General features: G+C 38.3%; 2 protein-coding genes across 8 annotated transcripts; one reads left to right on the forward strand and one right to left on the reverse strand.

Annotated features, from left to right (window-relative positions):
* Positions 1 to 977: 977 nt before the first annotated feature.
* Positions 978 to 12295, reverse strand: chmp2ba (charged multivesicular body protein 2Ba). The gene is made up of 6 exons (XM_004081694.5): positions 12042 to 12295; positions 9657 to 9748; positions 6023 to 6217; positions 4593 to 4695; positions 4307 to 4413; positions 978 to 2614 (listed from the first exon to the last, which is right to left on the reverse strand). The coding sequence occupies exons 1-6, from the start codon at positions 12073 to 12075 to the stop codon at positions 2498 to 2500; spliced, it is 648 nt and encodes a 215-aa protein (XP_004081742.1). The 5' UTR covers positions 12076 to 12295; the 3' UTR covers positions 978 to 2497.
* Positions 10827 to 25619, forward strand: vgll3 (vestigial-like family member 3). 7 transcript variants are annotated; one of them, XM_011489649.4, is made up of 7 exons: positions 10827 to 10984; positions 12963 to 13910; positions 14002 to 16974; positions 19503 to 23287; positions 23941 to 24283; positions 24359 to 24898; positions 25005 to 25619. In XM_011489649.4, the coding sequence occupies exons 4-7, from the start codon at positions 23183 to 23185 to the stop codon at positions 25043 to 25045; spliced, it is 1029 nt and encodes a 342-aa protein (XP_011487951.1). In that variant the 5' UTR covers positions 10827 to 10984; positions 12963 to 13910; positions 14002 to 16974; positions 19503 to 23182; the 3' UTR covers positions 25046 to 25619. The 7 variants fall into 7 exon arrangements, with proteins under 7 accessions (XP_011487951.1, XP_078796287.1, XP_078796288.1 ...); XM_078940161.1 differs by having other exon boundaries at positions 12963 to 13056; positions 13130 to 13910; positions 14002 to 23287; XM_078940162.1 differs by having other exon boundaries at positions 12963 to 13056; positions 13578 to 13910; positions 14002 to 23287.
* Positions 25620 to 58458: the final 32839 nt, after the last annotated feature.

Genomic DNA, 58458 nt, shown 5'->3' on the forward strand with positions numbered 1-58458 from the left:
TCAGAACACAATGAAACATTGGTGTTAGTTGGAGACATTTACACAAAGGGTTTAATAGAGTTCAGGTCAGACCTGCTGGCAGGTGATTTTTCCCTCTCTGCTGATATAGTCTCTGGAAAATCCACTTTCTAAGACGTATTTAATGAAGGCTGAAGCATTAACAATGAGTTTGCACAACAGAAATTAAATGTTGGTACTTTTTTTTGGGAGTGACATGTACGGAAGGAGGATTAGGGCCACCGGGAAAGAAAAAAAAAGGACAATGGGAAATTCTGACTTTAATCTCAGAATTCTGATTTAAAGTAGATAAAGAGATAGGTATAAAACAAACATTGGTTTTTACCCATGACCCAAATGAACACCCCCCCCCCCCCCCCTAACACATGATGTTTCTACTTTAAATACTTCTACCATAATCCATCTAAAATTTCCAAAAATTGTTGATACCTGCATCCTAAATCTCAGAACCTTGGAAAAGATTTTAATTATGTCCTGGTAAGTGCAATGTAGGCTTAGTTACAAAGAATTCAAAACTTCCCATTAATTTTCTGTAACCCTTGTGCTATCCTAGGCACTTTACCATTGGGAGTTGGGTCATCTAGACCCACTAGACAGTGCGCTGAACCTTTTTTCTTTAATGATTTGTAATCTTCACTGGTGTCCATGGATTACATGAAATCATTCCACCTTTGTCATGGTAGGGAGAACACGTCACTGCAAGGGTGGGGTCATCTAAGATAGCACAAGGGTTAACCCTACAAAAGCTTTGTTAGGGGTTGACCTATAAAATCCTAATTGCATTAGTGCATATGCCTTAACTATAGCCTCATTATTTTTCATATGAAAATAAAATTTTAAAAATACACAAAAGGTGCTGCCCTGAAATACTGTAAACATTTTCAAAAATGCACACATTTTAACATTTGTAAACTTAAGCTAAGAAATGGTGGAAACAAAAGAAAGAAATGCTTTAGAAATGTAGATGAAGAAATTTTATTCATTTTATAAAAGTCTCAAATGTTTAACAGAGTCCATTTACAACAACTGGGAAGTAGAAGAGTTTGCAAACACTCAAACATAAAATGTCCCATCAGTGAAAATGTCAAAAATCTGTTCTGACCTACATTCTGATCACAATTACAACTGATTTGTACACAATAAAGGGATATCTTAAAAGAAAAGTTGGTGACTTTGGAGTAATTGTGGGATAAAACACATGCAAGAATGAGACATTTTGTGTTTTCATTGAAAAATGAGAAGAAAAGGTCAGCGAGACACACTACAACATCAAATTGAGGGGATGCCGATATTGTTTTCACAAAACCTGAAGTTTCTGGTATTATCAAAAGCTAAAGAAAAGTCAGCTTCAACTTTGGAGAAGTTAGGTTTCAATCACAGTGTGCTTTCAGCATACACTTTGCATACAATTTGTTGCTGTAGTGTGTATGTATGTGTGTGTTTTCTGAGTGAAGCAACTTGAAAAAACCTATGATAGTAACTGCACAGCAGCTGAAAACAAAAAAAAAAGGAATTGCAGGACCAGTGTCAACCTGCAATCAGTGTTTAAATCAAACATTAACCTACAAGTTGGAAGAAAACAAACCCTATTTCATTAAACAGCATCAGAAATGGATTCTAAACTCTGCCAGCCCTTCATTAGTCCTGATCTGCATTTAGGTCTTGTTGTCCAGTCTGTACATTAAAACGCTTTGGGATGATGGATGAATTTTTTGGTGAGGTTACACATGTTTATGCATATTTCTATTCCCAACAGATGCAGTTGCCTACATTAAAAGCTTAGAATTATAGTAATTAACGTATTAATGGACAAAAAAATTGCATGATGGAGACTATAGCCTAACAGGTGAAACAGGTTTTTCCTTCTAAAAACATGCTTTTATTTGTCCTAAAAAAAAACTAAAAAAAAAACATATGGATGATATTTGAATTAATCAGGAAGGTTAGACATAACTAATATCAATAAATATAGCAGGTGAAAAGTGAAAATTAGAAAAACTACAAAAAGAAAACAGATGGAAAGATAGGGAACACCTTAAATTCCTTTTGCTCATTGATAAATCCTACAAGCAAAACACAATTACCAACAAAAAAGAAAAGACAATTCCAAGCTCACCCATGTTCCAGTAGCCCTTAGAAAGACAGATTAAAGAAAATTTCATGGTGAAGGAGGTTCTCCGAGTCAAGTAGGTAATGTTTCAACATCATCAAGTTAGAGTCCCTCTATTGTTTGAATAAATATCATTTTGACACTAAGGGGTCATCCTGTAGATCTTTAAGGCAACCTGCATTTGAATGTGAGAACAGGAGTGTGGATGTATGACTGTGGGCTTTCCACAGCAATCGGCTTTTTCTGCGTGCATTTACACCCACAGCCTCACCCCCCAACCATGGGAAAACCAGTGTGTCTGACAGTCTATGTCAATGAGTATTATTGTTGCACTGGTTCGTAGGGTCCACACTAACGCGAAGCAGAATATTAGTCCACTCCCAGAGCTCGCAGCTGTCTCTCGATCTCATCGTCAGAGATAGTAGCTTGTTTGGAGGAGGACGCCGCGCCTGGGACGGACTTCCCTGCAGCTGGAGCCTTGATCATCTGGAAAAAAAAACCGACATAAAAACTGCCGTAAGCCAGCATATCCGGCTTTACATAAAACCACCTGCTGAAGTTTTGATCAAATATGGACATGCATTCCTATTCCATGTGAAAGAAAATCTGTTTAGACCAATTTAGAAGTTAGCGGAAGGTCACTTTGAATCCAAGGGTGTAACAATTGACTTAATCAATGAATCAATATATGTTCCTACAATGCAAGTAATAGAAGCACCCTTTTACTTTTTACTAGTACAAAATCACTTAAAAAATAAATAAATGGATTATAATCTATATTAGGCCTGCACACTAAATTGCAAATTTATTAATATCACAATATGAAGCATTAAAGTATGCATATCCCAAAAGACAGCGAAAATTGCATTAAATGGTAAACATAAATGTTCTAAAACAACCTTATGAAGCTTGAAATATTTAACGAATCATATAAAACCATTTGTGCATTTGACCAATCAGATGGACTCGTCTTATGATAGATGTTCACCTCCTGTGTAGACCAGGGTCATTTGGAGTACAATTTAAGTTATGTTGACTTTTATTTGTATTAAACTTGTTGGGGTGAAATTGAAATGATGTTTTGGTTGTTTTGTTTTATCGTGCAGCTCTGATCTACAGTACAGACCGAAAGTATGGACACACCTTCTTATTCAAATGAATGGGAAGGTGTGTCCAAACGTTTGGTCAAATCTGTATATGATTATTGATTGATTATTTTACTAGAATGTAAAAACAACCAAGTGCCTCACAGCAGACAACACACATGTAATGGGAGTAATAAATGATCAAGCCATCATTACAGTCCAATGTGTGGAAACAATTTCCAAAGACACGTGATCATACAGTAAGACAGGGCTGAACGTTATTAAACTAAAATGTGAATAGATTTGACATTAATTCTTGTTTATTTCTACACATATTTAATTTACACTTTATTATCTATCAAGAAATACAAGGAATGTGAATAACTTTACCTGCACTGCTCAGTATCCAGGTATTTATCTATTTATCACACTGGTGTAATTTTTGGCTAAAGATGTCCTGGATTGATTTTAGGTCAGTGAATTGGATTGTTAAAAATGAACCAATATTAATTATGAATTGAATAGTCAACAACAAATTAAAATATCAATCGAATTGTTGTCAAAGTACAACCCAACTTGGCTCCATCACTGAAGTAACATAGTGAACTTCAAATCTAAATAAGAATGGCAAAGCATTACAAAGCCATATAATTCTATTTTTTGTTTTCTTGTTTGTTGGTTGATGATCAAATATTCATATAAAAAGTAACTTGAATCTGCTGTCTGAAATTGTTATAACATTGTTTTTTACGTCTCTGTGGGAATTCAGGCCCGTTGGTAAATTCGTGGGGTTTCCCTAATAAGAAGTAATTACTCATGCAGCCCCGCAGGGGGCGCCAGACACACAGCAGATGGACAGCCTTGCAGTTACCACATTGCAAAGAGCTGAAGGCGAGCCCCACCATGTGGCAGCTGGGATGCATTTTAACAGGCGAGTACTTCTTGTTCTTCTTGCCGGGGGTTATGTACGCACTAAAGACTATTTAAATCTGGAACATGTACCGTAAAATGACGTGTTTTACTCTAAATATTGTTCTGGCACTTCAGGTACTCAAGTTCAATGTTCTGAGTAAAGAAGACATTTGCTTCTTACCTTTCCTGAGATCTCAATTCCAATCTCATCCAAAACTTGACTGACAATGTCCTCAGATTCTTCTTCATCACCAGATTCATCAAAAATCTCATCTAGGGTGTCGTTGACTGGACAGACAGAAAGGAGAAAGAATAAAAAAAAATGTGTTTAATTACAATCCCATTTTTTGGGGGGGGTAAAGCTGTTTTCTTGCATTTATTAAACTATTTCTTTTTCTCCTCAAACTAAAAAGCTATTAGCAACCTAATCTAGTAAGTATATGAATCCCAGAGCTGTGTGTTCTTACTCATGTCCTCAGTCATGCCCATCTTCATATTCTCCTTCTGGAAGTCCTGCATGGTCTTCAGGGTCTTCTGTGGATCCATCTTTTTATTCACAGCTTGCATCGTCTGTAGACATTTTTATAAGAAGGTAAACATGGAGGAAGAAATTGTAAGATAGGATGGATGAAAAAGACAATTTCTGATTGTGCAGATTCATCTAAAAACACAAGAAATCCAAAGGTGCTGGTATATGCCAAGTTATGAATGATATGCATGCCTGAAAATATTTACAGTTTAAATGCAAATACTTCTTTTCAAAAGATTCAAACATTAAAAACATGGGTTTTTAATTGGGTAAATTCTATGCAATTGTCCTTTTTTAGAATTGACTGTATGGTAGGTTTGCTCTATTTTGATCATGAGATCCCAGTGCCAGCAGAGCTAAACAGGTTTGGCCTGCCAGAACCCGCTGGCCTGAACACACAGCAAGGCCCGTCTCGCCTCAGCTGACACACATCTTAGTCCTGAAGCTGCAGTGATGGCCAAGTACACCATCAGACGCTGAGGCTTTTCAAAAAAATAAAAATAAAGACATATGTTTGGCATTCAACAAAGTTTTTTTTTCCCCTCCTGGCATTTTTTCATACACCTCACTGCCCTCCATTAATTTCAAGAATAATTATAGTTGACCCAGGCGTGTATGCCGTACAGGACATCACTCCAAGCCATTTACTACCATTTACTACAGTGTCACACTTCATTACCAGGCTGCGACGTGCTTTTAAGCATCAGAACATACATTCATTTTAAATCACAAGTTATTAGATAAAAGAGTTAACCTGAAAATGTCTACAACTGTAACTTATCTGTCTAGAAATGGAATCGTGACTCGTTTAAAAGAATCTGAGAGGCTAGGCCAGCACAATAAGTCGCAAATTTATGGTAACCTCAAATGTGCTAAAACAATCTTACAGCAGCTTGAAGTATTCAACAAATCAAATGAATCCATTTATGCATTTGACCAATCAGATGAAGGTCTTTTATGTTAGATGCTCATCTCCTGTGTAGACGAGGGTCATTTGGAATGTCATTTAAGTTGCATTGACTCTTATTTAAATTAAACTGTTACAGTGAAATGGAAATTATGTTTTTGATTGTTTTGCTATTTGTTCATGTATCGCAAGTTATATCGTCATCGCAATATTGATCACCAATATAGCAAATTACGAGTTTTCCTCATATCTTGCAGCCCTACCAGTGGCAGACAAAACGTTTCCTACGACTTAATTTCCTAAACACACTCTGGAAGGGGAGGTTTTCGTCCCCTTCAAAACAAAATCATCACGATTTGTTATCAAAATGTGGCTCCCTAAAACCTTTATCCATCTCTGCATCTATAGAATGTAAACATTTCAAAGTTCTGACCTCAAATCCGTTGATATGTTGAGCTTACCTTGGCGGTGGTGGACATGGCACCAGCCATCTTCATTTGAGAGTTCATAACCTTTGTCTGGGTGGACATGGAGGTCACCTTGGAGCTGACGGCGTACGTCCGGTTCTTCTGTTTCCTCAGCTGAACTAACTGCTTGGCGAGGATTTTGCAAGCTTCCCGGTTACCGCTTTTTGCCATCTTTTTGATCTCCAGCTCCTGGAAGGGAAAAGAAGTAAACCATGAGCACCAGTAAGGCTGGGTATCCCAGCCTGCAAAACACTGAACCCATTTGAGTTTATTTCACTTTTTCACAATTAGTGGACTTTTAATAAGATTTTATTTTATATTTTTATCTTTTTTTATTGATTTATTTCAAGTATTGTAGTCAAAGCAATAAAGAATTTACACATATTTATCAAACTCATTACAGAAATGATGAAATGCATAGATTTATCTCTTTATATAATATATACACTCACAGTTTCCTTGGATATAAAAAGTTTTTATCATATTTACCTAAACTAAACTGAAAATCTGAGAAAGAACATCTATTATTCCATCAGAAACTAATAGAGAAGCTATTTTATGACTACAAGATACAATAAGTTGCTTAAATGAAATCCTTAATTTTATAAATTGATACCGTTGTGAAGATCAACAGATTTTATTTAACCATAGCTTTCGTTTTTGTGCGTGTGTCGTAAAAAGCCATAATGTGTATAAATGTGAGGGTTTTCATGATGAAATTGTCCTCGATAAATTTCCAGAACAGAAGTGGTGGCAATACAGATCAAATGCAGGGCTCTACACGCCCCATCAGTCTGCTGAAACTCACTGAATCCCACACAAACAAACAAATCTAACGCTCAGTGCAACTTCCTGTATCTACTGAAGAGTTAAGCATCAGCAGGAGGAGAAATGGACCACTGCTGCACATTTCATTAAGTTTGTGAGTAAGGTTGTGCTGTAACAACGAATGGCTTGGTTCATTACAGAGTAAGCTGCCTGCTATAGATGACATTTACATCAAGAACACCTCAGTAAAGTCTGGATTTGGTCTGTCAGAAAGAGGTAACACCTAGATTTAACTACGGTAAGCAAAAAGGTGAGATAGCAATGGTGGAAAAATCTTGCAGGGGATTTGAATGATTTAGTAGTCACCTGGTCAAATCAGAGGACTGCCCGCATTTACGGAAAAAGCAAATAAATTAGATCTCAGCCTAAACAGCCGTCCTCTAGGATGACAATGGCCAGATTCATTAGGTTTAAATAGTAAAATGAGCAGCTTAGGCAGCATGAGACATCACTTAAGAGAGTCCAGACTTTAACCCTACAGGAGAAGCACATCACTCTCGATTTCGGGCTTCTGTGTTTAAAGCTCATGTTCCTGTATGGCTACCCAAGTTTCTCTGACCATTTTCAGGATCTATGTACAAAACATGCATCCATTAAATGCGCGTTAGAAGTTAAACCAGGTCAAACTTTGACTAATCACAGACTTGGATTTGAAAGAGACGTATGAATGGCGATACTTTTAATTCACGGAAGTGCCAACGGTTTGAAAAGTGATCATGGAAGAGAAATTAATAATTCCCGTTATTGCCAAATCAGATTTATACGACACCAAGTCTGTCATATATCGGAGCAGAGCTCTGAAAGAAAAAGCTTGGAGCAAGATTCATGAGATTTGCACCACTTCGACATTTTGCACCAAGCCTACTCCAACTGTAGGTGATGTACAACAGTAGACAAAGAAGAAGAAGCCCCTCCCTGCTCGTCCAGTGTCAACACCATAGATTAAATGTGTATCCGAGAACCCTCATTTAGCGCGTTACAACGTGTCAGGTGTGTCTGTAGCTTTACAGTTTTATTGGAGGAAGCTTCCGGCTGCAGTCCCACTTTCCCATTCCATGTTTCCCTTTAAAATTGGCTCATTCAAGTAAACAGCAGTTAATGAAATGTTTAACAGCCTTTTCTTAATGTATGAAAAATCAAAGTTAGACAAAATGCTTCAGATTACATGCCCATGATCTCATACTTTTTAGGTTTTTCTGCCATCATGTGAGAAATTGTGATGAAACAATTCAAGCTGTCTTCTCACATTTTGATAGAACCTGTTTTCTAAAATGTTCGACAAAGTTGTAACTTTGTAAATATATAAAGAAGAAAATCTCCGTCAATGATGTGATGAGAGTTTGACATTTTCACAGCCCTCCTGATGCGGTAGACTGACAGGAAATTTAAATTAAAACCATTTTTAAACCACATTGCATTAGAAATACACACAAATATTTGTAAAACAAATCACTACAAACCTCTATAGACTGCAGCATTCATGACTACACGCACCGTAAACAAACATCAAGATGACCAGCTAATGCGTTTAGCTTTTGGGGAAGAGTGCTGCTGTCTGCAGGGAGTCCATGTGCCGTCAGTGTGAGAGGCGCAAAGCGATGAGCGTAAAGCTCCTGTAAACCAGCCAACCAGCCCTCCCAGCTGCAGCATATCTTGTATGTTTACTGTGTGTGCTGAAAGCATCCCGTTCAAGAATCAAAGTTCATACATTTTTAATGTTTGATGCTGCAGGAGAAATAGGTTTTCCTCACAAATGCACATATATTTTGTAGTTTCAATGTGTTTGCTGTGCTGTAAACAAGTGCATAGCTAAGGAGGATTTGTTTTTTTTAAGAAAAAGAGTTAAAAGTAACAACAATAATGCTGTTTTGAAATTCAGAACACGTCTATATACTAAAAGCAGGATTGGGGAGCAGCTTTTAATGTCTTATTGTGTCTTATTTGTCTTTGTACGAAGATAGGAGTGTGCAAGATAGATAGAGCTGTCCAGAATATGATTCACAGCAGCAAACAAATAAGGGGCTGTCAGGCTTTTGCAGCCTTCAAACAGAGAAGTTGCTGCTTGAGTCTAAACACTGAGGAGGTTTTCAGAGCAGGACAGTGTAACGCTAAAGCAGCCTCAACACAGATTTTTGTTTTTTGTTTTTTACAAGCTTCTCTGCAGATATGTGGAAGAGTTTCAGGGAAATAAATATGATTCCATACAAAAAATGATCATTTTAAAAAAATGAGTTAATCAACTAATTGAGAAATTACATTTTCCATTTAATCTTTGGCTAAAATTATTATGTTGGCGATTCATAAATGTGGGTCAGTTTCATGTCTTAGACGAGCTAGATTTTCAAGAAAACGAATAACAAAGATTTCAGAAAAAACAGACTAATTAGCAAAAAACCATTAATGAAGAGGAAAAGTGTGGATCCCCTGGGACGTAATTATGTCTGGGACGATATTTGCTCAATACGACAGGGCGCGGAGGCTGCAGTCAGCTTCTTTCATCTTTCAAAGAGGGGAAATGTTGCGCACAACTGTGAACACCGAAATTAGAGTGCCACTCTGAGTAAGGGCGTGCGCATGTGTGCGAGTGTATGTGTGTGAGTGTATGTGTGTAGCCATGCTTGCCTCAAGCAAAGCCACCACACCGACTCATTCTTGACTATTGTTTCAGACCCATCAGCCAATCAAAATCAGCCACAAATTATAGAAAGAGGGTGTAATGTGCATCTGGGGCTGTTAAAGGAAAGCTACATCTTTCCTCTTAATTTCAATATGTGTGTACAATTGTGAAATGCTTTCATACCAGTTGTTTTTCTTGCTTTTCCAGCGCAGCTCTGTCTCTGGTGATCTGCCTCTGAGTACCGCGCAGCTCCTTCGACTGTTCCTTAATGATGTCTGCAGAAAGTGTGTAAAAAAGGGGTAAAAATGTGGAAAGAAGTGGAAAATTACCATAAAGTAGATACAACTAAATTAAAAAAAAAAGATTGAACAGCCATCAACTTAAAATAGTACAAAGATCATATAGCTGTTCTCTAAAATTAATATATTTTGAATGAAATAGTTCAAAGCTGATGTTTTTTTCCAACGGATGTCAATGAATGTGCATAAAAAAACAGAAGGTACAGACTCCACACAGACATCTGTAGCCTTCACCCTACTAGACAACAGATCTGAATATGTGCGCCCAGAGGCATGTGAGATGCATCTTTGGAAACAGCTGCACATTGGATGCATACTGGTCCCAACAGCTGCACAACAGTGTTTTAGAAACAGCAAAAAGACATCAAGTATGATTGCATATTACACTTCATTCATTTTGGCAGAATTAAACCAAAGTAATCAAGGACTGCATCTACCTAAACACAAGTTTAAAATTATTATTTTTTTTTTAATCTGCAAATACAGGATTTTATTTTAAAATGCATTCTGAGGTTATGCTCTAAAAATATAGTATTATAAATCAGAATAGGTTAATTTAATTAAAAAAATGATTATAATAAATCAGAATAAACATTAAATTAGTTAAAAGTAAAGATAACACAAAATAGAAAAGTGCAAAACAGTTTAAACTTTTTTTTAACCTGCCATTCAGTTTAAAAGACATACAGCGCAGTGATTTTTATACTTCAGTTAAGACTTCTTAGGATTTGCTTTTATACTGTCAGTTTTAACAAAGTTTTTAAAAATCTGTCAATAAAAAAACTAACTTAAAAAAAAACTAAAAAAAACTTAGAGATCCCAGCTAACAGGTTGAAGAAAGTTGAGAAATGAAATAGAGGAAAAACACTATAAAGTCCAGCTTTAATGCTTCTTTTTCAATTTTGAAAAAAGGTAAATAATTATAAAATTGGTAGAAAATCATCTCTGCAACTGACCACTACTGATAATGATGCTTACATACGTATAAGGTGACGTGCCACCAACGTCTTAAAGTGGGAGGGATATCATCCTACAAATACGTGCGACCTAAGCCACCCGCCATCCAAATTTGCCAAATATCTAGAAACCACTTGAAAATGTGAGATCCATATTTTTTTTTTCTAAAATGAGGAATAGACACCAAAGAAAACTCATGAGAAGGAGACAGAAATTCAAACTTAGGAAACCTAACTACATCTGAGTGGATCAGAGGTAAGGCAGCACAGTGAGTATAATATGCGGATGATCGGTGTGGGTGAGGCTCAAATGAGAGGTACTGGGAGCGGTAAAAAAAAAAAAAAAGCTGTAAAAAAAAAAAAAAAGTTTCCCTGACCAACCCAGCATAAATCTAAACCTGATTCAATTCATTTTAATGTGTTTCTGCACACAGATACATATCTGGTACCAATCTATTTGAAATAGTTATATACATTTCTAATTCCAGCAATTGGGACTGATTAATTTACGGTGACCAAAAAATGTAGCAGATTATTCATCTTAACTAATTCAGACTGATTTCCAAACCTAAAAGAAAAATGTTAAAACATTTTTACTAAAAAAAACTGAATGAATGTAAAAATGATATCATATGGACAATAGTAAAATGATCTCGTCATACAAGCAGCATGACAATGATGTCACGGCAACAACCTCTCCTAAATTTATTGCACAATTTTAATATAGCACCTGACTGAAATTAATCTGCTTTACTACAGGGTTTGTGCGAAGAACAATATATCAGCTACAATATAACAAAAAATTATAATATTTATATGAAATGGGTACTAAAATAGTGTATGGCTTTTAGATTAACTAACACAGCAGTAAAATAAGACAACAGATACAGGAACAAGAAATTTAATTTTTGACTGAGTGACTAACATACAATATGCACTAGACTCGACAGTTTTTTTTAAGAGAATAAAATTGTTTCGCGTAGTGTTTTTTTTTTTTTTTTTTTGAAATAACCATTTTTGACGAAGGGAGAAATATGAATTATTCTATAGGAACAAGCAAATACCATTAATTAATCACCATTTCGGTGGTTAGCTCTTAAACAAGCTATGCAGTAGTTTAGCATTGTTAGCCTAGGACTGAATGAGCAAAAGCTATAAGCGTCGAGTAGCGTGACAGGTGACTCAACAACCTGTGAACGGGTTATTCTAGTTAAGTGAGTGAAGCTAATTTTCGATGGTAACAACTGAACAAGGAAGGCGAAACGCAAAGGCTAAAAACAACTTAGCTAGGTCTTTACTGGGACCAAACTTACCATCGACAGTCTTCTTCTTGAAAAGGGAAGCCATTTCGCCGCTCTATGTTTACTTTACTGCCGAGTATAAATCCTATGCTAAGTGAATTATGTCGAGAAAGGCTTCGTTTAGGCGCCAGACCCGGACACTGGATCAGTTTCAGCTGCCTCTCCTTCCTGGCTGACTTTTCTGTTGCCGGAGAGTTCCTGTCTCAGCTGACTCACTCAGAAGCTCTCTGTGACGTCACGGCGGGACTCGCATGCTGCCTTTGTGTTCTTCGTAAAAATGAAATCTCCTAATTAAAAATTAAAACAAAGTCAAAAATATGAACTGCAACCTATCATAGGTTAGTCAGCCAATATATACGTGTAAACAAGAAGTAGCGGAATACCAATCAATATCTTAGTTCCAAATGCTTTTGATGTAACACGATTATTTTGGATATAGTGGGAAATCGTGCTTAAAGGGGATATAAATGCTGTAATTTTAATAAAATAAAACACAATAGTGCTACAAAATATATATATAATCTTACATAGAAAAAACACATATTATTTCATTAGATTAAGCGAAATTAATATTTAAACACCTTTTTGCCCAATTTATCGTGTAGCATTTAAACGTAGCTGTGTTTGAAAAGCTGTTCAGAAATATTTTAGGAAATTAAGAAACAAGGCTAAATGAGAAAGATACATTTGTCATTTTCCTCTTTTAATTTATTGTTCATAGCCACAAACATTTTCATGTAAGAACGTTGTAGTAGTGAAAAAAAAATATTCCCACAGCTTTGAATAGAATTATAGATACTCCCAAACTCCATACACTAGTTTGTAAGGATATATCTCACTGATCTCATCCTGAAAATGTGAAACACACAAAGGAGTAGGACTCTGATCCATTAAACAACTCATTTTGACATGTTTTTCTGAACTGCCTTGTAGGTCAGAAGCAAAGGAGAAAAAGGAGTGTAGGAGGAGAACTCATCCCGGGGATGGTGGGAGATACCAAGTTACAATTGAACCACAAGAGAGAAAGGTGACTTTGAACACGTGCATGGAGGATGGGGAGCTCTTTGTTATTTTTATTTATTTTTTATTTTATCTTCAAGGAGGTGGATGCATGAGGGCTCTTTACGTCTGTGTCGGCATGTTGTCCTAAGGCGTTACTCTTGTTAAGGTTATTAGGGGAGATGGTTTGCACTAATCAGTGGAGGACTATAGGGACTCCTGCTAAACAGCCTCACCATCAGATCGCTCAAGTAGTGATACATCTTGCCCCAAGCACACAAAGGACCAACTAGTGCTAAGCCTTTGTGACTTTGTTGCTGCAAAACAGCAGCAACTGTATCAGTGCTTGAGTTCACGCAGGAGTAGTTTTATTATTCCACTTTTTGTCCCCTCTTTTTTTTTCTAAAAAATGAACAGTAATCTTTAATCGTTGATTTAAATAGACTGAAAGGAATATATCTAATAACACAGAAATGTGGATTTACATACTTTTTTGTCAATTTATGCACACTATTACACCTCCCTTAATGTTTGTGTGCTTTTTTAAAGGTTGTCACCTTGTAGATGATGATACTGTCACTATTCCTCAGATCAACTAAGAAAAAGATTTTTAAAAGAAACAACAGCCAATTTTAATTTTAGCACTACTTTCCACCAAAGTCTCCACTTTCTTCAATTATCTCTTTATCCCAATCTCGCTCCATCCTGTAACTTAGCCCGGAGCAAGCAGCCCTATGATGTTAAGGGACTAACTATAGAGTGTGTCGACACATACCTAGCAGAGTGAAGCAGAGAGAGAGAGACAATCATGTGTGAAATGAGATCTCAGCACAATCAGAGGGAGTTGGAGCCATAAAGCACATCAAGCTTTTCAGCTTTAAGGTATCACGTTACAAATTGCACAGATCTTTACTCTTGATGATGGTGAAGCTGTTGCAGTTCACTAACCACTGTGTATTTGTTTCTTCCACAGATGAAGCTAATCATGGACCTCAGGATATGAAGCTATACTCGTACCCTAACTACAACATAAATCACAAGCGTTTTCCACCGTGTTTTTGAACTTTTCCTTCTGGAAACCATTCTAAAGATAAACCATCCAGAACAACTGTAAAGAATCCCAATCAGCAACTTTACGTTTACCACAATGAGAAAACAAACCTGAATCATTGCTTTCCGACTTTTACAGCAGAGGGCTGCAATATCTACCAGACAATGAATTTCATTATTTTTCTATGATTTGGCCCTCCCAATAGAATTTTGACTAACCTCCCAAGGGCCTCCTCAGTCTGCGTGTCTCAGCCCCACAGCAAGTATACCATAAATTCTGAATCACAATGGAATACAAGATATGAATAGAAGATGTAATCCTCACTTCACTCCTGACAAACAACTGCAGTGTGACTTATGTCTGTTTGTAAGCGCAGAGACAACATGGACTGTGATGGTAGAAGTGGGATTTCAGCAGCTTTTCTGTTATAAATATATGTTACTGATGTCACATAAAACATGAAAAAAGGAGTAAAAGAACAGAGGAAGAAGAAATGCAGAGAAATTAAACATGGAAAAGACAATTATCAAAATGAATAAGTCAAGAAACTATTTCCTCTACTTTTCATTTGGAAAGTGGCAAAGCTGGAAACTACAGGGTGTTGCAACTGAGTGGCTAATTCTGAAATCTTGATTTCACATCGAAAGTTGTCTCAAACTGGATTATGTAAATACCATAAAATGAAACTTTTGTCTCTCCCTTTGTTCAGGAACAATCGGCTTTGAGAGACGTGGACACATTTCACCGCACTAAAATGCAGAAAGTGTTAGTGGAGGATTATAAATATTGATCAGTTTGTAAAAATATAAATTCCATTAATGATACATAAACAAAGAAATAAACAACATAATATAATTTAATAATGTTAATTCAATTCAATTCAATTTAATTCAATTTTATTTATATAGCCCAAATTCACAACAACAGTCGTCTCGATTCTAGCTATGATTTCCGGCAAAGTCTTTTATTTTTTCTTTATTGTTTCAAATTCTCTTTAAAATAAAATAAAAAAGGACTTTTATTGGTTTTATGTCCATCCATCCATCCATCCATCCATCCATCCATCCATCCATCCATCCATCCATCCATCCATCCATCCATCCATCCATCCATCCATCCATCCATCCATCCATCCATCCATCCATCCATCCATCTATCCATCCATTTATCCATTTTAATTCAATTGATTTTAATTCAATTCAATTTAATTTGTTTAGCCCAAAATCACAACAACAGTTGTCTCAGTGGGATCCATACCGGTAATTGTGAAGTAAAACATAAAATCATAAGGATCATAAATCCATCCATCCATCCATCCATCCATCCATCCATCCATCCATCCATCCATCCATCCATCCATCCATCCATCCATCCATCCATCCATCCATCCATCCATCCATTTATCTATTTTTAATTTGCTTTATTCCTGCTTGGGGTCACAGGGATGCTGTAGCAAACCCAGCTAACGAAGGGCGAAGGCGAATAGATAGGCAGATGAAACCTGGATAGTTCACCAGTCCATGGCACGGCCACAACTAATCCACATCATTTAATTCAAAATAATTTTCTTTTGTTAAACACTCTACAGTCGCAGGGCCAGATAGCCTTACAGCATGCTGTAAACCCATGTGAGAGGGAATCTTTGATATTACATGTATTCCCTTCATCCCAGCTGTCATAGATCAAATTTTGGGGTACATTTTGGCCACCACCACATAGCCAGACATTCCTGTGATGTTGATGACCATAGTCATCAACTTCACAGGAATTTTATAGACTATTTGAGGTAGCAGGGGAAATAAGTCTGGTGGTATGTTAGCTTGTTGGAATGGGGTGACTGAATTAGTTTCTGGCGAGGCAAGGCAATTGTTTTAGTTAATGAGACAATTTTGCAAATGAGAAGTGTTCCATAAAAACCAAGCTGAAATGAAACATTTTGGTTTTATAAGGACAGGTCAATATTAATAGAATTTAAGGTTCCCACTGATTATGTTGATCTACTATTATGCTTTTTTTAATTCAGTTTATAGCTTTTAAATAATGTTTTGACATTCAGATTTCAGCAGGACTCAAACAAAGTAGTGGAGGGAACAGAGGACATATGGAAGACAGCAGGTGTCTGACAGGGAGACGCGAGAGACAGAGGGAGTGTAAGAAGCAAGGAAATGGGGTGAAAGCAGCAGGAGAAGGAGAGGGCAGGGGAGTTTGGGATGGTCTAATAAATCGAGTGAGTGACTCCACACTCTTTTGCCTGTGGGACAAATCTAACCGCGTTCACCGGCGCAGTGCAGCATTTGGGAATTGTGGGTAATGAGAGATTATTTCCCCCTGTAGTGTTTGCTCATCATCCCTGCCACCCCCAATCTCCCCTGCCTCCGAGGAGGCACACAGTCTCAGCACCACACACACTTAGGAAGAAGTAGTACTCATATGCAGGTGTAAAATGACATGAATATTAAGAGAGATAAACTAGATGTGAACATACACTCCCCCGCAACCTACGGGCATGCTGTCTTTCTGAGTAAGGTCATCTTCAATGTATTATTATTTAAACCAGCTGCTGGCGCTTGTTTTGGAATTTCACACATTTGCACGATTCGGTGACCCCCACTCTTTCTTCCACAGGTCCTTTTTGCCTGGAGATATCAATCTGTCTAAGGGTACATGCGTCAAACCAGAGCCCTCTTTTGCCCCATCCCTCTCTCTTTTCACTCTCTGTTGTCTTCTCAGTTCATGTTCTTTTTTCCCCTGCAGCGAATGTGACCAAAGGAAGTGAGCCAGTTGTCCCAGCAGGAGCACAGCATCAGACGCGCAATAATCAGGAGGGAATTAGAGTCATTATGGCTAGAAGGGTAATGGAGGACAAGTCCTTCACTCCAAAAATGGGAGAAAGAGGTTTGTTCAGTTGTAGGAAACTAGATTTATTCTGTTGTATATATACTAAGATCTTCTCCACAAAAGAAAATAAAAAATATGAAAATGCAAAGGTAATTTTGCAACCACCTGCACATAGATGGTAAAATATATTTTTAATAATTTCACCATTTTTTTTTTATGATTCTGTCTTGCAAATGCTTCCAGGTCTGTGTATGTTCAAACTGAAGTGATTATTGTTTCAAATTTAACATTTTCAATTGCTTCAATCTGCCCCAGCACAAAAATGTAATACATAAACCTGAATGTGCTCTTCTAATGTTTGCAGATGTTCCTAATTTTGATCTTGAATTTAGTCAGATGTTTTTCCCATTTTTTGCCAATACTATCCAATAACTTTTTATTGCTTGATCAAGAATAGTGAAATACTCCACTGTAAAAACAGGCTTCCTTGAAATTAGTCAAATATTCTTTAAGAAAAAAGTCTTTAAATAAGCAAAAAGAAATCTGTCAATGGGGTAAGAAATGTTGTTTCATAAAGAAATATTAAGATTTTTTTCTGCCATTTAAAAACTTAGATAAAATTATTCTCCTGGCAAGAAAGGAAATAGGAATGCTTCTCTAAGCCGTTTTTGTTACAACTGGAATGATGGAAACCCAAGTGCAGAAAGGAATCAGGCTGAGTCTCTAGAATGCGCCAAAAAGCAATTTAATTAATGACAAAAAAATGTAGGTGGGAACAAAAATCCAATCTCCTCACTGGAGGGAAAACTGCAAAAGGTAAAAAATATGAACTAAACAAAGACACAAAAAAACCAAAGGACAAGCAGACCTCAGTGTCAGGTGAGCAAGAGAACCACAGAGCTAACAGGGACGCACCCACAATGGGGACTGAGTGACTTCAACTTAATAAGCTTAAATACAATGTGCAAGCAGCTGTGCACTCTTCCACAGAGAGTACCAGGTACAGGAGGGAGGAACCATCCAGGAGACGTGACAGCTGAGCTGCAAAACATAGAAGCAGTCAGAAACAGAACAAAAACACCAAACTGAGACAGTTTGACTTTCTAAAGATTCCGTTTTTGTCGTGTGACACCGTATTTCTTTGTGTAGTCTGTTGAGTTTTGTTTTTTTTTGACACATTATATGTAGTAGTATTATTATTATATCAGAAAAGTTTTATCAGAAAAGTAAGTTTTAAACTACCATAAGTTGTACTTATTAGAATAATTTCACACATCTCAAGGAGAAAAATGTCAAAACAATTGGCTCCTATTTTTTTCCCCTTTGGCCAAGATTTTCATACTTGTTCATTTTGTTTGAGCGGGAAGTTTCTTTTTCCAGAGTGACCCTCACATAGGAATTCTCCTCCGTTACCATGACCCTGCCTTTGAGTCTCCATCATCTCATTAACTTGTGGCGGGCAGCCTGAGCAGCTTCCATTATCTTTATACAGACAGAGCAGAAGTTAAAAATGGAAGATGGACTGAGTAATTACGTGCTTTTTAAGCAAGGTCAGCATGCAGACTCTGAACACACTGTCCAGACGGACTGTATAGGTTAAACACACAAAGCACAATGGAAACACTTTTCTTTGTTCACGTTTTGCAATTAAAAGTCTAATTTCAGCCATGAAAATGTGCAAAACTGGAGAGAACAATAAAATCCCAAAGTGTGTGATCTCTAAAATAATGAAGTCGATATAAGTGTTTTGTTTTTCCTCTTGGTTAAACATGTAAATTTTACTTCCATTAACTGCCAAATGACAGTCTTTTGTTCATTAATGGGATGTCAAAGTGCAAATTAGTTCACCAATTTGTTTTGTACCACTCTGCCAACCAAATGATCACATTCTGGTTGTAAAGTAGAAGAGTATTTGATTATTAACTCAGTTAGCAGTTTTTTTCCCCCTTCGAACTTCACTGTTAATGATTAAAAATACACTCACATTACATCAGTTTGTATAATGCAGATGTGTTAATGACACTTTAATTAGACTTGGGCTCTTCTCCTCCCCCACCACAGGGGCATGGAAGAAGACACATTTAATTAGACGACTCAGCATCATTCAAAATCATTGCAAAAAGTATTCATCTTAACTTTAAGATTCTATTTTACAAAACAGAAAAGAACAAGTTAAAAAAGACTTAAAAACATGACAAGAAATAAGAAGACATGATACATTGAAGTATGTGTTGCCTGAAAGTTATTTTGGAACATCTAATTTTATTTTTTTTTAAAGTGAATTTAGTTTTGTAGACTGAGACTTATAAATAAACTAATGATGTTTCAGTTTCACGATATGAAATTTCACCCTAAAAGTTTATCAATAAACAAAGAAAAACTATGTTACATTAAAAAAAGACAAAATCTTCAATCAACATGCAGCTGCATGGACATTTATTCTGTGTCACTAAAGATTTAAAAAAATAAAAATACTAAGTATAGGAAATGTATTTTTAACACCATCATAACAACTGGATATTATGTTGTAAAAAATGAAAGTATGATATTTTCCTCCTCATCAGCATATTGATCTTCTTCATCAGGTCATCTTGAGAGCTGGCTCAGGCAGGTGTGCATATTCAAAGACTCTCTACAGGCCAACAGAATGATGACAACCACAGAAAATCTAATGATGCTACGTTTTGCCTTCCTGGCACAACTTTCTCCTTTATATGTCTGGTCAAAAGGGAGCACATTTTGTATTTAAAAATATCTAAAAGAGGGGTTCAAATTATTTCAATTTTAATCATCCTGAAGCCTTTATTTTGTCCAAAGTTCTTCTTTGTGGGAAAAAATGCAAACCTTTTTATTTTTTTTGTTTTCTTTTGTGTCTTGAAGGAGCCAAAGTGTATTTTTCTGCGTTTGTTGAGATGCTTTTGTCATTTAATATCATGGAGGTTCAATAAAACAGATCTAAAGGTTTCACTAAATTCCTTCCCTAAACCATGTGATTTTCTCTACTCACCTGGTACAGGTAACACAGGTGTAGGTCATCAAGAATCTGTGCCCTAAGGGTTTTTAAGTGTGGGGAGTGACACACTGGGAAGGTTTTCCATGCATTTGGTAGTAATAATTTATAGGCTTTGCTTGTTCTTTTATCAGGCTAGTTTGGGTTAGGTTGCCTTTACCAGCAGTGATAAGTCATTTTTCTTTTTTCAGGCAGAGAATATTTTGACAGCATCAGAAAAAAGCTGGGATCCCCTCTCGTGTCCTCTACCTTATTTCACATGTTGTGACCCATCTTTGGTAACTATATTGAAGTGACTGCATATCTGGGCCATAACAGTTGGGAGAAAAGCAGTAATTCTTCATTATATTTCTTGTTCTTTCCCCTCTTCTTTCTCTTTTTTTCCCTCTTTAACATTCTTTAATATTCATCTTTTTGGCTCATTGAGGAGCATAGGAGTGACGTTCTGGCTTCTATATGTTTAGGGGAAACTCCTGAGATCTCTATTCTTGTCAGTTTTTTTTTTTCTTTTCTACAAGACAGCTAGATGCTTCCTTCTCTGTCTCTGACTGCTTTACTTCTTTGCTTTGAGAACACTAGATGGAGGTGCAGACAAACTCTGCACTGCTTCACAATATTTCTTTTTGCATGCTGATGCTCTAACTCAGTAGCTTTCTAATAAAAAATAGTTGGTGGCATCAAAAGGCATTTTTATAATTATTATTTTTGTTTCAAATGTTAGGACAATGTTTTAAATATCCATTAAATGCATATTTTGACAAACACCAATTAATACTTAAAAATACCCAGTTATTAAAGCAAGTATTTACCTCCAGTTTTATCACTACATCTTTAAAGGTAATCTTCTCGTGAAGGAATCATGAATCACTTTAGGATTAGTTTTTTAAATTTTAATCAATTTGTCAAAAGTTGAGAGACTTTGACATCAAACAAGCTTAAATCCAGACTTTGACAGAGCTATTGCAAACACTTTCTTTTCCAGGCACTCAGCTAAAGATGTTGCACTTAAGATCATTTGTATAAACGCACGTTTCAAATGTCACATACGTGGGTTTTTGTTTGACTCTTTATGCTACAGTTTGTGATGAATTTAAGCGGAACATTTATGTAAAAGTTTACATATTTTGTGGTTGGAAAACAAGCCCAAATCATCTCCCCTCTACTTCTGTGCTTGACAGCTTGCGAGAAGTCCATAAATCCTTGATCATTCACAAATGTCCGTGAGTAGTGAGGGAAAGCATCTTCAGCTTTATTCTGTTTATTCAAAGTGTTGGTCCAAGAGACACTGTAGAATATTTGACATATTGGGTTAACACAGTTTTACTTTGGGTTGTGTTGACTTTCATTTATTAAAATTATTTTCTTTTTTTTTTTTTTAAGAGGTGGCTTTGTGGTTAGTGCTCTTGCCTCACAGCAAGAAGGTCACCGGTTCAAGTCCCAGCTAGGGGACCTGAAACAGAACACCAATGGGGGACCTTTCTGTGTGGAGTTTGTGGAGTTTTCCCCAAAAACATGCTTAATAGGTTAATTGGTCACTGTAAATTGTCCATATGTGTGAATTTGAGAGTGAATGGGTGTGTGATATGCGACAGACTGGTGACCTGCCCAGGGTATCCCCTGCCTTCTCCCACAAGTGGCCAGGATAGGCTTTGGCAGCCCCATGACCCCCAAAAGGGAAAAAACAGATTAGAAAATGAATGAAAAAAGTGATATAAACTAGTGAAAAATATTTGCACATGATTATGTTCTGAATGGTTGTGTATTAAATGTTACTTCTCAGAGATGAGGGACATGCACATTGTGTTGCAAGTATACGGTAAAATCTGAGACTAAGAAAGACTCTATATATGTCTGTGGCTTTACTGGAAAGTTCTAAAAACAAAACAAACAAAAAAACAGAAACATGTTTTTAACCCTTGTGCTATCTTAGATGACCCCACCCTTACTTTGACGTGTTCTCCCTACCATGACAAAGGTGGATAAAGGTGGAAAGATTTCATGCAATCCATGGACACCAGTGAAGATCACAAATCATTGAAGAAAAAAGGTTCAGCGCACTGTTTAGTCGGTCTAGATGACCCAGCTCCCAATGTTAAAATGCCTAGGATAGCACAAGGGTTAATCATCTACTAAAAAACAGTCCATTTACAATATTCTTTGAGGAAAGTGGTTCGATTTTGAAAAACACTGTGAATCCCCTCAAGTACCATGCTTTCTTTAAAAATACAGTTACTAAAACTCAACTTTTCACTTTTGCAATTAATCAGCCACATTTACAGTAGAATTTCAATGTCCTGGCACATCTCAGTTCCACCTTGCTTTGTAAATGTCATATGCAACTTGTCAATAGATGGCAGCAAACAGCTGAAGTCCAAAAATAAAGTTGAAGAGAAATAATAATAATTATTATTTGTATTAATGTTTTTGTTGTTGTTGGGATGATTTCAATAATTTTTCACTCTGGAAGGGGTTCAAATAATTTCATAGACCTATAGTTTATTTGCATTTTTTGCACAAAAGTAAGCAAATCCTACATTCATATCTTAAGAGAACAATTGTCACAGAAACATTTTAACTGCATTTATTTTGTAGGTAAGACAAAAAGTGGAAAGTGTTTTCTATTTTTTCCTGATTATCTGTAGGTTGTTTGATTTTTTTTATGTCACATAAAATATAATAAACAGTGAAAAAAATAATGAGAATAGGTTAAACCGTTATCCGAAGATGCATTGAAAGGTGGAACCTGTTATTGAGGGAACACTTGGGATCTGTGGCTTGAATCCAGACCAGGCTTAAAGTCAGTCTCACATTTTGGGCCCCGAGATTCATATAAGTCCTTCCAAATTCCACTGCGCCATACAGACCCGTCCCCGATGGGCGTGCGTAATGGTCACAGCCCTCTCCAAATATAACTCCTCTTTCAAAACAGAGGGAGAGAAAAGGGAGTACGGAATTCTAGCCCAATCAAAAGCGGTTTGAACTCTTGCCAGGCCAGACTTTTGTTTCCTGGCAATAGAGTTCATCTTTTAGCTTTTTGATTCATTTTGTGGCCCCGGATGGTCCTGGTGCACTGCACAGCGGGAGGCGCATTGTTTTCATGCAAACTGCTCGACATGGTCATTGTATACGTTTGGGCATATATGGAGGCGCTCTTGGCTTGGAGGACACTGCCCGTCTAAAGTCTCAATGAGAGTTGCCCACAGTTGTTCCTCTCCTCTGACTCCCTCTCTTTTTTGATTAATTTGCTCCCTCGCTATGAGTTGCCTGGATGTGATGTTCCACCAGAACTATGGCGCGCACTATCTCCCTGCGGCGGCGTACAAGACGACGTACCACAACCACCATCCGCAGCAACAACAGGTGAGCAGCGCTCCTAAACAATCTTAAAGTGGGGGAACTCTTCAATTACCTCTAAGATTTTCTGAATGAAGAAGCGTTAAAAGGATTTTTAAAAAGTACAAATTTGAGCGCTTTTCGCGGAATATTTTTGTCAAATTTATGGCACAAAGAATAACTACTAAAAGTTTGTTAAAGTCCCTAACTATCCTGTGCTCGTTTTACTTTTTACTTTTTTATTTATTTATTTGTGCCACTGAAATGCAACTCTTACATTTGAATGATTAAATTCCAGTCTGAGGTTCAGTATTTAACTCAGGTCACGCGTGATGACACGGAGCTATTAATCCTGCGGTCAAATGGTGATGTAATGACAGCCTATCAGTCACAGGAATGTGAATCAGAGCTTTTGATATAATTGTAAAGTATTAATAAGAAAAAAGAGGTCATTTTCACATGACTTTCTGAGTGATTTTATGGAATGATCTTTAATGTGTGCAGGTTTTTGAACATTCTTGAATATAAAAATGCATGTGTGCCTGCAGGGATGATATTTTTTGAACAGGTGCCAACACAAAAATTATTCTGTACAGTCTATGAAAAAGAGTTTCTTTAAATTGTGTCTATTATTTATTATTATTTTTTACGATCGAAATGTTTTTTGTGTATTTGTGCAGAGGAAGCTAAATGTTTACAGTAAGATGCAAGAGTGCATGGAGCAACAGCAGCAAGGAGGAGGAAGAGGGATGCTGCCCAGGGATCAGGGCCTCCTGGAAGGTTCTGGAGTTGCTGATTTAGGAAACATATCACCAACCACTTTGGAGCTCAAAGACAGTTGTCAGCCTGCAGAAGCAGAGTACCTAAGCTCTAGGTGTGTGCTATTTACCTACTTTCAAGGCGACATTGGGGATGTGGTGGATGAACACTTTTCCCGCGCTCTAAGTCAATCCAGCACATTCAGCGGTGAGACTAAACCTATCAGAACTACTCAACCCTCTGCAGCTGCAAATTTATGGAAAGGTGAGTAATGAAAGCTTATTTTTGTGGTACAGTATTGTTTGTGATCATTTGATTAAAATGATGAAATGTTCCCAGACGGCGATTCCCGATCAGATGGTCAAGGCAGCTCGGCTTGGAACAACACTTTTACATCCCAAAGCAGTTCTTGCCTCCCTACTGTCTCTATCTCACTCCACCCAGAAGTCTCCTCCAGCCCTGTGCCTTTCAGTCCTCCGGATGGAGCCTTGTGGGCTGGCCATGTGCTTTCCCAGGCCAGCCTTCCTTCTGCAGCTCCATTCTCCGAGAGCTGGACCTACAGTCTGAGCCCCCAGAACACGAGCGCCTACTCCAATGTCCACGACGTCTATCATCCTCACGTTCGTTCCCACATCCACACCAGACACCATCACTCCATGCTTCACACTTACTCACCCCACAGCCCAACACTGGATCCCAGATTCAATGCATTGTTGCTGCCTGGTGTAAGGAGCCAAAGTCAGTCCACCTCCAGCACCAGCAGCTCCCCACACAGCGAGGTGGTGAAAACAGAGATGGATCCCAGCAGTCCCAGTCCCATTCCTGCAACCTCTGTCACCTGGACCCCTTCTTCTCTCCATGGTTCTCTGTATGACTCAGGTAAATGTGAGAGAACATGTGATGAAGATCAGTCAAGGATCTTAGAATGTGCATTCAATCAGTAAAAAGCTGTTAATATTTTTGCTTTGTGTTTTTTGTTCTGCAGCTCTTGATCAGACCAAAGTAAAGACGTCAGTTTGGTTCTAACTGATGTGATTCAGATGGAAAAGCAACTTGAACCAAAAATGATTGAAATGTCTGTTTGGCTGCCACACCAGCTCAGTAATGTCAACTTTACATGCAAATTAGCCAACTGTAGCTTTACCCGTGCATCACAGAATGTCCTCAGAAATATTTTCAGGATGAACTCAGGCTTGGACTCAGACATTGATGCTTTTGAGGGCATGTAACAACCCAGTCTCATCCAAAAATGTGTAGTACCATGTAAAGACGCAAAGAATGATTTTACAAAAGACTACTAGCTTTAAATACAGTAAAGCCTTCGTGCTGTTGATACACCAATGTGAGAATAAATGTGAGATTGAGTAGTTCTGTTTCAAGAGCTGGATGTCTGATCCACATTGTGTTTTTTTTTTTTTGTTTTGTTTTTTTAATTGCTGTAAATTGCTCAGTGTGCATGCACTCTTTCATGCCAAACTGTTGTGTGCCAGATAAATTCTGCTATTCTTGCTGCTTGGTTGCCACTATTTGTTGTTGTGTGTGTATATACTGGTTCAATGTGACAAATTAATACATTTATTAAACTGTTTATGAAAATCAATTTTTTTTCCTTTCTCCTCATAAATTGATCAAAGTCTTTCATTAAAAAAGTCAAACTTGATTATGCCTTTCTGCCTACAAATCAGTTCAAATATTCAAATAATCTGCATTACTAAACTCCCTTTGCAAGGAAAAGGGAGACTTGCTGCATTCCAAAGACAGTTAATGTGGGATGCTGTGATGTGTCTTCCACCTAAACACAGACACCGAAAACAAACTCCCAGACTGGCAAAACACACAGAAGAATGCATTTCCTGTCTGGACAGGAAGTTTTTGAGGTAGTCACATATTGCTTACATGCTCAAACACACACTGAGAGGGACATAGTTATTGGTACTATAGTTGTATGCTTCAGTATGAGTTTGATTTGAGGCATTTTGAAATATATTCAGCTGGGTTCTCCAACCCACTTTTAGCTAAAAGAATTTGCTATAGATGATTTTGGATGTTGATATTAATCTAAGAAAACAAAGTTAAAAAAGAACAACCTCTAAATAAATATGTTATAGCTAATTACAGTGTTTTGAGAAACATTTATCTAAAAAAGGACTTTTTGAATTGTATGTACACTACAGATTTTTTCTCTCAAATAAAATTATGTTATTTACGTAAATTGTAGGAATAAACATTTTGTTCAAGTTATATTTTGTCTTCCAGAAGTGAATGCAAATCATTGTGATGTCCTCTGAAGTGATGAAAAACCAGTTTTGTCTGTGTGTGCCATGAGTGGTCTGACCAGGTGGTGTGATCAGTTGTACTGGCCCACTGACATTCCAGCCTCCGCTCCCACATATCTCAGTCTCCATCTCAACCAAACAGCAGGACTTTAAATCTGGAACACAGCAGCTGCATGTCCGGCCTGCTGAGAATCAACAGATCATAGTACACTGGAAGAATAACTGATTTTTTTTCTTTTATTTTCAATCATCCGACAGCAGGCAGAGGTTGTTTATCACTTCCCTGATTAACTAACAATGTTTGGGTATCTTAAATGACAATTTAAGATGGTTTAACTACCCTAAAAACATGCTCATTAAAAACGTTTTATTTTACATTTTTTTGGAATGTTTCAGTAGTTTATTTAATTTGAGCAATATGACTGACTGACCAAGTAATATTCCAGCAAGCTGCAAAACATTTCATTCATCATGAACAAACCAGGGAACTCAAAACTGCAGGTGGACAAGACAAAGGGGCATCTTTATGTGCCTAATGAAATTGGTGATGCCTCTGAGTGTGTGTGTTTGTTTACGGATAATAAAAGGCAGTGGTTTCATTTCAGAACCTCATTAGCATTAGCATGTAGCCACTACAACCGCATTTACAGCATCCTAACTGGCATCCTGCTGTCAACCCTGCAGAATCACCACAGGCACTTCCACTGCAGGAAAAAGACAATTAAATATATACAAACCAAGTATATTTCCTTATCGTCAGAAAGTCTCGATAAAATGTAAGTAATAGCCTATTTTTCTGTATCATTCTTGTGCATATAATTTAATGAAATATGTGTCTGAAGGTCTGAAGAAACTGAGTCTCATTTTGCCGCGATAAGCTGTGTCTTTAAACATTTTAAACAGATTTGATTCAATTCATGTTGTGTCCAATCAAGTTCAATATATTTTCTTACAATACACAAACTCAAGTGCAACTCCAGACACACACAATTACTCAAGAAAAATTGTCCTGGATCTGCACAAAACATACAAAATGAGAAAAAAAGAAGAAAAACCCAGAGCCAATCTGAAATTGGGGGCTCTCATATCCTCCTTGTAATGATTGTTTATTCTATGACCAGACTTCATGTCCTTATCATGACATACAGTTGTATTTATCTTAAGAGATGACAGAAGATTGTTACATTTTTTATCTTTGTTTTCTTGAAATTCACATCTGCTGACCTTCATTTCCCATTTGAAACTGTCTTTTCATTAGCTTGGTAATTTTTGAAGTACATAAACATTGCCAGTTATGTATTATTCATTTTTTCTTCATCCATCCATCCCTCCCATCCATCCATCCATTAGAGTGATATATCAATACTGTTTTGATATCTTTAGTGTAAAAAAAATATTTTTCAACACAGGGATATTATTATTTTTATTTTTTAAAACATTATTTAACAATGGTAATGGTTAACAAGTTTTTTTCTGTTTACAAGAAATGTTAACCTTTTCTTATTTTCAAATATTGTATGAAAGTTTAATAGTTTTACCTGTAGTGAAATTATCTCAAATTTGAAGAAACAGTAAGAGTGAAGATGGTGGTAAGCAGATGTTGGGAACAACCAATAATAGGACTAGTCTACTCAATGTGATGAAAAGAAAGAGGAGGAGAGGAATTTCTTATCAGTCATTTTTTAATAATTCCTTCTAAGCTTTCAAACACACATTATTTTCCCTAGCTCGCAAAAACCAGCTGAGAGACTGAAAATCATTGGTGCTAATTGGAGCTAATTTTCCCTCCTTGTAATAGTGTCAAAGGTGTTATGGGTACTGGGGAAATCTCAGCTTTTACTGCTCTGTTTGCTTCAACAGAGCAGCCTAATGAAGCGTGCTGGGACTGTCACAGAACGCTCTTCTTGCTGATTGTGCTTAATTCACAAGGTCTTCTGTGCTTTCACAAATACCAAAATCCCTTTTAATAAACACAAGGAACACCCACAGAGCAGAATGAAAGCTCAAGTTTCAGTATTATCTCAGAATTTCCTATATTTTGTCGTTGATCTGTATTTTTCACGATTGAAATAAAAAATGTAAATTACCGGTATACATTTACTCAACATCTTATTAAGTTATTATACTAGCAAGAAAAGAACAGAGCATCATACAGAGAGTAGATCTGCTTTTTTGTCTAAAGCCATCATGGCTGAAAACTGAATTTATTTGCTTCCTTCTAAATTTGTGTTGCAGTTTCTAGAATTACTTTAAGAAACACCATTGTCAATGTATTTTTATCCACTTTTTTCAATGGAATTAGCTTATACTTAATCATTCTTTCTGGAGGAAGGTATTGTTTTGGCTTAATGGGTCATACAGTAGGAATCAGCTGTAATCATATTAAATAAAAATAAAATTACACATTTTTGCTTTAGAAACAAAAAACTACCACCATTATAAAATAAAAACAGTGATTTGCCTCACGTTGGGTTTTTATCAAAAATCTCTTTCTAAAAATGTCTTTGAGCAATTTTTTTAAAGACCCAATATGATGATAATCCAGTTTTTGGGGTTTTTAACATGTTCTTGTAGCATTTTTCTCATAACGGAGGGCATATATAAAGAAAGTTCAACTGAAAATTGCATTTCTGAGTATTTCTGTCTTCAAATAATTAATAAGGAGCAGACTGAAAAATGCTGTTGGAAAAGACATGTAGGTGTGATGTAGAAACTACAACAGCAGGCCACAAGTTCCCTGCTCTGCTCCATTCTGATGCTTTTGCTTGTAAACAACTAGTATGTATGTCTTCATATGTATTCTGTAATGCTAGGTTGGGGTTGTGAGGGGCTGTAAGCCAGTGGGAAAGTGTACACAAAAAGATGATGGGAAATAATTTTAAAACATATTGAAAGATGATTGGGGTGGGACTATAATAAGTTAAGGCAGTCATCTGTCAATCAGGTGTGAATGATGATAAATGTTTTTAGATGTTCAGAGCATCTATTCAGCTCTTTTAGGGAGAGGGTGTCTTTTTCCAGTCCATCGCAGGGCACATTTGACAAGTGGAAGGGATAATTTTGCACAAATCTGGAATTTTCAAAGTCGGATGCATCAAGCCTGCAGGCCTAAGAGAAGGGAGGAAGAACAAAAAAATCAATAAACAGTTAAGGCAAAAGAATATATTACAGTTTAGGGAGACTGTGTACAACACATAACATTCAGCCATAATGCAAGCCAGGAAAGAATATTCACACTGAAGCAATGGGAGGATACTATCCAAGATAAAACTGACAAAGCACTTAGTTGATGCAACTAAATTTAAATGAAAAAAGCTTAATTGTGTAGACCATTAAAATAATCTATACACTAATTAATTCCTTTAATAATTTATGTCAGGTTCATTGACCGTTTGCAAATACAGCAGTTTGCCAATCAAACTTCTTTTCTTATAGGGTAGATGCTATCCATTCATAAAAGCTGCAGTGGCTGCAGTTGCAGTCCGTTGTTTCTGGGTATTGTGCCAGTATCCACAGAGGCCAGTGCATAGTTGTCATTCCTCTGCTCACTGAAAGCAGATTTAGAAACCAACACCTGTTCCTCTGCTATGTCTCTACTGTAGACTGGTCCACAGCAGCTCTCACTGCATTTGCATGAACTCATACTCAGTCTTTAACTCTTTCTACTGAAAATACCACACATCCCAAAAAGGTCTGGGATATCTTCTCTGTGGCTGATAAAATGTGGGTTCCAGGCAAGATAAAGACAGATCATATTATCAATGTTTCCGTTTTTTTTCTCCTTTTTTTTCTCTAGTTCTAAAATTAGTTCTCAGCCAGTCGGTATGCGCCTCCTCCAGTTAAAAGAAAAATACAAACTCAAAGGAGTGGTGAGGCTTCCAGAAGTCAAGGTATTCTGCATGGTAAACTATGCAAGTTCATTAATCCCTCCACACGTAGTTCCTCAATAAAATGATAAGCTTTGCAATAATCTAAAACTCAAAACTCACAAAAATGAGCAAAATAATATACCATTGACACTTCAAATGTATTTAGACTGAGAGTTTGCAAAATATTTTAGTTTGACCCATAATGCTCAGCTAATTACATTTGCAAATGATCCCAAACCGTAGTTTGATATTTGCCCTGCAGACACTGGGGGCTTTAATGATTGTATACTTAGTACAAGAATAACAATGGAAATATTTTCTGAAAACAGTCCCAACATAGTTTCCAATGATAGCATGTTTTACTTTATATTTCATAAACAAGTCAGGTAAAATGTCCTTTTTTCCAGTGTTTCAACAATTGCTTTCAAACTATAGGCCACCATATATTTCCTGAATTAGCATTCCCACCGTTTTTCAAACATTTAATCACAATCCCACATTTCTGCTCTGTTTTTGTGATTTGATTTATATAAATGTTAAATTCTTCATCAGAGACCTGCCAGTTTGCAAATTGGAACCCTCTCCGCCTTAATGTAACTGTTAGTGTCTCCATCAATGCAGATGGTTATAATTCAGCGAACCCAATAAAGTGTCAGCCATTTTACTTGAGTATATAACCCAGAGCCATGATTTTTGCACACATTTTGAAGTAAGGATTTTTGTTTGTTTGAAAATTACTTTTACTAATGTATTTTCTCCTTAGAAATATTAAGCAGGATAGACCTTTGATATATTCTAATCGCTGTTGAGACTATGACATTAGAAATCTTCATAAATTCTTTGTGGAGATGGGCTTTGGGTTAGATCTGTGGAAAAAAGAGCTGAGAATGTCCCATCAGTCATGAGGAATTTCTTAGACCTTTGCTTGTCCATCATCTATAGTTTTGTTGTGTGACCCTACCTGCTGCTACTGTCCCATGCTCTCCATAACGACCATACCACACATGCCAGAGCCACAGAAAGCATTCCTGTCCGATTGACAGAAAATGCTGTTACAATTCATGACTAACGCAGGAACCATTTTCTCAAAGACAACTAAAACAAAACACAGAATCCTGGTTGAGCTATGAAGTCAAAAACTTAACAACATCTTGAAAAAAAGATAGATTTTTATAGGCTTCTGCCTTAATTTTATTCTTTCCTTAAAATGCAAATTTTTAAAGCATTTTAGAGTGTTTCTTGATCTTGTAAGATAACCCTTGAGGTATGCTCTTTAAAAAACTACAGAAAAAATAAAAAAGTAGATTGACCAGTCCTGCAAAGTGCTGCTTTGAGGTAAAACAAAAAAAGGATCACAGCTCTTAAGATGCTTAAGCTTTGAGACATTTGCAAAACCAACCTTATTAGGGCACATTCATTCTTCGCTTGGCTCATAAAGGACAAATAAATATTAATTTGGCATAAAAAAAGCACTATGAAATTGTTTGGGTTAGAACAACCTGTGCATGAGTGCTTAATGTTGTGATCATTAAATAAATTGAATTTTAACATTTTATTTTACAATGAAATGCATATTAATATTCAAGTCGAGTTTTTTTTTTAAGTCATACTCTCTAAAAGAATATTGAAAAAGTGTTCTGGAAGTCTTTGGATGTATCACGAGATATATCGTATCGCTATAGACTCTTGCCAATACACACCCCAAAGCTGTTCAGTTTTGAGCCAGATGCCAGCTCAGATGAAGTAAATGAAGAAACGCATGGATCTATTTTTCAGAAAGTGGATGCATCGGAATGGAGAGGAGCAGGGAGATTGTTGCCTGTCAACTGAATAGGTAGTATGTCCCTGATACTGGCTTTTTAAAAAAGCAGGTTTTTGTTTGCCCCTGATTCACAACAATTTGAATAAATAAATACCCAGATATGCACTTTTGTCTTAAGTTTATTGATGTCCTCCAGTATGACGAAAATGTTACAAGAACATGTTAAAAACACAGTTTTCTTTAATCTGAAGCTTTTTTAAATGTGACTAGAGGTCAATTCTATGCTGAAGTTGTGTTTTTACAGTTTGTGTGTGTTTCATACAGACAAATAACAATCCCAATATTTATAGTTAATATGTTTCTTGATAATCATAACATTTTAAAGAGTTGTTTTTTTTGTGCCTGTTGAATGTATCTGGTCTTATCTAATACTTCACAAATACAAAAACCTCTTTGTCGCTCCGTTTACAACCAGTTGTTTTCTGTAGTTGCCCTACAAGGATTATTGATTTGTTGTATCATTAAAATAATTGGAATCACTCGTGTGAATGTTGTAAAGATGCTTCCAACCCATTTGCCCTGCATGCCTGAGTGCCCGTGTGGGTGTGTGTGCTCCTGAGTGTGTGATCATGTCCGTAAGCAGCAGTGTAATCTGAGGGATAACATGACTTATCCAGTTGGTTTCTCACCTCCCTGGGTTTTGACAGGTTGACACCCATCATTCTTCACTTTAACTTTGCCTAATTGGCAGGTAAATTTCTCCCTCTCCCTACTGATTGTCCATTGTTTCTTTATTGTCTGTGTTTTCTACTATTACCCCCACTGTCTGGGTCTTTATTAACCAATCGGGCCAGTCTCCCTGCAGATAAAAAGTACCTCAGCAGGGGTTCTTGTCCAGGCTCAGAAACCCAGCATGTCCTGTCACTGTAATCTGTGGAAGTGAAGTTGGGAGCTTCCTCTGTGATAGTGACTCCCATGCTGGGGATCTCTCCGCATGGCTGACAGGAGCGCCGGCCCCAAATAATTTAACTTGTATCAGCAGCCCCGGAACCCCCCTCTACACACAAAACCTACAATCAAAATTAAAGAAAAAAAATGTGAAAACTTTTGTTTCCTTCTGTTTTTTTCTAATGCATGTTTAATGCGCTGGTACAGAGATAGAGCTGAGAGCTGAGATAGAGCGGACCTCTAACCACAAAGTTCCAGGTTCGGGTACCTGCCTAACCAATGCATCAAAGTGTCTTTTTGCAAAACATTGAACCCCTCATTGCTCCTGGTGGTCTAGTTAGCACTTTGCATGGCAGGTCTGCCACCATCAGTGTGTGAATGATAGTTGTGACAGCATCACAATCTATCCTGCCATGAGTCATTTGTGTATTGGCAGAAAAATTTAATTTATTCCTAACACTGTGATCAAAGAGACATGAAACAGATTAGATCAAAATGTCTGCTTCCCAAACTAACAGGATTGTCTTCTTCGTGTCATTTAAATCAGAAGTTTGGTTGTAGTAATTTTTCTCTGGTCCAAACTTGCTTATTCCTGCTGTAACTAAGCTCCGGGGGTGATTGACAGATGTTTCAAGAGGTACTGGAAAGTCAGACATGTGGCATATGGGAGTCCCACCCTCCTGTCATGTCCACCTTCCCATGAGTCCTTTGTGGCTGAGGTGGAGGTGGCAGGAGCAGTCAGGAGCTTGTCAGAGCAACAGGAAGAGACTAACACAGTCACATGCACACCGCCAGCCAGCTTCCCTCTCTCCTTCAGGAGCAACCCTCCAACACTTTCACCGTCAGACCCCCTGTGAGTGTGTCAGCTGTCATTAAGTTCCCTGGCTTCCAGCATGTCAAGTGGCTTCCTCTTGTTCCCACCACTCACAGGTGACTCTCACTAGGGGTTTTACTCCATCCTCTCTGCACACAGCATCCATCCTGTCAGCACAGGTCTCAATAGTCTCAATCCTTTCATTGCAATAATTGGGTTTTTTAACACAAATTTTGTAATAAAGAACAGAATTCTTAGTTTGAGTATGTGCATGGTGGACAGAGTGTGTGGAATTTGTGTGTGATATAAAGACCCTCTCCTCATGACACAATGGTGTCTTTGACAGGCGGGAGAAGGGAAAGCTTTGTTTGGTGACACCACACAGTGTTGTGAATGCTCGACATAGCTGCCATTCCTCTCTCTGTGTCGTCCGCCAGGCCACTGGCTTATCGCGGATTCCTCTGCTTTCTTTCTGCCCACGCACGCCCCTCTCATATGAGTGTGTGTGTCTGTGTGAGGGAAAGACTTTGTGATGCACACAGGCCAACTCCAAGGAAAATGCTAATAGGATATGGAGGAGAACAACCCCCTCTGTTAGGATACATGTTCCTTCTCAAGTGGGGCAATTTGGCTGTCAGATTTGCAACTTAATCTAAAGTAGATGGCTGATAGCGATTTAATTCAAAAAAACAAAAATTACCTAAACACATTTTACATTGAGTAAATCGATATAGATATCAATGTAAAAAACATACAAATATAAATAAAAATAGTCTGATCACAGAACAATTTTTGGACGAACAAAAGATTATACAACTCATCTGTCACTAGAGAGCCTGTAGTACTGATATGCAGACCACAAAGCCACTAATATTAGGCCACCTACATGTGTCTTTAAAGAGTTTCCCATTCCATCTTATGATTTTCCGTTTTCACAAATGTATGGCTGCTGTTTGATGCGGACTAGATTAAGATACAGATTTGTGTTTGAATTAACAAAAAGGCTGAACTTTGTCAGTATGAATTAACCACATGATGTTAAAATCTTAAAAATCTTATATTATAAAACGTTTCCTATGATGATAAGACTTCAGATTTTCTGAATAAGTGCAGAGGTAGAGTGGTGTCTTTGGACACTGAATATGTGTGTATGGAACTTGTGACTATAAAGCCCTTCTGGCCTTAATAGAAGGCCACTATTTAAGCATAGGATTTGTTACAATAGCATAATTGCTTTTTTCTCTATCCATCTCCACCACCAATGTTGGTATGTTTTTTATTTGTTTTGCATTATGAGGAACACAATTTTATGGCCAGACTTCTTAAGTTGGTCAACTAATATTGGAGGAAAGTCTATTTGAGCTACATTTTTTTCCACAAAAAATATATATAAAAAACATTTTTTTTCCAATAAATAAAAATATTTAATAAATATTTAGTTCCAATACATCACAACTATATATTATTTCATATGAAAACTTGTTTAAACTTTTCCTTTTCCTTCTAATAGATTTTTCTTTGCTGTATATTTACTCTGACGATAATCTAAAGTTTGAAGGTCTGTGCAAAAATTTCCCAAAGGTATAATATTTCAGATGAAAGTAATTTACTAATCTAAGCATTATACAGTTTTTCCAATACGTGTTTTGGTTTTTATGCAACTTTTATGTGCTTTTTCAGTAACCAGATTTTATTTTTGTTTTTGATTTGTAATGATTCTCATTCTTTTTCTTTTCAAAATAAAAGACAGGATTAAAGTAGAATAAAACTAACTTGCAAGAAGAGCTCATAATCAAAAATTTAAGATAAATACAGTATAATGCAATTAAAACCATTTCTGTTAAGCTTCATGTCAAAATGATCACCTTTTTCTTTTCTACAGTTATTGACCAAACATAATGCATAAGGTCACGCTTTCTTTTACAGTACAGTACTTACAGTGTACTTAAGTGGTACTTATTGTGTAACTACTGGGTACTTTCAGGGTACTTACATGGTACTTTTTATGGAATTTTGTAAGTACCCTGAAAGTACCCAGTAGTTACACAATAAGTACCGTGTAAATACCACTTTAGTACACTGTAAGTACTGTACTGTAAAAGAAAGCGTTACCCAAAATGTTTATGAAGTGCTTTCAAACCCAAAAGTTCTCTGACAAACCACCTCGACTTTCAAAAACAGTCTGCAGGAATCATACTCACAAAGAATGATAATTTTATAATTTTATGTTTTTGTAGGTTGTTAAAATCTTACATTGGTTTATCCTTTGAAGTCACCAACCTGGTTTGTAGGAGTTTACATGGTGTCAAACATTCCTCAAAGTATTCAAATTTTGCAAGGTTAATCTCTATCAAGTTACTGCATCTGTCTTTGAACCCTCCAAATACACCTTTGTCTGAAAGTCTTTTTTTTTTTTGGTTATTTCAGTTTTGTTTTTGTTGGTGTTGTAGTTCAGTAAAAGCCTGAACTGCACTTATTGTCCATACTTCTGCACAGATGTGGGAGGTTTAGTTATTCTTGTCACTTTTCCAGCACGAGGCCCTTAGGGAACAATTAGGTTCCTTTTTATGTCTTCCTTTTTGTTGTAGCTTATTTCATCACTCCTCCACCGCTCCTCCCGTTGAGACTGAGGAAACACACCACACAAACCCGATGCTATGAACTCGCACGGTCCATTAACTCTCTTTCTGTCTCCTAGGAACTTCCCTCAGTACAATTGCATCCATTCCATCAACCCCATCAGTGCTGTTTTGGGAATAACATTAACAAAAAAGGAATTAGCTTTTCCATTGATGTCTCTGTTTATCTTTGAAAAAAATCTGAAATCCAGAATCTCACATGAACATGTTTGCTTGTTTGAGGTTTGAACTGGTTTCAGTGTGTGCCTATGGCCATGTGTTAAGTTAGCTCAGTTATTAGTGTAATTGCAAAGATTTCATCATGTGCACTGTGTTAAATATATACATAATTTTGATTGAATGGAAATGTTGCTGTAAGGTGTGTTCTAACCATGCTTGTGCATGCATGTGGGGGGGGGGGGGGGGGTTAGCATGCTGGCAAACTCCCAGCTCCCACGTCCCTGAGAGTGAGGCCAATCAGATCGGGCAGACAGTTTATTTCCAAATACTAGCGTCTGGCCTGCTGCCTCACACACATTCCATTACATCCAGACAGACTTTCAGGAGCAGGAATCAAAAGGCAATGGAGTTGTTAAAACATGACATTCCCTAAAAAGGGCTGCTGGGCCCTGAGACTACCCAGAAACATCCTACATGACTCCACACTGCAGGAATTACAACATCGTTAAGGTCGCCAATGAAGGTCCTCTCATAGATTTAGTCCCTCCCAAAAAATTCTCAATTTTCCTCCCTCTATTTCTGTCCTCCTGCATTTTTCCTTGAGATTCTCCATAATATTAGTTACTCTTAAGAGCTTTCAAAGATTGAAGCAGAAGCATGACCTGGAGAGGACGAGTGCATTATATAAACCGTCAATAATTTGATCAATGCAGATGAACTGTAATCAAGGATGGCGGACAGCCAGAAATGTATCACGTAAAGTTGATTATCGTACTAGCATGTATAAAAAAATAAACATCCCAAGCCAAAGTCCTACATTAAATGAAAAATTATGATCCTAATCTGATGGAGATCAAAGACATGAAAGAAAAACATGAAAAGAGACAGGCTTAAAGGCAGAAACTTAATTTAATTATTAAGCTTGATCCAATAAAAAAAGGAAAAAAAATAAATAAAAACACAACAAAACAAAATCCTGAAACATGGCATGGCATGACTAGGGATTAAAATGAGAGGATCTGGCACCAAAAAACAGAAAACCATAGACTTAATCACCTTGAGGACTAAAGAACGAACCCCACACCTAGTAAACTTAAACTTTTAAACAAAATCAAAGCAAAACATGATGTAAAGTAACAGCTCAAGGGCCAGGAAAACTAAAAAATCTATCAAACCGGCAGGCATTTTATTCTCATCCAATGGATTTGCAGGATTACATTCTCAATAAAAAAGAACTACAATAAATAGAGAACAACTTGTTATTTTTAATCTAATGTGCCTGGAAAAAAGGTCAAACCCCAGCTGATTAGTTTGGCTCATGCCAGTTGTGTAGAAATGTCTCCTAAAGTCTAGATTCAAAGGGTTAATAGCTACAGAACGCATGACGTAATCATGACTTATGATGAAGATCGAGATTCAACATTCACTATATATGGCTATTAAAAGAAAAAAATTAGAAGCTCATGCACTGTACAGACTACCATAGATGTTAACATATTTCTGTTGGTACAATGCTCTGACTGTAAATCTATACATACATATTATCTCTGTGTTTTTCATGTCTTACTTTGTATAATTTCCACTGTCTAGCATAGGTTTTAATGTTTTTTTTTTTCGAAATGCTTTTTTTTGGTAACTTTGATGCCACAAAATTGTCAATATTAAAAACAACATTTTTTTAACCTGTAAAACTATGTTTTCCTAATGTTCTTGTCACACTCTAAAAACAAGTGGTTCTGCTTTACATGATTGTGTTGTAAGTAAAACACATTTTTGGGTGATATGTCCACACCTACAAGTATGTAAACAAAAAACATCAACATTTCCAAATCTTCGAGAGTTACACACTCACACAATCATACACTCTAGCGGGTTAAGTAGATGTTTCAGACAAATTTTGCTTTTTACCTTAGTACCTTAGGATCCTGTCTTTAAGAAAGCACATTAGCCACAAGGAAAAATCCAAAATTGGAAGCCATTGGTAAAGATGATGCTTTACTCGCAATTGTGTATTTGCCCCAATCACAACAAAAGGCTGCACAAAATGCAGTTTTTTAGATTTGAGGGTTACCTACATAATGCAATTATATGTATGTAAGTACATGTAAATCTTGGATTTTCTTGTGGCTAACGTCTACCACAAAATGCATGATTATTTTATTAACCAGCCCAACTACTCTGCAGGAACAGTGAGTAAGATGAGTAGGAGTTTAGGTCAGTCTTTGCCATCATGGCTTGTGTCAATGTATTCAGCTTCTAAAGAGGCTGGCAGTAGCAGCTATCCATTAAACAGTGACTCTATTCATCATGTGAGCAAAAAGTGCCATTTGTGTTTTAGAGGAAGGCTTTGACGCAACTTAAGTGACCATTTTGAATTTTTAGATGAATGATCATCTGCCAGTGACGTCTGGTGTTTCCTTGCAATGGAGGGGTCATTCAAAGTAAGAAATGTTGCACATTTTCTTGTACGCTAAAAAAATTGAGTAATGACCAAAACACGAATGGGGCACTTTTTAACCCTGCAAGAAAAAAACAATAGAAACTGCATGACAAAGTCCTACAAATTACTTTTAGCTGAAGGTAGTTAAAAAAGAAACTGCAAAATCTCTTCAGATGCACACTTACATTAGCAATAGAAACCTGAAACTGTAATAAAATCAGGAAGAATAGGGGGCATGAGGCCAATAGAACTGGAAGTGGATCAGGAAAGAAAAATTGAAGTGCCTGCTTTTCCATAGCTAAGAGTAGAGACATTACCAGTACAAAAAATGATATTTCTTTACGTTCCAGCCTGCTTTTATGCTGCCTACTTAACTATAATCATTAAATCCTATTTCTATTTCAGCACTGTAATAATTAAACAAATCCCAAAGTCTGAATTAACTATGAATCCATTAAATAATTAAAAGCATTTGTCCCACATTTTCCTTTCCAAAAAGAGTGTATTTAAAAGTGAATTTCTCATCCGCGGTTTCCTAGAGCACCAAAAGCCTTTTATGGTGTATAAAAGGCTTTCATTAAAATATTCATGTATCAATTAAAGTAGCTGAAATTAATCTAATAAATATAATCTGGCAAAGCTATTACAGCATGAGCTGATATGATGGATAAATCGTCCAGGGTTTTGGCAGCTGTGGAGATTGAATGAGTCAGAATAATGTGCAGCAGGACAAGGGGATTAGAACCCCTTAATCTCTCTTAGTTTAAGTAATAGAAAAGGTAGACAAATGCATTTTTGTAGTTTAACATATGTACCTTGACTGATCTGTGCTTTGCTCAACACAACTTGTTGCCCGTTTTATAAGCGTTAATTAGTCAATAATGAGCATGAAGCGCACGTGGGCGCTCTTGACTTCTTTGTTCTTTTTATGTGATTTAAGTTGCATATTAAGTTTATATTTGTGTTTGTGTTTATTAGAGACCACACACACATCTACCTGTGTTCATCCACCTATGGAAATTTACCTGCCTCTGTATGTCAAACCAAAAGATGTAAAGCCTGAATCGTGGATTATAATTATTATTGAAGCCACCCTCCTGCCTGCTGTCATTTATTCCACGCACCAACTAACAGAAACAGCCTCATCCAGGCCTTGAAGAAGTGTTCTGGCCGACACTCCTGGTTCGAGAGTGGTGTCACCCACGAACAGTTTTTGAACTAAAAAAGACATGAACCTAAGAACAGAACTACAACTGAGCTCAAATAGCCCAAACTAAGAGGCAAAAACTTTACAATTATTGCCTTATTTTATGCTACTGGTCTAAGAAATATTTGGTAAGCAAAAATGTGTTACCTAAACTTTACCCGATATGAGATATGAAAGTTGGTGGGGGAGTTTATCTGATTACTGAGCAAAGGAATGAGAAAAAGAATAAACATGTGAAATGGAATGCAAACCCCAACTAAAGCAGGAACAGAAAGAGTGAAATGCAAATAGGCATTAAAGATCTGTGTGTATCAACAGCTCTGTCATCAAGACTTCAGATTTTAACTGAAAAAATCTTTGACATGTTTACTTACAAATAAATCTCATCTAACTCCTGCATTTAAAGAAAATTGTATGGCAATATGCACATCCTGTATGTATCCATTATGTTTTATATTTTTACAGCCTGTAGGTTTAAAAATCTATACTTTTTAATAAAGAGGAGCTCGTAAAATTACTGGGCGTGCCAATGGGACGCGCAATCCTGTCTGGAGCTCAGAGGCTTTGTAATTGCTCTGGGTCCACCCCCCTGAACTGCACATCCGCTTTTACAGCTTGCATTAGCATACATAATACTTCTCTGTGGACACAAAAAGTCATGCCAATTGAAAAGCAATCATTTTCACAGCGGAGATCTGGCAATGCCACGTTAATTGAGACTGGGACTACTTGAATGTGTGTGTGCACATGGCTTTTATGTTATGAGACAAGTGATAATTGGTTGAGCAATACAATATGGCAATATGCTGCTAATTCAGTGACTAACACTGATTATTATTGTCTAGTTGTGTCCCAAGGGTAAGCATATGTGTTTGTGTACACCTACAGTGAACAGGCAGAACTGCAATAACTATTTAGACAGCATGCTATAACATGGGCCTTAAAGGCACAGGAACTTTGCCACAACAAAGAGCCGATCAGCACTTTCAAGACACCATACTGTTTAATGGCAACAGAACCCAGTTACATATATAGAGCTAATTCTGCACAAGCTGGCTTTTTCTATTTGAAAAGGTAGGAGACACAGCTGCTTTGCCGATCCCACAAATGTCTTCATCTTTATAAAAATGAACCAAAGGTGGTAAAGTTCCTTGCAGTTGCAGAATGGAATTATAGAGTATGTGTCTCAGCCCTGCAGAGTTTATCTTTAAAACTTTGGCATTCATTCCTGAAGCTACTACAGAGTTAAACTCAGAAGGGAAAGTTAACTTTTAAAAGCTATTGGTTTGAAAAAAAAAAAGCAAATTCAGTTCTGCCTATCAAATTCTACTTGCTAAATATTAAGTTTAAATAAATTTAATGAAGAACTTAACAACTCAATAACAACAAAAACATTTTTGTTGCTATCGTTGTTGTTACCCTGATATCTACTTGCATTATCATAATTTTAAAATCTTACTGTTGTGAATAATTTTAAACCCCTTTACAGGTTTTCATAAGGTAAATAATTGGTGGAATACTGTAGTTACAGTTTTTCTCCATTGGTTTGGCTCATTTCTTGAAACAGAAATTATATTCTCCAAACAACATGGACAAACCTCCAAACAACTTGGCAATTGTTTATAACAGAATGGAATTTCTCATTAATTTCATCAAATTGCAAAAGTCTTAGTACATGTCTCACTGTCTCAGTACATCTTTGCAAATGATTAAGTACAGGTAGCCTACATTTAGCACAATTTCCAAGGGAATAGATTGTGTTGATCTAAACTGACTGTTGATTCTCAGTCTAATGGTTGTTCACTCCAAAATGAGCCAGCATCATTTCATTGTGTAAGTCATCACATGCACAATAGTCTGTTCAATCCTCAAAATTAGTCCAGAACATAATACCATGAATACAATATAGGAATCCCTTGGAACATTCTATGCATTTATTATTATTTTGATTTGATCCCTGAATATGAGAGAGGTCTCTTAGGGCCTCACCTACCACTATATGTTATTGTATGGGACAATGTTAATTTCCACTGTGGCTCGCTCATCAGGGCCTGGTTCACTACACATCCAAGGATGGTCATAGTGTTCCTTCCACCTTACTCTCCTTTCCTCAATCCTATTGAGTAGTTTTTCTCCGCTTGGAGGTGGCGAGTGTATGAGCATCGGGCTCAAGATCAGAGGTCCCTGGTTGCGACATGCACGCCGTTTCTTCCCTCGTTGCATCGCAAGGGAGAATATATGCTGAGATGTGGACGAATCTGTGGCCAGACAGACAGCAGCGTGAGGACGGCCAGCAGGGGGAGGACGATGGCCAGGAGAGAGAGGGTGAGGACAGCGACCAGTGAAGAACTGTTAGTTGTGAAACTCAAGCATTATTTACAGCACTGTAGACTGCATATCATTTTCATTGTTTTGTTTGTGTTTATATTATAAAGTGTATACATTTTCTTTTTACTCTGATGTTACTTTGTGTGTATGAAGGATTTCCTTGGCAGTATGAGTGCAATGTGTGCTGTTACTGTAAAGGCTACTCTTACCTTCTAATCCTTTTCCTTTTTTTCAGTTTTATACAAAATTGTATTCTGTTTGCTATACAAAAACAGTACAGTAACCATTGCCAATGAAGGACTGAGCTAAGACTGAAAGGTGGACATGAGGGATATTTCAATGGTCCTCTGCTATAGTGACAAAACATCTAATCATTTTGACTTGCAGTGCTTACACAATGCCAAAGGGACAAAGTATTTTGGGGGCACTGACTGTTTAAATGAGAAGGAAATTTAGTTTAGACACATGAGTGAATTGTTTTGGGAGAGATATGAGCTTTTGCAGGTGAACCATGGTGTTGTGCCAAACCATCCACATTATTTTGGCAAAAGCACCAAGAGTGTTGAGAACGTCCGGTCTGCTTCAAGAAATGAGCCAAAGCCACTGAGAAGGATCTTTGCCTTTTTCGTGGCACTGACTCTTTACATGGGAAAGGAATTTAGTTTTGAAGCATGAGTGAACAGTTTTGGGAGCTATATTAGATTTTGCAAGTGAGCTATAGTGTTGTGCTGAAATGTAAGACAGTTTTGCCAAATGATCTTAGAATTTTCAGAATGTAATTTCTGTTTCAAAAAATGAGCCAAACCAATGGAGTAAAACTGTAATATAACCCATGTCAATGAAGTGTACATAAACCCAGGGGTTTTTGCCTCCGTGATGAAACACTGCCTCTTGCTGGCCTGTTAGCATAACTACACAGCAGCAAAAGATTTCCTTTATCAAAGAAAAGAGAAGGGTAAAGTAGCTTCAAATGTCTTATTTTAAGCAAGACTGTTCTCATAAAATTAAATCTTGAGAAGAGCAGATTGTGTTTTTGAAAGTGAATTCCAGTCCTTGTAAAGGAAAAGTGGCTTTTCTGATTTTTTTTTCTATTGTGCATAAGCTCTTGTCATTATAGCCATATATACACACCATGTTACTTGATTTGTTTTACCCTTCTTGCACTACAAGGTGTAAAGCTGCACCTTCAACATTATAACTTTTATCCACTTCATTGTTATTATTTTTGTACTTTTCTTGTATGTGAAATAGATAAAAACTATGTGTAAACTAGTCAGTAAGAGTTGTGAAATCACTACGAGGTTACTGTGAATTTGTTGTTTCAAAAACTTCAACGTCAGTACGCAGAAATTCTGTACTATGGTGTCTCCTTTTGTTAGGAGGTGCTTTCTGGGATAAGTAATGGTTTAATGTGCACTTTTTTTATTGCTAAAAACAGGACCACCACATTTATTCTTTTGAAAAGCTGTGGAATTTTTGTCCTTCATCACTGATGGCAATGGCTTTATGAGTCTATGAAGCAGCTGCTGTCGATTTAAGTATTTGAAATATGTTTGGGTGTTGGCATGATTACAATTCGTTACAGCCCTGCTGTTAGTCTTTTTGACATTTCGGAAACCTTTGACAACTAATCCTCAATCCAATGAGACATGGAATACTTGTTTTAAAATTTGTTCTGAACTCGATTGAAAATCAAATAAATTAATCTTTACTGTATTATATTGATCGTGTTAGGAATAGTGGGGAAGTGATAGGAATTTGGAAATTATGTATTTTTAAGTCCAAGCTAAAAGGATTTGGATCTGTGAGTTGCTCATTTTTAGCTCTACATTCATATAATACTAATTATTTTCTTACCAAAAAAACAATTTTTGTGTCAGCTTATCCTGTTCTATGTTATCTGGGTTTGCCATATTTCCATTCAATCAGTTCAACACAGAGCAGTTACCATTTTAATCCACATGAGGGCACTAGAACATTACTTTTTTCCAAAGAAAAAATCAGAGGATATTAGAGGACACCCACATTTGTTTTAACTCATTTGCAGGCATAGTTTATGCTTATTTTGTTTGCATGACAAAGTCAAACCCACCTGTGAGTTGGAGTCTGCAACACTAAACAAAGTGACACAATGAAGCTCTTTTAAGTTCTCCAAGCAAATATAGTAATTTCAACACCAGGTTCAGTCATGAATGTTTTTACTTTACAGCTGATGCTGAGCCATTACTGGAAAAATTACTACTTACATGCTATACGTTCCATTAGGGTTATTTTTTTTTAAATAAATATTTGTGTTTGAAAGTAGTTGTTTTTATTTTTCCAATTTAAAGCTTTGAGCCAAACTCTAACAATGCAAGACCTGTCAGAAGTTAGAACTCTGTCTCCCCCTTTGGTCACCAGCGGGAACCGAGTTCTGAGTGCACTTTATCTCCCAGCAACCCCAGTGAACAGTTTCTGGATGCCACACACCTGACTTTCTTTCGCAATCACTCACAGTACACGTAAGCACTGTACTGAGCCTCACTCAGTGCAAAGTATTGTTTGTGCCACTCTGCCTGCATTACGGAGTGTTTCATCCAGACCCGATCTTCTGATTTCCTGACCCTGTTTTGTCTCTGAATCTGTTTGCCTGCCCCCTGCCCCGACTCTCGTTTGGATCCTGACTATTCTCGTTGTTTCTCTGATGCTCCCATGCTTGTTAGTGACCTCTGTCGGCCTGACCCTGATTTAACTCAGTGGACTTTTAGCTGAGCTAAAAAAAAACTTGCTGCAATTGTAACCAGCTGTCTGCCTGTTTTGTGACAATACCGATTTATTAAGTTCTGCATTTACAAGAAGAAGGCTTAAGGCATGTCACTGAGGAAACACTGTTTTAGCTTCATAAAAACCCCAAGTCCAGCTTTTATCCACAACAAAGTTCTTAGAGTTTGTTAAAAATAATGTTTCCCTTTAAACCTGGTTTCAAATAATTAAAAGATTCTGCCAATAAGTTAAAAAAAAGTCACAAGTGTGCCAACATTACGGCCTTAGTGGAACATCTAACACCTATTGCTGCCAAAGGTTCTCTGTAGCAAAATTCAAAGTGTCTTGTAGTTTTATGTGTAAGTAGAAAACTTGAAGAATTTTGATATAAATTAACATTCTGTGGCTAAATAGAGAATCCTCATTCTATTTGTTTTTTTTATAAGCCAGTAGATTTAATTCCTAACGAGTTATGGATGGTACATTGGCATTTTATTTATAAATCAACAGCTGGATGAGATTGCTAACCAAAACAGTTTGGAGAGACAATTTAAAAGACTTCAATTTTGATTTGTCTACTCAACGTATTTATTAATTCACAAATTCTGGTTTCTTGGGGTTTAAAAAATGAGCTACATACATATTACTTCTTAATAGTTTATTAACAGTTTTGTATAAACAGCCTTTAACTAATCATATGTAGAGCTGCAATTAGTTCATAGCATACCACGATAGTTTAACTGCAGCCTTTGTCTCTTCTTCAATCAATGTATCCTTTTATTATTTTGTAATCAGGGATTAATGTTTAAAGATGTACAAACGCTTTTTTCAGAAGGTTATGGAGATATGGTTAAAAACCCAGATGAACATGATTAAAAATTAAGAGGCTGTCAGATGAAAAAAGACTGTGTTAAGCTTCACTTAATAACTGCATTCTAGGTAACTAATATAAATTCCCCCCCTAAAAAAAATATTTGTTTGACGAGATAAATTACAATTTTGCTTTTGATTTATGTTGCTGAGAAAATATCAGCAATAAATGGACTTATCTAAGCATGTCATTATAACTTGCATTAAAACATCCAACTTCATACATCCTTTAAATAGTGCTTGTAGCTGCTTTGACATCTTGTTTTTTATGCTTTTTAAAGGGTCAGACAGCTCGAAGATATTGTATGATCCACATCTTCTATACATCTTCTTTACTGTATGTAACCTTGGCTACTACTTAATTTTCATTATTGGTCTCTTTCTGTCTCTTCATAGAGCATTGGTTGAAGCTACTGGCATCTGTTCCTTCTGAATTACCTGTAGGCATCTTCCTTCTAAAAGGGAGTTTGGCCTCGCTCTATCCACTCCATCCAGCTGCAATGAAATGAAATATTAGTGGTTTGCAATGAATTGCAAGAAAGTGACTAGCCCATAAAAAATCAGGATGTAATGAAATTTAACAAGACTTTAGTTTCTATGTTGTCCAGTTTAGGGTAGGCCGTGTCACTTTATCTCCATTTCCTGGTGTTTTATTTGGAGTGGCTACATGACAGATGATGCTCTCATCAGGAGCAAGAAGTTTGGGCCAGTGTTTGCTCCCAGAGGTTCTACGTGATGAGAGATTACTACAAGTGGATTTGAACTACAGTAGTGTATGGTGCTTATTTTATAAACGGATGGATTTCTGTTTCAAAAGACCTACTCAAAATTTTGAATTTAATTGTCTCCTCTTGCGATTTGTGGTTTGTTAAAATAATGAAATTGTCTTTTTACACTTTGTATTTGTTTAAACTGTTAATGGTTTGACTCAACTCTCATCCAAGTAAGATTGGAAGAGAAAGAGTGAGCAAATGTATTTTTCAAGAGTTATCATTTTTTAGGAATTTACATTTTCTAAGGAAGATTCATGCCTAATGTTCATCTGTTCTTGATCATATTTAAATGGCAGTAGCATTTTTTTACATGAAGTCTCAGCTCATAATGGAATAAAGTTGTTGCTCATTTAATTAACAATAAAACCAAACATCAGATCTGGCAGCAGACTATATGTATATTAATACATATAGATATACACACTGCATTTTGCAAAATTCTTGCTTTATTTCAAGTGCTACTTAACTAACATTTTAAGTATTGTGTCTATGTAATTTCTTCTAGTGAGTCACTGATGGACAATCTTAAAACTATTTAAAGTTTCTTTTTTGTGGGTAAACTGTAATTATAACTGAATTTTGAAAATCTAAAAACCAGATTATCTACAGCCTGCTCAGAAAAAAAAGCTGATGCATTTTCTTTTCATTTGGTCTTTATAATACCATTTGTCTATTTTTATAGTGTTTTTTCTTAACATCTCTGATTTACATTTTACATGTTAGCACTAACAGAATTCCACCACATGCCCAAAAATCACCCAAAACTCCTTATCAACAGAAAAACATATTGATTGATGGTATCTGGTGTGACAGGTTAAACATCTCAGCACTGTTAGGTCATTTCTATTTGGTGGCTTACTTTACATTTTACACACTTCTATGGAACACCGATACCAGCCTCCATTTCTTAACATCTTTTCTGGTTGTTTAACCTCTTATCCCTGACAAAGATGAAGCTGTAGTCCTCAAGGATCATCTTCCCAGCTGCTGCTCACTTCATATTTGTTTTTTTAGAATATGATACCGTAAATGGTTCAAGGACATCCTTTGTGTTGTCCCAACAAACAACCTTCCATATGTTTTTCCTTATAGATAAAATCCAGCCATGTTGCTCTGTTTAAATTGTAAATAGATTCTGATCTGATGTAATATTTTAATTAAATTATATCGGGCAAAAAAATGTGGGCAAAAAAGTGAACTCTGTTGCTATGAATACAGACACTGAGAAGCAGGGATGGTAAATGTTAATTATTCTAAGACGAAAAATTCTCAATGCTCTCGTGTTTTGACCGTCTTAGTCAATAGTGTTAACAATAAACAAGCACTCTAATTTGAACAGATGTAACAAAGATTGATTGCATAAAAATCCTCCATGTGTATTCTTCTGCATGTTTTGCATCTACAGCAAATTGGAGAACAAGGATCAAAGCTTGTAAACCAGACAGGAGTTCTGCAGCCCCAAAGGCCTGATCTGGGTCCATCCTGCTTCAACCAGAGCAAGTTTCACCCTGTTTTAGTCATACACTGGTCCTATCCAAACCTATCAGTATTAAGACTTTTGATCTAGTTAGTTTATAAAAGCATACCCTGTCCTAGTATCTGTGGAAATGTTATTGATATTCGTTAGCAAGTAAGTAGATGTATTTTTTGGAGTTTGTAAAAATGATTCTCTTGAGGTTATTTAAAACCTTTTTAGAGTTTTTCTGAGAAATTGGCTTTTCACATTCAGTTTAGTTGCTGGATTAAACCCATTTCAAGTGATCTAAACACACAAATCCAATCATCTTAAAAATAAACTGATGTTTCAGGCAACAAATTACTAGAAAAAAAGAACCAAAAGCTTTGAAAGGAATGTCGTCCAAAAAGGTTAACAAAAACAAAACTGACCATGATAGAATGCATAAAAGTATGCATAAAATGCTACTGGAATCACCTCTACCCTTTAGCATCAGCTGTTCAAAAAATAAAAAATAAAAAGAAAGAAAATCCATCATACGAATGATCACTCATTTCTTGTCTTAAAACTTAAAAGGCTGCTGTCATTGTTTTAGGTTTTGAATGAATATGTTATTAACAGCAAAGAATCACCCGAGGGAAATTAATTTAGCATATTGCTATGATTTATTATAAATATCATTGCATTTAGTCAGTTCCGTTGACATATTTTGGCAAATTTATGAAGATATCCTCCAAAGTGATCTTCCATCTGCTTGTAATGCCTCCCTTGGTGTGTTTTCACAGACTGTTTTTGTTCAGTCTACTTCCCAGGTTTCCTCTCTGTCCTCTGGATTGATGTGAAACCAAATTGATTATAAATAGGAGCTGATTCATCTCCCTTCCATATTTGCTGAGTTTCACTAACAAAAGATGACATTCTGACAAAAACCAGGTCTTTAGCAAAGAACAAAGATGTTTTCCATTACCACTCAGACACAAATGTGTTTCTTTTGGACAGTTGATGATATTTTCTCAACACTTGGAACAGGTTCACATTATAGGCAAATAGGATTTCTTCTGGACTCGAAAAGGAAAGCAGCATAATGGAAAGCACTTGAACCAAAGTGCACTGCATATTAAATTATGTTGTTTTTCTTTTTGGGTGAAATACTTCGCCAAATCACAACTTGCCAGGGCAGAGGTATACTTAGTCCATGAAATTGGTTATATAAATCTTCACAAACCAATAAGAGTATGAACTGTAAAATATTCTCCAGTGTCATGGATGTCAGCTTTCCTTTGATCAGAAAGAGCAGCTGCAGGAGTGAGAGTGACTCCATCTCAACTTGAAGAGCAGAAGACCCACGGAAAATATGCACATTTTTTTCCAACAGGCGTGTTGGTAGTAGCAAAACTATTTGACATCACGCAAGGGGAGTAAGGGTAATGTTGGTGAGATGCAAGCGTGTTGTATGACTTTTATATTTTTTAACCCCCCCCCAAAAAATATATATATAAATAAATAAATAAAATCCTTTGGGCTGCGCAAGGAGTCTGTTAAAGTGGCAAGTAAGCACTCTTTGCTTGCAGCCTCAATGTTAAAAAGGAACCAGTTGATGCACCTTGCTAATTACTAGAATGTGCTGTAAATGATTTATGCAACTGCATCATCCATACATAATTAATGTGTGCAATTTACATTTGCCTTACTAATACTTACCATAAACGCACAACAATGGTGCGAACCATGTTAATGGTGTTTCTTGTGGTGGCCGCAGTTTCTGCTGCTCCTCTCTACAACCCTAGGCGGGCTCAGACAACCCAAAAACACACAGGACAACCTCCCTTACAGATGTATGTGACAACACCAGGGGTTCATTTGCAATCAAGCCAAGAGTTTTGTTTTATTGAAAGAGTAGAGACTCCCTTTTTGGTCTGCACCAGAGTTCACATAAGCTTCACACAAAACAACTGTCTGAGAGTCAGCAGTTGGTAGTGGAAGTTTGGTCTTGAATTTCTCTAACATTTGGCAATCTCCAAATATCTTCTACTACAGATAATCTCATTTCCTAAAAATGGACCAAGCCCCTGTTTTACGGAATAAGCTCCCAGCTCATGTAAGAGAGGCCAACACAGTTTCTACATTCCAAGTTAGGCTTATTACATTTCTCTTTGGACAGGCTTATTGCTACACTAGCTAGTAATCAGAGAGTATTTAACTTACCATTATTAACATGTTTGAATTAAATTTAAAAAACAATGACAGTTGCCAGTATGGTAGGCTGCTAGAAGAAAGAACCTGGGGAAAATATGGTGCACTGGGGTTCTATCCTCTACTCTCATCTACTTCTCCTCTCCTCCTCTCCTCTATTCATTTATTTGTCATTTAGTTCTCCATGTCTGTGTTTGAAGTGGGATTCATGTGTTGTCCCTCTAGGGGAGCGGGAGTGAATCCAGATTCCAGTTGGCTCATCCGGGCTTCTGTACTTGGCTGTGGTCCTCACCTCTGACTCGTCTGTGCCCCTGTACCTGATCGTGTACTTCGTCTCTGGCTCGTCTCTGCTCCTGCTCCTACACTTGGCTGTGGATCCTGCCACTTGCTCGTCTCGCGCCCCCAGCCGTACCCCAACTCCATCTGGATGAAGCCTATCTGCTGAACTATTTAAATATGTGGTTGTAGCGTTAGATAAGTTAATTCTTCTCTAAGAATTCTGGTACATCGCCTGTCTTTCCTGGGGGAGGATCCCTCCTTCATGTTGGCACCCCTGAGGTTTCGTCTTTTATTTCCGGAATCCATTAGGAGATTTTCCTTAAGGGACTAAGGGCAGGGATGCCCAGTTTAGTTTACTTTGTTTAGCTAGTTTTGTTTAGAACGTACCTATTGAATTCTATGACTTCATGATCCTTTTGATTTTATGTTTACTATACAATTACCGGTGTAAAGCCCATTGAGGCGACTGTTGTTGTAATATTGGGACATTGTTGTTGTAATATTTGCCCTTTAAAGTTTTTTTGGAAGTATTTGCTGCCAGCCCTCAACTTTTCTCTTGCCCGCACGGACCACAGGAAGGGTTGAAGTTAGGATTAAGGTTACCGGTACAATTAGGGTTAAACTACCAAATGATGTCCCAACAAAGTAGGAATGCGACTTTCTCCAATTCAACACTTTTTTTAAATCTCCGGTTCTCCTGAAGGGGCAGTTCTTCAGTCCAAAAAACAATTTATTAAAGAAATCTTGTTGCCAATCCTCAGTACATACAGGGAAAGTTTGCTTCCTTCCACTCCCTTTCAAGCAATATTTAATTTTATGTCTAATTATTCTAAGTTTGATACGTCTGTGTATGAACGTATACCTGCTGATTGTATTGTTTTTGTGTATTATTCTAACTTGATGATATGGTGCCTCTGTCAGACTCCTCCCTCTCTCCTCTCCGCTTGGCTGCTGATTCTCAACACCTGCGACCACTTACCTCATCACCTCATCCGCCTTCATAAGGAGCCACAGGATCATCAGTCTTCGCCAGTCCGTTGCCCCTGATGGTGCATAGTTGGTCTTCAAGTCAAGCTATAGTTCGTTTGCTACGTCAAGTCTATGACTAAATCTGTCTCTCTCTACTCACCTTCAGGAATCCAGTACCACGAGTGGTCGCCTGAATCAGCTTCCAGCCGGTCTCGCCAATCTGTCCTCCCCTGCGGTCCCACCACGAGCCTCTGCCACCTCCAGTATCCCAACCTTCGCCAGCATCTGCCTACGGAGAAATCCACCAGTGACGCCGCTAACCTCTGTCTCCAGTTTGGAACCGACATCCAGTCCTGCTCACGCTCTGCTCTCTGCTCCACGTATTAAACCTCTTACCTGCCACGCTTGCCTCCCGCTGTGTTTCTTCTGGGTTTCAGCATCTGGGTTCGAAAAGTGTTCTGTAGCCATGACAGAACGGACTGGCCATAACTCCGACCCAGCTGACCCAGAAGGACTCAGATTAGCCGTTTCCCAACAAGGCATTATGCTGGGACGTCAAGCGGACGCTCTGTCTCAAATGGCTGCGGCCCAGCAGGATCTCTTTCATCGCCTAGATGGTATGACTCAGACCTTACATGAACTAACCAGCCAGTTTTCCCAGGTTTCGCCTGCCACAGCCCATACTCCTGTCATCCCAGCTTCCTCCACTTCCGGATCGCCGTCCGCACCCGAAAACATCCGACTCCAACCGGAACCTTTCTTCGGGGATGTGGAAGCCTGCGGAGGATTTTTGCTGCAGTGCCAGTTAATATGTCAACAAGCTCCCCGATTCTATCAGACCGACCACAGTAAGATCACACTCATCATCAATTCTCTACGAAGTAAAGCTCTCCAGTGGGCCCAAGCCTTTCTCTCTGCCAATCCCATCTCTCACCTGTCTTACGAGCGTTTCCTCGGCGAATTCCGCCTGATTTTCGACCAACCTCGTAAACAGGAAGAGGCGACCCGGCGGCTGCTTGCACTCAAACAGCGGAGCCGTCCTGTTAGCGATCACGTCATCGATTTCCGCATTCTAGCGGTTGAAGCTGGCTGGCCCGATCTGGCCCTCAAAGGTGTTTTCTACCAGTCCTTGAATGAACAAATTAAAGACCACCTTTGTTCTCAATCGGAAGCACGATCCTTTGAGGAGTTAGTTTCCGCCGCTCTCAGGTCGGACGTTAGGATACGGGAACGCCAAAAAGAACGAAGTCATCCGCCTCCACGTCTCCCGACTAAGTCAGTCCACGCTCCACCGATCGTTCCGGGCCCGTATGCTGAGTGTCCTGTCCCCTCCAAGACTATGGATGAACCCATGCATATCGGTCACTCAAGGCTGTCAGAAGAGGAGCGGCGCAAAAGACGCGAAGCTGGTGCCTGTTTCTACTGCGGGGCTAAAGGCCATTTATTCTCAGGGTGCCCAGTACGTTTAAACTCCCAAGCCCCTCGCTAGACGACAGGCCGCGAGGGGAGTTATCTGCCACAGATTCTGGTAAAGAATTTTTGTATTTACCTGTCAAGTTATGCCTCGATCTCCAAGTTCATGATCTTAGGGCCCTCGTAGATTCTGGGGCGGAACAGAGCCTTATTGACTTTCATGTAGTTAACCACTTGTCTATCCCCACAGAGCCCCTAGAAAACCCCATTGAAGCCTCTGGCCTCGGGGGTCAACACCTGTCTCGTATCACCCACCGTACCAAGCCCATTCTACTCGTCACGTCAGGTAATCACAGGGAATCAGTTCAGTTTTACATCACCCAGTCCGCTCATACTCCCATAGTGCTAGGGTTCTCCTGGCTTAAATTGCACAATCCCCAATTTAACTGGGCTCAAGGATCTGTCACTCAATGGAGTTCGTACTGCCTCGCTAACTGTTTACTGTCCGCGGTTCCCCGTGTGTGCTCCATTGATACCGAGAGTCCCGTCTCAGTAGATCTTGTTTCCATTCCGTCGTGTTATCACGACTTAAAAGCAGTTTTCAGTAAAACTAAGGCTAGCGCCCTTCCCCCGCATAGACCTTACGATTGCGCTATTACCCTCCTTCCTGGTGCTCCTCTACCTAAGGGGCGGCTATTCAACCTGTCGGGCCCCGAAAGAAACGCCATGGAACAGTACATCCAGGAAGCGCTTTCGCTAGGGCACATACGTCCCTCCTCCTCCCCTGTGGGGGCTGGATTTTTCTTCGTGGAGAAAAAAGATAAGACACTCAGGCCTTGCATCGATTACCGCGAACTTAATCAGATCACAGTCAAAGATAAATACTCCCTGCCGCTAATCACATCCGTTTTTGACTCCGTTCAACAAGCTCGTATCTTCACTAAATTAGACCTCCGCAATGCGTACCATTTGGTTCGCATCAAAGAAGGCGACGAATGGAAGACTGCATTCAAAACCCCCTTAGGCCACTACGAATATTTGGTCATGCCTTTTGGCCTCACCAACGCCCCTGCAGTCTTCCAGAGGTTGGTTAACGACATACTCCGTGATTTCCTTAACCGGTTCGTCTTCGTATACCTAGATGACATTCTCATCTATTCTCATGATCAGGCCCAACATGAACATCACGTACGTCTCGTGCTGGAGAGATTATTGGAAAACCAGCTTTATGTAAAATTTGAGAAATGCGAGTTTCATGTCTCAACCGTTCAGTTTCTCGGCTATATCATTGAGGCCGGTTGCATCCGACCTGATCCTGCTAAGTTAGAAGCCGTCACCAACTGGGCTCCTCCAGACACTCGAAAAAAACTCCAACAGTTTCTAGGCTTCGCCAATTTTTACAGGCGCTTTATCCGTAATTACAGCAGCATAGCTTCTCCTCTCACGCGCCTTACTTCTACTTCTCACCCCTTTGTCTGGTCCACTGACGCCCAACAAGCCTTTGACAAATTGAAAGAACTGTTCGTATCCGCACCCATCCTCATCCAACCTGACCCATCTCGCCAATTCATCGTCGAGGTCGACGCTTCTGATACCGGTGTGGGGGCCGTCCTCTCCCAAAAAGAAGACTCAACAGGCAAAATGAAACCTTGTGCTTTTTTTTCTCGCAAATTATCACCGGCAGAACAGAACTACGAGGTCGGCAACCGGGAACTACTTGCCATCAAGCTGGCATTAGAGGAATGGCGTCACTGGTTGGAGGGAGCAGAACAGCCATTCATCGTATGGACCGATCACAAGAACCTGGCTTATCTCCGCTCAGCCAAACGGATCAACTCCAGGCAAGCTCGTTGGTGTCTCTTTTTTGACCGCTTCAATTTTGTAATCACCTACAGACCCGGATCCCGAAATGTCAAGCCTGACGCCCTGTCCCGAAAGTACAGCCCTTCAGAACGCGCCCCAGCCACTATCCTTCCCTCCACCTGCGTCATCGGAGCCCTCACGTGGGACGTTGAAAACAAGGTACTCCAAGCCCTGAGAGACAATAATGATCACCCTCCTGTCCCCAGGGGTACCTTGTTCGTTCCTGCTGATCTCCGGTCCGAGGTCATCACTTGGGGGCATACATCCCGCTTGGCTTGCCATGGGGGAATTCACCGGACTCTTAACCTTATTCGCAAAAGGTTCCATTGGCCTGCCATGGAAAAGGATGTGCGGGAGTATGTTGCAGCCTGCTCCACATGTGCCCGATCAAAATCTTCATCCTCTGCTCCGGCAGGTCTGCTTCATCCACTCCCCACTCCCGATCGACCCTGGTCCCATCTTGCCATGGATTTCATCACCGGTCTCCCCCCGTCACACGGTAACACAACTATCCTCACTGTTGTTGATCGTTTTTCGAAAATGGCTCACTTCATTCCCCTTCCTCAACTCCCCACGGCCACTGAAACTGCTGACCTAATGGTCAACCACGTTTTTCGCCACCATGGCATCCCTATGGACATTGTCTCCGACCGTGGCCCCCAATTCACGTCACAAGTGTGGAAGGCCTTCTGCTCGGCCTTGGGGGCCACGGTCAGTCTCTCGTCCGGCTATCATCCCCAGTCTAATGGCCAAGCGGAGAGAGCGAACCAGGAGCTGGAGGCAGCTCTCCGCTGTCTGGCGGCACAGAATGAAAAGGACTGGTCCACCTTCCTGGTATGGATAGAGTACGCCCATAACACTCATCCTTCATCTGCCACCGGGATCTCTCCTTTTGAGGCCGCCCTAGGGTACTCACCACCTCTGTTTCCATCCCAGGAGTTGGATCTGGCAGTGCCTTCCGTCCACCATCACATCCAGCGTTGTCAACGCGTCTGGAGTCAGACGAAGGCCGCTCTCCTCCGCACCAAGGAGAGTAACTGCCGGATCACCAACCGTCGCAGGGTGGTGGGACCCGACTATTAACCTGGTCAGCGGGTTTGGTTCTCCACTCGCAATATACCCATTCAGGCATCCTCCAAGAAACTGGCTCCCCGATTCATCGGTCCTTACGTCATAGACAAATTCATCAACCCTACCTGTGTCCGTCTTCGTTTGCCCAAAGCCCTGAAGGTCCACCCGTCGTTTCACATCTCCCAGATCAAGCCAGTCCAGGACAGTCCTCTGTGCCCGCCGTCCACTTCCCCACCGCCCACCCGGGTCATCGACGGCGCTCCGGCCTATGACGTCAGCCGGGTTTTGGATGTCCGTCGTAGGGGTCGTGGATTCCAGTTCCTGGTCGACTGGGTGGGCTACGGTCCGGAGGAGCGCTCCTGGATTCCCCGCTCGTTTATTTTGGACCCCTCGCTCATTGAGGATTTCTTCCGTGCCCACCCTGATCGCCGCCCTTGACTGCCTGGAGGCGGTCGTTGAGGGGGGGGGGTACTGATATGGTGCCTCTGTCAGACTCCTCCCCCTCTCCTCTCCGCTTGGCTGCTGATTCTCAACACCTGTGACCACTTACCTCATCACCTCATCCGCCTTCATAAGGAGCCACAGGATCATCAGTCTTCGCCAGTCCGTTGCCCCTGATGGTGCATAGTTGGTCTTCAAGTCAAGCTATAGTTCGTTTGCTACGTCAAGTCTATGACTAAATCTGTCTCTCTCTACTCACCTTCAGGAATCCAGTACCACGAGTGGTCGCCTGAATCAGCTTCCAGCCGTTCTCGCCAATCTGTCCTCCCCTGCGGTCCCACCACGAGCCTCTGCCACCTCCAGTATCCCAACCTTCGCCAGCATCTGCCTACGGAGAAATCCACCAGTGACGCCGCTAACCTCTGTCTCCAGTTTGGAACCGACATCCAGTCCTGCTCACGCTCTGCTCTCTGCTCCACGTATTAAACCTCTTACCTGCCATGCTTGCCTCCCGCTGTGTTTCTTCTGGGTTTCAGCATCTGGGTTCGAAAAGTGTTCTGTAGCCATGACACTTGATTGCTTAAAATAAACCATTTCAAATCAAATCAAATCAAGTGTTTCCCATCCTGGCCTCAAGCATCCCAGTCCCTACAGTTATTATAATTGTTTCGTCTTACACACCTGAATCAAATAACTGTGACTCATTGTCAAATCCCAACAGAGCTGATGAGCTGAAACCTGTGTGTTAAACGTGAGAAAAAAGGGTACCGAAGGGGTACTTGAGGACAAGAATTGGGAAACGCTGACAAAAATAAATGTGGTTTGTGTTTCAGCAAAGAATGTAGTCATATAAGATGCCATTTCTGTTATCACTGCACTGTTAGCACTGTCATCATGTTATGTGTGAAAATATACAACTGTGAGACACAACTCAAAAAACCCTAAGAACTGTTAAAGACTGCTGATTTTGTGTGGTTTTTTTTTTAAGATCCTGTCAGTTAGTAATACGGTTTTTCTCTTTGCTTTTAAAAATAAGACTAATATACAGATCCACTACAGCTTGTGTGACTTAATGTTGTGAACAAATTTAGGTACAGTTTTTTTTTACTATCAAACCATTTTTATCTTTAATTATTTGTTATAAGTGACAGTTCTTTTGCCATGTAGCCATAAGTTTCTAAAACGTTACTCAGCAACTTGTTTCATTTTCCTGCCGGCTATTCTCATCTAAAAGTCCATATGCATGCTGATCTTCAATGATATCTGGGTTCAGCCAATACACCATGGCTGCTTTATAAATGTAATCCTTATTTGTCCAAATATCTAGTCTCATTATGGTTTTTAGCAATGCCTAGAAAAAATGAAGTAAATTGGCAAACACTGCAGAGATAATTAGAAAGATTGGATCTGTTAGAACTAGTTTTATTGAATTTACATTTAAATTCTAAATAGATTTAAGTAACAAGTGAAAAAAATTCATTTACGGGGGTAAATGAAGAGAGGCAGAGGCAAGATCCCGTGCAGATGACGGTGCAACTATTTGAAGTGAAGATTGGTTGTTAATTGACAATCATGTTCTAATTGCGTGTCAAACGTGTATCGGTCACAGTTGGTTTGAAGTGCTCTGTGCTAACGTAGCTGCCATATAATATTTGGATGAATAAGGGTTTGCTAATTGGACAAATGCAGTTCAGGAAGTCAGCCATGCTGCAGCTGAACAGTTCATTTTGTGGTGGTTGACTTATAGCTGCTGTGTTCACTTTTGTAACCCAGATTTATAGACTGGTCTAACTATCACTATTTATTTGATTAATGCCAGTACCTCTCTGTTGCTGTTCACATCATTCACACATGAAAACCACATGTGAGACATAATGGTCGGCCTGGGTTCACATGAATTAAATGCAGCAAGAGTTGGAAGTCTGTG

Source organism: Oryzias latipes, chromosome 21 (assembly GCF_053564925.1).
Source record: "Oryzias latipes strain Hd-rR chromosome 21, Olatipes_Hd-rR_3.1".
Classification (NCBI taxonomy): Eukaryota; Metazoa; Chordata; class Actinopteri; order Beloniformes; family Adrianichthyidae; genus Oryzias; species Oryzias latipes.

Excerpts from the sequence above, each read along its gene's own strand:
- chmp2ba (XM_004081694.5), bottom strand. The coding sequence starts at position 12,075 with ATGGCTTCCCTTTTCAAGAAGAAGACTGTCGATG. Across the intron at positions 9,749-12,041 it reads CAAGAAGAAGACTGTCGATG|ACATCATTAAGGAACAGTCG; the intron begins GTAAGTTTGGTC and ends CACTTTCTGCAG. Across the intron at positions 6,218-9,656 it reads AAAAGCAAGAAAAACAACTG|GAGCTGGAGATCAAAAAGAT; the intron begins GTATGAAAGCAT and ends TTTCCCTTCCAG.
- vgll3 (XM_078940160.1), top strand. The coding sequence starts at position 23,183 with ATGAGTTGCCTGGATGTGATGTTCCACCAGAACTATGGCGCGCACTAT. Across the intron at positions 23,288-23,940 it reads ACCATCCGCAGCAACAACAG|AGGAAGCTAAATGTTTACAG; the intron begins GTGAGCAGCGCT and ends GTATTTGTGCAG. Across the intron at positions 24,284-24,358 it reads AGCTGCAAATTTATGGAAAG|ACGGCGATTCCCGATCAGAT; the intron begins GTGAGTAATGAA and ends AAATGTTCCCAG.